Source organism: Nuphar pumila, chromosome 15 (assembly GCF_984573655.1).
Source record: "Nuphar pumila chromosome 15, dmNupPumi1.hap1.1, whole genome shotgun sequence".
Taxonomy (NCBI): domain Eukaryota; kingdom Viridiplantae; phylum Streptophyta; class Magnoliopsida; order Nymphaeales; family Nymphaeaceae; genus Nuphar; species Nuphar pumila.
In genome coordinates, this window is record NC_143263.1 from 10,030,312 (window position 1) to 10,091,259 (window position 60,948).

Genomic DNA, 60,948 nt, shown 5'->3' on the forward strand with positions numbered 1-60,948 from the left:
CACCCATTTACTGGGTCCACCCAGGTGGTAGACTCGTAAAAAGCACAAACTTGGCATGACTCGTTCGAGACTCAGTTGACTTGAGCAAGATACCAGTCAATCAAAACTCGTCCGAGTTTTGCGTGTTTCTTTCACAAAAACTCACCTGAGTTTCATCCTTGACTCGCTTGACTCAGACGATTCACAAGTCGCTAATGACTCAATCGAGTCTATGAATGGTTGGCTTGTAATTACAGAAAAAGGCCAGCTTTTTTTTAGTTTTTACACTATCTTTTTAAAAGGGTTGGAAACTCGACATTAGGGTTTCCTTCCCTTCGTTTTCCTCCCAAGAACGAACCCTCCCAGTTTTCTCTCCTTATTCCGGTGGCAGCATGGCACAATTCCGGTCGGCGAGCTTTTCTGGCAAAAATATCCAGTGATAGGAGCTCCAGCGGTGAGTGAAGATATGTTTGCTCTCTCTCTGAAAATATGAAAGAGAGATTTTTTTTTCTTTGGATTAGTTGAGGACTTTGAGGGCCTGAATTTTTAGACTGGTTAACAAGCTCTCTCTCTCTCTCTCCTGAAAAAAAATAGGATTTTTTTTGCTTTTTGCTTTTTTGCTTTTTTTCTTTTTGTTTTTGACCTTTTGGGTCCGGTTAATGTTGGCTCATGGCTGAAACTAGAAAACGAAACGAGCTCTCTCTCGGTCTTTCTCTAAGCCCTAAATGTGATTGTGGGCGTGTAGCTATTTGGTGGAACGTTGCCCCAAGTGCAAGAGTTTTTTTTTTTATGGGCACAGTCCATTTAGTAGTTGGCAACTTGGCATGAGGTCTGCAGAGTGCAGACTCTACACTCATCTCAGCTCGAATTAGAGCCAGATCAGAGCTGAGCTCAGTTCAACTAGAGCCTAGAACAACTGAACAAGACTACAAGAGCCTATATGTAGTTATGTACTTAAATATACATTGTGAACCCACACTAGTTAGAAATTTACATTTGTAAAAAATTACCGTTTTTAATCTTTTTACTAGATCCCACACTAGTTAGAAATTTACATTTGTAAAGGATCAGATCACAGTTCATAGTTCACACTTCACTCTTCACACAATAAATTTGTTTGCTCTTTGCTACTTGCTAGACTTTGCTTCAATTATTTTCAATTTAATTAGATATTAATTTTATATTTTTGTCTTTAGGTGTTAGTCTGTTAGACTGTAAGATAGTATTCTACATTTATGCTATTCTTAATTTCTTATCTTCATTGATTCTTGAGTTTGAGACTACTCTATGAGTAATGATACTTGTATGCAAATGCAATTGTATGAGCAGAAAAACTAACTTAATTTTGTTTTTTATTCATGTTAGTTTTTCATGGTTTGTTCTTTTAGACTCTTTTAATGTTATGTAGTATGTTCAAATGACAAGATCAAAAAGTCAAAAATGTGTTATGGATGTCACATGGGAGACCTCTTGATGCAAAGAAGAAAAAAGTGTGTTGTTTATATTGCAAGAAGGAAATGAGTGGTGGTATCAATAGGCTAAAACATATTGCCCATGTAATAGGAGAAGTTGAGCCATGTACTCAAGTGGACGATGATGTGAAAAGAGATGGTCTTAAGAGTTTGGTACAATATAAGGAACGGAAGCATTACAAGGCACATATTTCTGATGAAATTGGTTCTTTTAGAAGATGATTATATACATTTGTCAGATGATGCTAATAACAAGACACTGTGCACACGAACTAGTAAGGGAAAAAGCATAGCAGGTACTTCTAGAAATAATCTTGATTCTTTTGTGAAATTTAAGCCAGGACCACCATCAGTGAAAGCTATGAAGCAACTTGGGATAAAAGCAGCTTTAGATAAGATTCTGTTGTTGCTAGATTCTTTTATCATTCAGCAATCCCATTTAATGTAGTTAATTCTCCTTATTTTGTGAAGATGCTTGAAGTATGCTCATCAATAGGGATGGGTCTAAAGCCACCATCATCTGAAATGTCTAGAAAGTTGTTGAAAGAAGAAATAAAGAAGATTGATGAATATTTTAAAGAATATAAGGCATCATGGGTTGATACTGATTCTATTATGGTTGATGGATGGAAAGATGCCAACCAAAGGACATTGATAAATTTCCTAGTTCGCTGCCCTAGGAGAATATATTTTATCAAATTAGTTGATGCATCAAATATTGTTAAGAATGGAGATACTCTTTTCAAATTGTTTGAAGTGATAAAAATTGTGGGTGTTGAAAATGTTCTTCAGGTATTTTACATGCTTTAGCAAATGCTATATAATGCTTCATTTTATTTAGTTAGATATTTGTGTAGTTTAACCTTTGTTGTATGTGTGATTTTCTTACAGATAATTACTGACAATGCAGCCAACTATCAAACAGCTGGAAAGATGTTGGAGAATGAGAAAAAAAATTGTTCTGGACCCCGTGTGCAGCACATTGCATCGACTTGATGATAGAGGATATAGGCAAAATCAAAAGTATAGCTGAATGTGTGGAGAAGGGAAAGAACATAACAAAGTTTATTTATAGCCACGAATTTGTGTTGAATTTGATGTGTACCCAGTTTACCAACAAAAATGAGATTTTAAGGTCAGTTACTACAAGATTTGCAATGAATTTCATAATGCTTCAATCGTTGCTAGAGCACCGGTCTAATCTTAAAAGGATCGTGGAAAAGAGATAAAAAAGATTATATCAAATCATAATTTTTGGAGGGTGGCGGAATCAACAGGTAAGACAATAGAACCTCTTGTCAAGGTTCTAAGATTGGTTGATGGAGAAAATAATCCTACGATGGGATATCCTTATGAAGCTATAGATAGAGCCAAACAAGTCATTAAAGAAATCCATGATAACGATGGAAAGAAATATAAATCATATTGGAGGATTATTGATAATCGATGAGAACATCACCTCCATCATCCTCTACATGCAGCTGCCTATTATTTGAATCCAAAATACCAATATAGTTTGAGCTTCTCCAAGGTATACATTATAAGTTTTGGAACATTTGATTATCTTTTTTTTAATAATATGTTTAAAGGTATAGTATTAATTTATTTGTTTTTTTGTGCTAAAGAATCCTCAGATAATGAATGGTTTAAACAAATGTATTGAACGCTTAGAGCCAGATATACATGCTAGAATAAAGGCATCTACACAGGTTTGTTTTTCTTTGCACTTATTAGTTATTGATTATCATACTATGTTTTGAATGTCTAGTATTCAATTTCGATGTTATAGGCTTATATCTAAAACGACTTCTTTTTTATAAATAATTAATGCCCTCAACTTGAGCTCTTTAAAGATGCAAGTGGAGAATTTGGTATTGAGATGGCCATTATCACCAAAAGAGCATAAACCAGGTAATAATGAAAAATTGTTGTGCTAGCTCATAAATATGAGTGTTATTTATCTATAACTTTATATTTGTGTTGTAAGTTGTAAGTTGTTAACATTTAGGTGTGCAGCAATGTGGTGGACAGTGGAAGATACATGGCATAGGTACTTCTGAACTCCAAAGAATTGTTGTGTGCATACTCATTCAAACATTTTCTTCATCTGGATGTGAGCTCAACTGGAGTACCTTCAACCGGATCCACACTAAAAGAAGGAATAGATTGGCACCTAGTATTTGTCCATTACAATTTACGTTTGCGAGAAAGACATATAAGAAAAACTAGTATTAATCCAATTTCTTTGGACAATATATACTTGCAAACACCAATGGATGAATGGATCGTGGAAGGAGTTCTAGATGGAGATGAGGTTAAAATTTTCTATTTTTCCTTACTTTATCTATACTTTATAACAGTTGTCTTTAATTCTTTTTTAATTTTTACTTTCTATGATTTACTTTTCTTAATTAAGTCTCATTTTCTTAATTGCGAGGACTTTTTGAAGGAATTGGAGGAAGAGATCAACATTGATGAAGTCGAGGATGAGATTGGAGATGGTGGTGGTGAAGAAGCAATAGCAAGTGCTCCTACTCCTAGTCCTAGTCCTAGTCCTATAATCGAGTCATCCGAGCATGTTGAGCCTTCTAGTGCAAATTCACCAAAGGAAGATAACTAGCAACGTGGAGTTTGGCTGCTAATATTAATCACTTAAACTTGAATGTTTAAGTTTTAAACTTGGGAATTGTGTGATTGTGATTTGTGATGAAACTTGAAATCCAAACTCTTAAGGCTTAAATTTGCATTAAAAATTATATTTTCTAATGCTTGGATTGGAGGAATTAGAATTTATTCTCTAGTCTTTAATAGTTTAAGATTTTAGTTATGTTGATTGGTGAATGCTTAAATGATGATGAACTAATGTCCGATGATGTGATGGACCATAGAGCTGATAATCTATTAGAATTTGGAAGTGTGGAAAATTAGAATTGTTGTGATTTGTTAATTTTGCAGCTTGAAACTTGAAAATGAAAGTGTGAAACTGAAAAGTGAAATATATGGAGTATGGAGTATGGAGTATGGACCTTTAGACTTTAGTGGTTAGCATGTTGCAGTCATTGACCTACAGGTACGCACTCTAACTGTCTAACATTTTTTTAATTTTGGTAAATGTTAAATCCTAAAATTTACTAGTCAATTTCAATTTATTGAAGATCTTGAAGTTCAATGCTTGTTTTTGTTTTTATTTTAATTCATTGATATTGTTAGACTGCTAGTTACGTGAACTATGTTATATAATCTATAGTTGGACAGTAGTTTAGTTGTTGGATACTTCAATTTTTTGTTAGTAAATGACTAGATGTATCTTAGTTGTAACTTAGCATGATGTTATTTGTTTATTTAGTGATTTTAGAATAAATCATGTTCTTTTCTAGCTTTTTTGTATTTAGTTGACTAATAGTACATTATTTTTTATACAAAAACAAAAGTTAAGAAAACCCCAACAAGTCCTCGAGTTGACCCACCCAAGTCACGAGTCACTAGTGGACAAGCCGATTCCCGAGTCACTGGATTTTCTAACCATGCAATGCATCCTCTTAAACTTGAATCTTATGCTAAAATCCTCTGCAGATAAAGTGGAGTGCAACCTCCACAAAGTTTCCAAATAAAGCTTCTGACTTTTACCCATGAGTATCCTATACTTTTCAGGTAAAATGTCGCAAATAGGGTATTAGACAGAATAGCAGTCATCTCTCATTCTTAGCAAAAAAAAAATTTTTTGTGAGCAATGGGAATAAATGGGCGAAATCAATGCAAACTGAAATAGATAACCACCCGGTTTTCAACAAGTTGCTTATTGAGAACTTGGTCAACTACTATATACATACATACATACATATATATATGGGATAACATTTGGTAATGGCGCCATGTTGTCATGTCACCTCTGCAAGTCATAGGCACAGGTTGTTTTGATCCAGTTGGACCTCATAGATGTTCAGCCTGTTACACATAGTAGGAACCAACTTTTGAATTGAAAAAACACAATTTTATGAGCCAATAAGGTATCACATTGTAGGACATGGATTTTTGAAGCCTTAAGTGTCGTAATCAGGTGATTCAAAGGCAATTCCAACTAAGAAAAGCATGTAGATCACATCAGTAAGGTTGGTTTCATGAAAAACAACAACAAAAAGAGGCATTTGTACCTCATTTCACCACTACCAAATGTTATATATATATAACCTGTATCATCAAACTCATAATTTGTCCGACGCTAAATCGGATGAACAAGTACTGCAGTATGCATTTTTTGACTTTTAGCGGTCCTGAACTGATGCTAAAGGTTGGGTTTCCGCCCGGACCTTTAGCGGCAGTCCAGGACCGCTGCTAAAAGTCAAAAAACACGAAAAAAAAATATACGCAGACGTCCGACATTAGGCCCTCTCCTATATATGTAAGAGCAAGGAAAATGGCATTGTTGAAAGGACCATCAAACACATATGACTGGAAGCTTAGAGTGTCAGTAACAGCTAGGTTGGAAAGAGAAAAAACAGAGAAAAGTAGAAGCCAAAATCTAGAAACAACATCTACTTGTTAGTAATAGAGTAGATTGTGTGAGCTGTTTAGAATAACCACTACAAGGTGCATTAATTTGAGTTAGGACATGTCATAAATTCCTTTTTTTTTAGTTTTATATTTACATAAATTATCATATTTTCCATATTGCAAATAGATATATCAGTACTTTACATCTTTGAAACAAAGTGCTTTTGGCTTTTACTCGTGTTTGGTCTGGGTAGACAATACATACACCAACATGCGTGCATGTGTGTGTTTCCTTTTTCTAGATTTTTTTTTATTTTCTAGTTTCCTATTTTTCATATTGTGCAATTTCTCAGATCAAACTTCTCCATTGAATCAAGTTGAAGAATTCCTGAGGGAGAAAAAAAATAATGACTAATGCACAAGCCTGAAGAAAAGCATGCTTTAGGCACATGCTTAAAACCTGCCTCAATCAAATTTGGGGTATTGTAAGTAGGGATGTCAATGGGTCAGGTTTGACCAGGACCCGAACCGTACCATACCCTATAGGGTCAGGGTTTGGTGATAAACAAGAAGGACCGATTAGAATCTGGGTCAGACCCAAAGGGTCCAATTAATATATGGAGCCAGGTATGGTTTGTGAAATTTCATACCAGACCCGGGCCTGACCCAAGTTCCGACTAAGATCCGCAATTTTTCAATGTAAAAAAGATAAAAAATATTATTTTACCAGGTATGGTCTGGGTCTGGTTCATGGAATCCTTATAGGATCCGGGTATGGTTTCTCTTATGGTGTGTCCAATTAGACCCGGGTCCGTACCCAGTACCATCATCTCAAATCAGGTCTGGGTTTGATTCCACCTGGATCTCAACCAAACCCGACCCATTGACCCCTAATTGTAAGTGTCATAGTAATGTCATTTTGTCATTCTCCTAAAAACAATTAACCAGACACATGGCTCTCCCCTGTCATAAACACAGATTATTTGTCAAGCAGATATCACACAATAAATTGTTTATTAACATGATAGAGACAAAAGCCAAAATAAGAGACAACACATGGCTGAATCAGAAGAGTGAAACTATCATTAACTAAGGGGAAGGTTCAAATCCCATGGGGAGCTACTCCCTAGCTTAGCTTTAAAAAAAATAAATATTGATCTTTTTAACTGTTTTCCCTTCATAACGGCCAAATTATTTAAACATAAACCTCACAAGTGGAACAATCGCATGTACTACTACAACTCAAATTCTCACCAGAGGAATCAACAAAATTTTAATGGTGGAATCAACCAAACACATCAATTGAAAAGAATACATGGACGGCTTTAATTCTTTTTGGACCGAACTGTACTATCATTTATTATTTTTATTTAACAAAATATATTGGATTATTCATATTTTCATAAAATACTTCATTTCTTTGAAACAAAGGCAGGACAAAGGATCATCCAATATAAGTGCAAATGCATATATGCAAGTATGCATACATATATGTGCAACAAAATCGGATCAAAAGGTTAAACAGAATAAATTTTGATTAGCATAAAATATATAATGCTTTCAAATTCTCACAGCATTAGCATAAAGCTTCTTGCAAAACATGTAGATGGCAAATAGGTATATATATCATAATACTTTTGAATGGAAGAATTGCAATAGTCATAATAAAACAAGAAAATAATCCTATAAAATCTCCAAAAGTTTTAGGATTTTCATCGTTTAGCATAAGTGTCATGATCACATTTTGATATTTTCAAGTTCTCAAACACGTGAGCAAAAAAGTGTATGAAATTAGCCTTGACAAAGAGATGGAGAATGAAGCCATGTCCCAAATCTTACACACAATTAAATAAAGACGAAAAGGAGATTGGAGAAGCTATGCATAACTTAGCATGTGTATTCCATGTTGACACGACACAAAATTTGAACACGCCAGGACACTTCATGGACACAGTCAACATTGTGCAATTAACACTATCTATTTCTTTTTATGATCTTGATTACTTATTTTTTATTCATTTATGTTTTTTTTATTTACATTACATTTCAATTTCAACTTAGTTTTATTATACTTGATGTTCTTAATTATAGTGATTTTAGTTCAAAGCTTGCACTTTAGATTATATTTATCGTGTAGTATCAAGTGTATCCACACTGGAATATGTTTCCACATCTGTATCCATGTGACAGCGCAAAAGCTTTACAATATTGATCTTCAAAACTTTAGCCACAGCTTTCTACATTTCCTTACTGACTAAACAGTTATTCACCAACAACTCGCATGGAGAAAAGAAGAAAAACTTAATAGACCAAATATGCTATGAACTGTGTTGCGATTGGAGAAGATGAACAACACTTTATTAATCCTATGCAAAATCAAAAGAACAGTCTAATCTTTGCAAATGGCGAAAACCATTTAGAAAAAAACAAATAATCAAGATAGTGAAGCAAACAAAAATTAGTGCATGCCATAGTCTTCTGTATCATTAAAGGTAATTTCTTTGCGAGGGTATTTCTAGGAGAGATTTTCAAAAGTGGATAAATCTTGGGAAAATATAGGGAGCATAAAAAATTGAACAAAAATATAAATAACAACAAAAAAGCTAAGAAAATAATAAGTTTTGCGTTATTTTTCTTCCAAAAATATAAATAAACATGTTTTAAAGGTTTTAAAATATAAAAGAAACAAAAAAATAGGAAATGCAAACTTTAAAAAAATAGTTTTTCTCAAAATTATTATGATTTTATCGTGATAATATCACAATATTTTGAAAATATCGTGAGATATTCCCATTAATATCGGCTACCTTAAAATATTGGTATTTCTCACGATATTTTCAAAATATCACTGATATTGGTGACAGTGGTGCATGCTTACCATGAAGCCCTTGAGGCGAAAGGTCTTTCAGCAAAGATCCACATTCTTTGACAAATCCAACTGCCACCTGAAAGAACAAAAAAGGTAAAGAACTATCCTGACTAATTTCTGTGTAAAAACTGAGAGAAAAAAAACAAACAAACACTGAAACAAGAAATAGCATGCCACCACAACAAACCTCTACACTGTCGTCAGTTGGATTTTCCAAGAGCACCGTGAGCAACTCCAAAGCAATAATTTCATGAGCAACTTGCTGATTTACAAGATGGGCAATAAATTTAATTGCAGCAAGCAATAGCGGCTGCATTAGGACACGAAATAAGAAAGCATTAAGCATGTGCTCTCTATAAAAAAATTAGCCAAAAAAAAAAAACAGAATACTGGGGACTCTTAACAGATTGATGAGATGACTGACCTTGTCATTCCGCTTGTACGCCCTCTTAAGCCGCAAAATGATTCTTTTCAAAAGCAGTTTACCAACTTCAGGAAACTTTGTGTTGACAACAGCAACCAGAGCAGCAAACACGTCTGTAAATCCAGGAGATGCCATCTGAGATTTCAAACATGATCTGCAGAAAAGGCCTCTCCCGCGGATGAGATTCTCGCCGATCAATTCCGGGATGATGTTCTTTATGTTAGAAGCATTGACTTTGTTTACCAGACCATTTATACTCTTGCGAAGTGCATCCCATGTCAGCCTCTGATATTCTTCACTGCTCTTGTCTTCCACATTCTTCATCATCTGAGCCAGCTTGAATGGAGGTATATAGATGCCACCGCTTCTTCCTGCATTTACCTCGGTAGGATTTTTTGGATTAGCATTGCTTTGGGACTGGACACCATTTATCTTCTTTGCCTCATCTGTATCCCTCCGCCTATCTCTATAGCCATCCTTTCCACTAAATTCCCCTCGATTCTTTTCTTCATTTTGGTCTTGAGTTTCAACATTCCTAGCTCTGTTACGGTCATCTTTCTTTTCTCTATCAATTCTCCGGGCATCATCATCATCCCCCCTTCTACCCGGTTTTTCCGCCCTTTCTCTCTGACTCTTCCATCTCGATGTTTCTCTATGGCCATCCTCCCTTCTATCTGGTCTTTCCTCCCTTTCTCTCCGACTCTTTGATCTTGATGTTTCTCTATCATCATCATCTCTCCTATCGGGTCTTTCCTCCCTTTCTCTCTGACTCTTTGATCTTAATGTTTCTCTATCATCATCATCTCTCCTATCGGGTATTTCCTCCCTTTCTCTCTGACTCTTTGATCTTAATGTTTCTCTATCATCATCATCTCTCCTATCGGGTATTTCCTCCCTTTCTCTCTGACTCTTTGATCTTAATGTTTCTCTATCATCATCATCTCTCCTATCGGGTATTTCCTCCCTTTCTCTCTGACTCTTTGATCTTAATGTTTCTCTATCAACATCCTTCCTTCTATCTGGTCTTTCCTCCCTTTCTCTCTGACTCTTCGATCTTGATGTTCCTCTATCATCATCATCCCTTCTATCTGGTCTTCCCTCCCTTTCTCTCCGACTCTTCGATCTTAACGCTTCTCTATCATCATCCTCAGAGTTTCCATAATGGCGTCTCCTCCTATCTTTTTCTTCATCAACATCATCGTCATCATGCCTCCCATTCGATCTCCTCTCCTTTTCTCTTTCATTCTTTGACCTCGATGTCAGTCTATCATCTACCTCAGAATTTCCATGGTGGTATCTTCGTCTATCGGAGTCTCGCTGGTGATCAACACCAAAATCGCACCTTCTATCCAATCTTTCCTCCTTTTCTTTGTCTTCATCTTGACTAGAGTTGCCACCACGATCTCTTCTTCTGAAGTTTTTCCGGTCATGATCATCACCATCATCCCGCCCCCTATCTGATACTCCCTCATTTTCTCTGCGGCTTTTCGGCCTGGTCGTTTCTATATTCTCATCCTCACCCATGTTCCCACTATTCGGCTTTCTTCTACCACCGTCTCGGTCAACATCACCACCAGCACCGAAATCGCCACGCCCCCCATCAGATCCTTTCTCCCTTTCCCTACGATCCCTCCATCTCGACGTCTCTCTGTCCTCATCTTCGCTAGAATCATCACGAAGGCGCCTTCCTCTCTCAGTAGCATCATAGCCTACACGCTCATCTTCCCTATATACCTTCGACCTCTGCCTTCCGCCATCTTCAGCGCTTCCTCGGCCTTTTCCTCCATCCGTTTTCCTTCCACGGCTCGTCTCATATTCACCACCACCACCGTCGTCGTCGTCGTAATCGCGCCTCTTCCCATCCCCACGAGATTCCGACCGAGAATTCAGCCTATCCATAGGGAAATCAGAGTTCTCGTCTTCGATTCTAGGGTTCGCGCGCTTCCTCTCATGATTGCTCGAGTCACCACCATCCGAAAACCTAAATTCGGACGACGTCTTCCTTTCTCTCTCGGTTAGCACACCTCCCATTACCACAAACGAAACCCCTAAATGCACTTGTTTACAGCTTCCGTCTACTGTATCAACATACAAAGAGGGCGTCGACGCCCCAACTACGATGACAAAAGCACACACACACACAGATCCTGGGCTCGGGCGAGGAGAGAATAAGCCGAAGATCTCTTCTCTGAAACCCTAGAGAAAGTGAATCACCTGTCTAAGAGAGGGAAAGAAAGCCGAAACACGCAGAGAGAGAGAGAGAGAGAGGTCTGCAGGACTCACGTTAAGATGCAAACCGGTGCCTTTTTCATGATATTTTATCACCTTGGTCATTGGTCACGGTTGAGTCTCGTGTATCTCACAGAGATACGTCACTTTGGTCGTGCGTCCATGGTGACACGACCGGGCCACAGAATCATAGGGACACTGGTATGTTTTTTTCTTAATAGATATAAACAACCGTACCATCGGGTTTTAAACTTGACTGATATGTGCTGCCATTATCTTTGATACTTTATCAAACTTTTGCAATATTTTAATATTATTTCAATAAAATTGTATTTTTAATATTAAAATATCAGAAAATAGATTTTATTGATTAAAAATTAAAAAATTCAATGTTCTCGTTACTTATTTTAAAAAAAGAATGATTAACTTGTAAGTGACCTGGCGTGTCCTCATATCAGCTTTATCTTTGTGATATATCTTCTATCATTATTTGCTTACTAAAAACCATGCTTTGGATGGATCGCCTTAATAAGAAAATTTGAATTTTATTAGCTAAATTTTTGTGTGAGCTATTGATCTTTTATCCCTCTGAAAACATATCTATACATGAAATATGCTTACTATAATGTAGATTTTCTGCCAAGTAAGCTATACAAAGTGCATCTATAAGCTCAGATTAAGCAAATAGACAGGCTTTGCCTTTGAAGCCATTTAGGACTGTTTATGAAATAAGACTGCATGTGAGAGAACATGTGTGTATGTGTTTACATGAGTGTTCATCTGAACATTGTTTTTATGTTCAGGGTACCCTCAAGGCCATCCTCCTAAAAAAAAAAGTCTAGGTGCCCATGAACACCAAAGAAAGGAGAGGGGATTCAAGAGCTTGGGTGCAGGTGGACCCCATCTAGGGTTTACCACAGAAGGAGGCAAGGTTTACCTCGCAATCAGATGGAACGGCTGGAACCCATTCAGACCAGTCTGAATCAAATGCTAATCCTCCTTCAAAACGTCTGAATCAGATGGTAATTTTGGTACTATGGTTGATCAGCAAGACAGTTCATTACAAACCCAGGTTGTTCCTCACGTTAATCCCGGTGAATCAGACGTAAATAAGGGTGATCTAGTTGAAAAGAGACACCCTATGGTCACTAGGTCTAAAGAATGGATTGTCAAGATCGATCCAAAATATTTTTTGGGCCTTGGGTCCTACAAAACCAAACTCAAGAGTGATGGTAGTTTAGAACATCTTAAGGCATGACTCGTGGCAAGGGGATTTAATCAAATTCTAAAAATTCATTTTCTTGAAACTTTTTAGCCCGCTATCAAACCAGCCACAATTCTGATTGTGCTCACCATAGCTTTAGTTTATAAATGGGAACTCTGGCAACTCGATATGAAGAATGCATTTCTTCATGATCACTTGCATCAAACAATGTTTATTGAGCAACCGTCTGGATTTATTTATCATAATAGAGATACATATGGGTTTGCAAACTCAAACATGCGCTTTATGGTCTTAAGCAAGTGCCCAAGGTATGGAAGGGAGAGAGAGAGAGTGGTGGTTGTCAGCCAAAGCTCAGATGGTCAGCAAAGGTTGGCTGACAGGTAGTTGGTGGCTATCTCGTAGATGGTGGTCGGCTAATCTAAGTGGGGGTCAATTAACAGGGTGGGGGTCGGCTGGAGCTCGACAGCTAACTGGTGGTGGGGGTTGGTGTCCATGGTGTTCGACGAACGGAGCGGTGGTCACCAATAGGGCATGGCAAATGGAGGCAGCCAACGACTACACGATGGTCAATCGTCAATGGTTCTCAAGAACAAGAGAAACAGAGGGAGGAAAACAAAACACGAAAGCAAGAAGAAATAAGAGAGAGAAAGAGAAATACCAGAGATGAAGGTTGGTTTGAGTGAGGAGAGAGAGAGAGTGAAAAGAAAAATAAAAGAAGAGGGTGGGTGTGTCGGGATAACATACATATGAGTGTATAATTGTGCGTGTATGCGATTAAGGTATACACAGACTTACATGATGTGATGGGTATGTATGCAATTGCAGCACATGTACAGAGAAATAAAATTGAGGTGGTTTGCATAACTGATTGTTGATACGTGTTACATGCACATGCAATTAAAGCATACATATGAATGTTTGATGTGATGAGTGCATATGTCAGTGCGGCATATGTACGACTGTTTGATATGTTTGTGTGTGTATGACAGTGTGGCATACGTATGAATGTTGGGGTAATATGTGCGTATACAAGTTTGACATGCATAAAAATGAGTGTTAAGATGAGTACATATGCAATTGTGTATACGTATAAATATTTATTTAATGTGAATTGTATGTATATAATTGTGGCATATGTATAAATGTATGTTTGATGTGAGATGCACATATGCAATTATGATATACGACATGACAAACAATGAGATGTGTGTGTATGTATACAATTATGGCATACAAAATGATCAATGAAATATTTATTGTGCGCATATGCATAAACATGTGATGTGATGCATACATATGCGATCACGGCATATATATGAAAATTATTTACTTGTTCGTGTATGCAATAGAGACATACACATGATTGTGTGTTTTATGATGCGTACATATGCAATTACGACATATGTATGATAATTATTGTTGTGTACGTGTATCTTGAGTGTATTTTTTTTTCACTTGTTTCCAAGAGTCGAGTCTTTGATGGGTCTATTCTCTTCATAAATTGGTTCTTAGGGTAAGCTAATATACATCGATGCTTGCGCTCAGGCAAGGCTCCTAGTGCTTAGTTTGGTTGGTGCATCGTCATTGATTTATCCTCGCATCATTGGAAAAGTAGAGTGAACGATAATATTAACAAGGTACTTGTACTTGGGTGGTTTGTATATAATTATGTGTCAATATGTAACACGAGCATGTGCCATATGCACGAACACTTGTGTGTTGTGATGTGCATGTATGAAATTGTGGCATACATGTGAACACTTATGTGATATGACATGTGTGTATGCAATTGAAATGACATATGCATGTATGAAATTGTGGCATATGTGCAAATACTTGTGTAATGTGATATGTGCGTGTGCAACTAGCATACGTATAAATAATTATATGTAATGTGGGACATGAATAAATAGAAACCACATAACATTGTCATACAAATATGCTATATGTGTTAATGATGAATATAGACTTGGTGATGTATATATACTAGTTTGACATATGTATTAATGATCTAGGTTAAGCCATTTAGCAAACCTATGATACTGGACTGTCTCGAAGCTTGTATGGAATGAGACAGAATAAATAAATGCATACATTATAAATTAACTACATAGGGCAAGTTGCGTGCATTAAAAGGTATCTATTTATGACAAGCTGCATAAAAATAGGTGGATGTATTCCTATGAATGTATTGCAATGCCTGTTGTAAATTTAGAGGTATTAACCCCAAATGAATCTTACGAAGGGGAACTTTTGCCTTCGTATTGACATTTGCGAATGTAACAAATGGTGGGTGATAAATATGATGCCTTTATCTTCGTACACTTTCGAATGAGAAAGTGATGTATATTGACTTAATGATTTCATTGAATGCGAAAGTTTTGCTATTCATATAGTTTTGTGCATCATATACTTTTAGATGTGAAAGTGATGTGCATTAACTCATATAATGGATTCGAATGTGAGATTCACTATTCGAGTTTAATAATTGGTTGTTTGGCAAATGCATGGTGATGCGTGTTTATTATCGTAGATTTCTAAGGGTATCGACCCGAATGATTTATTCAAATTTGAGTTTTTGTTATTCATCTTTGACACTCGCAAGTTTGATGAATGATATGTGATATGATGCATGATGAATTGCATAAATTATGGGTGTTGGCCCAAATGCTTGCTTGCTTGTAAAAAATTATGTTATTTGTATGTTAATTTGCAATTAGGGCAAATGTGATATTCATGAGATGTATGATGAGTAACATGAGATGTACGGGTATTGACTTAAGTGTGACTATGAATGTGAAAATAGTTGGGCATGTGTATTCCTTGTGAAAGGACATGCATCGAGGAAAAAATTCTCATAAGATAACAAAAGCTGCACAAATCGTTATACTCTGAAAGGTATGTAGTGACATTGGCTCATACTATTGAGGTTGAGCAAGTGGGTTGATCCCGTAGAAAATTATAAACATAGCCTTAGTCGCTCCGACAAACATGGACTGATGCAGTCCCGTCGAGTTAAATGTGAACATTTTTCCTACCACAGTGGTTAAGGGGATTTATACTACGAAACTGTGTAAGAGTTTAGCTATAATAGTGCGCCTACAATGTTCTAACCCGAAAGATGATATGAGGACATGTCTCAGACTCTAGTGCAAGTCTCTTGCACTCTCTAGGGTTAAAATATAAAAATTACAAGTTGATTGAATGAAAACCCCCCTTGCAAAGCTTGAGTACCCATAGAACAGCCGAAAGTGGTGTGCCAGAGTAACAGAAGAAATATTCATGCATTAATATCCTCTTTTCTTTTCTTTTCTCCATTTTTTTCTCGTTCTTTCCTTTCTCTTTCTTTCTCTCCATTTTCTCCCATTTGCTCGATAATGTATGTTGAATTTCAAGTGAGTATGGTTGCATATTGAATTCAATGTGAATATGATTGTGTGTTTGTTAATTGAATATGTAAGTACATGTATTTATGATTATATGTTTGAATATCCTATGTGTATAAACAACATGTTTAAATTACGCATTAAGGTGTGCGTAAGTTATTTACAATGGTGCTTATAAACAACATGCATGCATTTTGATATGTGTGACTTGTTTGTCCTACATTATCTCAGGATGATGTATGAGTTACACAGATATATCATAATTATTGTGATGTTTGTGTTATAGAGACCTAGTAAGGGTCTAAAAAATTATGATGAGACAAGTTGTGTCTTACGCTTTATTTGTTTTTCTCTTTTTAGCTCCACTTGAATAGGCAAACGAATGTCAAAGAACATGGAGTCCTTTGTGTTAGATTGAATTGCACCCTTATGTTTTTTTTTGTGTTTTTGTGTATAAACTTTGAATTTCATTTATGATATAAATGAAATCATTTTGTGATATTTAAACTGTGATGGTTTGATTTTAACTCTCTGATGTGCTTGAATTTTGCGATGATTTCAAATTGGTTCAAAAAAATCTTTTGTTGTGTTTAAAAAAAACAACCTAAAGTTAGGCAGGACATTACACATATGGCTCACCTTTCTACTATGAGATTTGGACATATATTTATCCAAACCTCTAGTTCTTTTATGTGATAACTTGTCAACTCTTTACATATCCATCAAACTTGTTTTTCATTCTCTAACAACGAGAATATGTGTTGCGTGAGGCAGTTTATGTGAGTATATTATCTAACTATATTTTGATAAATAAATTAATTCATAAAATGAGTGTTACTAATTATATTTTGATAATTTGATGCAGAAAGAATTTAATTTAAACAAAAATATACTTGAACATCAATAGTGAATGAAGAAGCAACTTCAACTATCATACTCAAGAGTGTAAGAAGGTTTCTACAAGCAGTACCAGAAGTTTCAAAACCACAATGTAAGAGAACAACATCCTTCTGAGGGAGTTGACTTTAAAGTGTGGAAAGAAATTTGCAAGTTTTTCATCAAAGACTATTAGATGATTAATATTAGATATATATTTATAAGTAAATAAATATTCAAATTTATAGATTTTCATCTACTAATTGATCTTCTTTTGGTTAACAAGTGTCAGAGAAAAATTCGACTAATAGAGCAAAAGAGACGATCCAACATACTAGTGTATCGTTTTCAAACCACCAGAGATATCATATGAGGGTAAGTTTTTTATTCTTTGGTTTATTTTTTTTATATAGTATAATGATAAATATGTTTGAACTAATAGATTCTTAATTTATTCATATATGGGGCAGGAACCAACGATGAATGCGTTCTACAAAGAAACACACTCATTCATATCACACACTATTCTTCTGTAGCAAAACAGAAGACACATTTATAAGTAACTCACACTTTGTAGTAACATATTCATTTATTATATTTTTTACATTATCATTAGTTACTGATAACCAATTATTAACGATGTGCAAACAAACTGTAATATATGGAGAATGAAAATTCAATATCTTCTTCATAATGAGTTCCATCGATTATGCAACGAGACATCTTTGTCAAGTTCCTCGGGGAGTGGTATGGACATGTGAGGGGGATGAGTGTATTTTTTTCTTCAACTAAACCATCAAACTCCAGTCAGACCTGAATTTTGCAGTTGGAGGCAACACAGACGAAACTCCAACAATTAAGATATGATGTAAAAGCAAGGGAAAGAAGCAACTAGACAAAAAATAAAGCGAGAGAGAAAAGTAAGTAAGAGAGGAAATGAAGTGAGAGAGAGAAGCAACTAGACAGAAAATGAAGTGAGAAAGAGGAGCAGCTAAGAAGCTCATAGAGGAGATGCAGGCCTTCATGGATGCCCACATATATAACCCTCTATCTTAGACCCAAAATTTGTAAACTCTTTGGTTATATCAGAAGTGTATATGTTTTGATTTCTAAGCTCTTATTATAATTGCTATAATAAAATTTTGATTTATGATAATATTAGAAGTGTATATGTTTGTTGAAGGTTTGGAAATGATGATGAGAGTGTAAGAGGTTTGTATTTGAAGTGTGTTTGTTGCAAGCTTAGAGAGGATGTAGTGGGTTTGTATTTTAAGTGTGTTTGTTGCAGACTTTGAAGTGTATGTTTTTTGAAGTGTGTTTGAAATGTGTTTTTGTTGAATGTATGTTTGAAGTGTGTTCAAAGTTTGAAGATGTATGTATGAAGTGAATGTTTGAGGATGTATGTTTGAAGTTGAATGTTTGAGGATATAAATTTGAAGTGCATTAAATGTATGTTTTGGTTGCAAGTTTTCTACCGTATAAAAAAATTTTACAACTAATTCTTAATTTTTAATTTGCAGGTTTATAACTTATAACGGTGACATTCTTGTCTCATCGTTATAGGCTATAAACCATGTCTTGCAGTTATAACCAGCCTATAACAATGAGTTGAATCTCTCTGTTATAGCCTACAACGGTGAGTTAATGCTCACCGTTATAGGGTATCTTGCCATTATAACAATCTTGTCGTTATAGGCTACCTCGCCGATATTTGTGTTCTCAGTTCTCACAACCTATTTTGTTAGTGTTGGGTCACCCTTTAACAATGACCGGCAAATGTTGCCGTTATTTGTCAACAAAGGTCATTTCTTAACGATGACTTATTAGCATTGTTATAGGCCAATAACAGCAAGAAATAAAACAATAGCAGTGAGAAAACTCGTCACTATTGACCCTCATCATTATACTGAAAGGAGAGAAGGGATTCATCGAAGGATGGCAAGCAGCAACACTGTCATCAATATGATTGCTAGATGAGACACCCACCCGGGTCACTCGAGTGGCAACAAGCCTAAGGAGAAAGTGTTGACCCCTTCGTCCCAGGTTCGAATCCCATCAGGCCTGCATGTACCTTTAACTGGCGGGCTCTACAAGAGCGTCGGTGTCAATGACCCCATCCAGGGTTTAACTCGCAAGGAGGCAGGCCTATTAAGTGACCTGGTTCTTGGCAAGGGTTCCTCGTCATAAAAAAAAAAGATATTGCTAGATGAGTAGTTAACCGTTTTCTTTTTTATTTATTTTTTTGGTGATGTTTGTACTTTATGCTATGTAGCTAAGATTTTTGCGGCATGACATGCAGCTTGGCAGGGCTTTGCTGCTGCTGGATTTGCGGGGAGTGCTGCTGGTGAGGGAGGAAAGCAGCAGAAGCATCACCACCTTCAAATTATCACTGCTACTGTGTAGTTAACGATAAATTGGACGATATGTATGTTTTAAGCTCGTGGCCTCTCCACCAAATGGCAATGGGATGTTTGTATATGTTATAAGTTTGAAGCATAAATAAAGTGGCTGTCGTTTTCTTGTAAGAAATACCAACTTTTATGTTTCTCAAATTTTTATCAGAAAAATAAAAATTCTGAAAAAATATAATAATAAATACAGATAAATTTTAATTCTCCCTGAATATTGCCAATGAAAACGTAAATATCACGATAAAAATGATGGCTGTAATTGGGGTCTTTGCCGGGCATAAAGCCAATAACCATAGTGCGAGCTCCTGTATTGCAGAGTACCCGCATAATTCGACATTATGTTTCATTTTTTTGATTAAAATATCATGATATTTACAAAATATCGCAATACTTTGAGCTTAACTGGGTAATGATTCATCCGACCTACACTTGAGTTGAGTTTGAAAATTAGGCCGCCTAAACCAATACGATTCATCATGTTATATGGGATCAGGTAGAACTGGGTGCAAACCAGCAGGCGCAACTGATGCATTTTCATACCCCAAAAAGACCTACTTTCTGAATGGGTCTAAGATTTGGACCCGACACTACTTATGGAAGTCTCTTAAAATTTGGTTGGTCAGGTTTGACCGGTTCAATTCTTCAGTTCAAATAAAGTTTACTTGATCCACTTACACATCTAGCCACAAGTTCACATGCAGTGATAAAAAATAGTGGGACCTTCTCCAAGACGACTATGCAGCCAAGCTTGGCTAGGTCAAGACCATGCTGCACCAAACTAGGCTGGGTGAATCAACTGATATATGTCCATAAATGAGTTTTAACCATATTTATACTCCTAATTAATATGCCGATCAATTTTTTTTCATTTTCCAAACACCCTCAAATTCAAACACCTCAAAACTTTTGGCCTTAGTTAAGCAAATAACTCCATGCAATAACTATACTCTCTTGTTCATCCTCCAAACCAAAAGACTCACTCGGGAGCACATTCAGTAGGGGAGTACTTTACTCTGCCCAACCACTGACTGCCACATCTCTCCTCCATTCAAAAAGGGTCCCACACACCCACCCCTTCAAAAGACAGAGTCCCTTGCAAAGTACTCGGTAACTCATCCTTGTCATGACTGATACATCTCAAATTATATAAACTAATGGCAAATAAAAGCTGTCATGCGCCAGTTTAATTAAAAGAAATTTGCACTAACTATTTACTAGTAGTTTTAATTATACTTTTTTCCTAAATGATTTTTTTTCAATGATTAGTTTTAACGCAACAAATATTAAATTAACAAAAAAAGATCCTACTATACAGAAAAAATGATGCATTTTTCAAAACGCCTCACAATTATCATTATTCTCCTCATGTCCAAAATCATAAGTATTTGAATTTAAAAAATCTTTTTTACCCTTCGCACATGCAGACTTTCTAAATATATGCAATTTTTTTCTCAAATATGTGATTGTTTTCTTCATAACCATCTTTGTTCTCATATCTATATCTCTTCAATCCAACATTAAAAACTTGTATTTTTATAGTTCTTAGAAAGTTGAGATATGCAGAAGTGTAATTTTCCTGTTTTGAGTCAGAGCCCAAAACCCCTCCAAGGTTTCTATTTATGAGTTTCAAAACCAGTACAAAAGCATGCTGAGATACCAAGATCGACATGTTATTTTTCGGCAACTTGCACCAAAAATTCATAAAACAATAAAAAATGGTAGACAGATCGATGTGTTAGCTTTCTAATACCACCAAAATCATCTTGATCTGATAATTGGTTTGAGAGAAACCTTCTCTAAAAGATAAACTTTTTTATTGTATCACAATCTTCTAATAAAACTTAGTTTTACATAATTTTTTTTGTGGATCTAATGAAGTACACATAAAATATAGAAAAAAACCAATATTTAAGAAGATGAGAAAGTTCGTATATATTTTATGTGAATATAAGGAAGTCCACATATATTTTATGCAAAGATAAAAAAAGTTTACATATATTTTATGATGAAGAAATCTGCATATATTTATGCTAGGATGAGGAAGTTCACATATATTTTATATGAATATGAGAATGTTTGCATATATTTTATGTGAAGATAAAGAAGTTCACATATATTTTATGCAAGGATGAGGAAGTTCATATTTATTTTATGCGAAGATGAGAAAGTCTGCATATATTTTATGAGAAAGACCTCACAAAGTTTGCATAAAATATATGCGAACTTTCTCATCCTCGCATAAAATACATGCAAATTTTCTTATATATATTTTGCATAAAATATATACAAACTTTCTCATCTTCATAAATATTGGTTATTTTTTTACCTATATTTTATGCAGACTTCATGAAGTCTACAAAAAAATTGTGTGAATCTACCTTTTAGTCCACTATATATATATGGTCTTTTTATAGTAGTATTGTACACACTTGATTTACATAGATCTAAACTCCAAAAGCAAAATCTAACCATTGGATCATGTTGAGCATATTCTATTTAATATTTTCACGTGTTAAAGTTAACTCCAATATAATGCTTTATATTATTTTTAAATCACTCTTATTTTCATAAATTATGAGCAGTTGATTTTCACTTTCTCAAAAATTAGAATCTTATCATAACGACTCCAACTCATACTCCTTAAAAATGCATTTTTTTTTAAAATCAATTATGGAAATACTTCCAGAGACCCGGGGCCTTTACAATTCCACTCCTAATTGAATAACCAAACACACCACAAGAGATCTTGCGTTATTCATTTATTTGAAAGAAAGAATGTTTAATCAATAATTGCAATAGACATATCAGAGTTATTTAAATGACATAAAAGTAAATAAGGAAAAACTAAGCCACGTTGTCCTTCTATAAATTGTCCAGCAAAAGTGTGACACTCGTAGCTCTACCAGAAGCTAGTCGCTTCACTAATCCCCTGCAATTGCGAAAATCACAAAAATAAGAGTGTGAGAAATCTGAGGAATTCTGCGTACATGTATCTCTAATGAAATAAATGAGCATAAAGAATACAAATAAGATTCATCAATAGTTTAGAGGTATGCAATTATGACAAATTCATAATTCAATTTAAGCATTCATACAATAAAGAATAATTATTTAGCATGAGAGAACATTCAATAAATAACATAGATCATCATTTAAGCAATACAACCATTTAACATGCTTTAAGGGACAACATTATGCATTCACCAATATTTAATAGTTAAGAAAACATGTAGATATGTATGATCTAATGCATAACAGGAATATGCATGACTTCAATGCAATGCATGAGTACATTATTATCTTTCATTATAGTTTTCCTTTCGTATGCATGTCTCTATTAAATGCACACAATTTAAGTTTCTCTTTTTAATTATTGTTGCCTGTGGATACACCAAATGTGTATAATTTCCTGAGGTCAAGTAGGGTTCCTAGGGTAACTTAGCATACAAGTTGTATTTTATTACTGGGTTCCAAACTTAGCCATTGACCGAATCACCTTCGAAATATTAGACCTTCATATCTAATGTCGGGACACTAAGGACCTCCACATCCAATAGTATCACTTTCTTGGTATACCAAAACAACAACAACTGTGTCTATACACCACCCCCGGGTAAAGTGATGAACTCTCCCTAAAACCGTGGCTAGGAAAAGAAACCTCAATATCGGGTTCAGGGGTAATAAATAAAGTACACAAAGTTTTTGTATTTTCGTGGTCCTCCAAAACTGAATCTTTAAGATGCTCATTCTTTCGATGGAAGATCTCAAAACGTATATTACAATGTTCTTATTTATTATCTTTTTATTCAAAAGCTAATTATTGAGTTTTGCAATTCAGCATGCAAAAGCTCGCATCTACCCCTGCAAGAGCCATCACAGAACTCCAGCTCGTGAGAATACATAGAACAATGCAATACCATGCAATAAAGATAAATGTGATTTTCGCGATGCATTTAAGATTCTTAAAGAAAGAGCAGGCCAAAGCTCAGGGCTTACCAAGCCTATAATGATTCATTACGATCATCGATGCACCCTAAGCAAAAACCATAACAACATGTCATAATTCACATGCTTTCTAAATGCACATTCATAAATGCAGTTTTCAGCTGTGTGTATGAAACAAAGATATTTAGAAGCATATTTACATTCAATTCATGTAATAGTGACAAGTGCATGCTTTCATATAATGCACCTATTCAGTCCATTGTATGCTTTCATTCACTATGCACAATATGTCAAATGCATGGTTTCATTTAATGCATTTACTCATGTGGAATGCATGTTTTTAATTCACATACTTACATCACATGCAAGCCTTCATTCATAAATCTTTTTACACATGTGACTACTTGTGCAACTATATATATGCAGCATGATCTAACATTTCAGATTTGTACATATTCATAAAATATCCATGTAGTTAACATTGCCTTTGAATATCGATCACACAAAACTTGTTAATCATAAGCAGGTAAAAATCAGGAATCTACAAAGGGCAACACATAATACAAATTATATATGTATCATTTTCTTTTCTTTTTTTTTTCTAAAGAAATTTACACCCAGCCAACCCAGTCGGCTGGGGTTCCAACCAGGCCCAGCTGACCTTAGTCAGCTGGGTCGGTCTGGTCAGACACAGGCCGGACTGCCTGCCAGGCTGGGCTATCCAAGTCAGCCCAGCCGACATTATCGGTTGGGCCAGATAGCCCATGCACAGGCCTAACTCGGACCGGTGTGCACGTGCTATCAGAGCAAGCTGACAGCCCCCCCACAAGTTCTATACTTTTTTTTTTTTTTTGAAAAACTGCCCAGCCGAGCGAACTCAGCTGGGTTCAACTAAGTCGGCTGGCCTGGCAAGCCAGGCCATCTGAACCTAGTTCAGCCAGGCCTGTTAGACCGGCCAACATACTGAAGTTGGCCTGGTCGGTTGGTCGTCCGAGCAGAACTCGACTAGTCTACCGACCAAACCATCAATGTGACCTTGCTGAAAAACAGATTCCCTGTTTTATTTCCTTTTTCTCAAGCTATGCCTGAGTTGTGCATAGTTACTTGAATGCATGTTAAAAGGAAAACATGCTATCATCGTAATCACATTGACATATACCTGCAAAAGGAATTAAAACTTATACAATTTCAGAAATATCACATGAACAATATGCTTTATTGAAGACACTTATTCAATGATGCACATACATATTTAATGTTTTCAATAAGCATGCCATTGTACACACGTTTTATGAGAAATACATGCATGCTATATGATTTCAACATATATTATCATGCACAACCCAGTCCATATCAAGATCCGCACATAGGAATCAATACTCACTAAATAGGTTCTAAAAGAACCCTTCCTTTCTCAATAAAAATTCTGTTATAGCCTATACAGATTTTTTTTCATAAAAAAGATGCAAGAAATCAAGAATCCAGCCATGTAGGAAGATCCATGGATCATCCTCCACGCATTTTTGAGAAATCAACCATAAAAACATTTTTTTTCATGGATTTCATCCAAGATATTACATAGAATCGAACCGGCATTCGATTCCTCACTTATTTTCAAAAAAGGAGACCCGTACATTTGAAAAAAATTAAAGAATAGAGAAAAACAATGATGAAAAATGGGTTGGGCTGGAGAAGAAGACACTTCTTCTTCTTCTTCTTCCTTCTTCCTCTTTTTCCTCTCCTTCCCTTTCTCTCTCTCTCTCCTCTTTCCGTCTTTTTTTCTCTTTTCCTTCTCTCTCATTTTTTTTCTACATAAATAGTGGGAGAGGGGGTGACACCCCTCCTTCTCCAACCTTTTCTAAAAGGGCTGGAGAGAGTTTCCAAAAAGAGAACCCTCTCTCCCTCTTGTTTTCAAAATTTTTGAAACTCTTTTTAAAGTTGACTTTTCTAAAAAAAAACTTCTAATCCTTTTAAAACTCTTTCTTAACCTCTCTTAAGCTGGAATAAGAACTCTTTTAAAGAGTCCTACTCAACCCCAAAAATAAAATTCGAAATTAGTATTAATTAATTAATTAATTAAAATTATCTAAAAACTTTCAAAATTAGCCAAATTAACCCAGAAGGCTCCCTAACCTTATTAAACCCCAAAATAAAGCTTTATATTCAATTTAAAGCTGGAAAAACATGGGGCTTGAATTTGGATCTGAATCTGGATCCATAAATTCAAACCCATGCCCAAAACGGAAATGGATCAAAATATGGATTAAATTCATATTAAAGTAAGTCATAACTAAGATCCAATTCCATAAAAATTCAGATTATAGGCATTGGATCCAGCCCGATCTAACTTCGGACCCAGTTCGACAAACTGCTAAATTTTCAGAAAAATGCAATTTTCGGGCAAACCGGAATTCGAATTCAGGAAAACAAAATATTGTTGCGCTCAAATTTCTGAGACGCATCCAACGATATATTACATAACTACAAAATTCTGAATTTCGCCCAAAAATAACCCAAATTTTGCTTGAATTTAAATTAAAGGTCGAAAACAAAACTCTTTCTCACGCTTCGTTTGGCTCACCTTGATCTTGTCGATGAGATCTGGGTCAAACCCAGACTCAAAGACTTTAGTCTAAAAATCAAGCCTCAAACGATTTTCTCTCAAACTTAGCCAAATTTTTGTCAAAATTATAAAATGACTAAGTACCAAAACACGCGATATTACATCTTGACCGATGCGTTAGCTTTCTAATACTACCAAAATCATCTTGATTTGATGATTGGTTGGAGAGAAACCTTCTCTAAAAGATAAACTTTTTTATTGTATTGCACCCTCCTAATAAAAGTTATATTTATACATTTTTTTGCGGATTTAATGAAGTACGCATAAAATATAGAAAAAACCAATATTTGCGAACATGAGGAAGTTCATATATATTTTATGTGAATATAAGAAAGTCCACATATATTTTATTCAAAGATAAAAGTTTACATATATTTTATGCAAATATGAAGAAGTCTGCATATATTTATGCGAGGATGAGAAAGTTCACATATTTTATGCAAGGATGAAGAAGTTCATATATATTTTATGCGAAGATGAGAAAGTTTGCATATATTTTATGAGGAAGATCTCACAAAGTTTGCATAAAATATATGTGAACTTTCTCATCCTCACATAAAATTTATGCGGATTTCCTCATATTTGCATAAAATATATACAAACTTTATCATCTTCGTAAATATTGCTTATTTTTTTGCCTATATTTTATTCAGACTTTATGAAGTCTACAAAAAAATTGTGTGAATCTACATTTTAGTCCACTATATATATATATATATATATATATATATATATATATATATATATATATATATATATATATATATATATATATATATATATATATATATATACACACACACACACACTTGAAAGGGGGTACCATCAAACCCCCTTTTACTTAGAATGAGTAGAACTCTCGATGAGTTTTGATTTGCACAAAAATGGCTTTTAGCGGCGACTGAAATCGCTGCTAAAGGTTGTTTTTTGCCTACTTAGCGTGCACGCTCATCCGATGCAAACATCATGAATTTTTTATATTTAAGTGTATTTTTTAAAGTGTTAAAAATCAACAGCCCACAATACTTTGTATTTTAAAATTTTAAAATGCATTGTGAGTCATCAATTGTTCGCCTTTTGGAAAACATGTTTAGATATTATGAAATCTTTGTGTAAAGTATATTTCTTACTAAATAAATTATAATATATATAAGATTTGATCAATGAAACACTCATACATTGAAGAAGAAAAAACTTTCAATTATCATTCGTTGTATATTTCAGATCTTTTTTTTCCCTCACACACACACACATATATGGGAAGCTACCCGACCCCATCCATGCCCCACCCGTACTGAATGTTTTTTTTTTTCAAAAAATTTGATGTTTTTTTTTTCGAAATTCTAACCTTAGAGATGTGTTCTACTTGCTTGTTTTCATAGGAATCTGGTTGCTTGTTTTCATAGGAATCTGGTCTTGGATCATTTGTTTCCTATGCGTGAATAGGTTTTTATAAGGTTTCAAAATCAACTATCTATAATTTTTTTAAACTTTTGAGGCTCCAAAAACAATTTTTTCATCCAGAATGCAGATTCCAAGAGTAGATTTTCAGTGAATGATCATGCAGAACACATCCGTAAGGTTGGATTTTGGAAAAAAAAAACCCATTTAATAGGGTTCGGGCAGGTATATTACCACTGCTCTCTCTCTCTCTCTCTCTCTATATATATATATATATATATATATATATATGACAAAAAAAATAAAAATTTTCACTCTTCTTTGTTCTTGTGTATGTCTCATGTACCAGAGAATAAGAAACGTGAAAAAATAGTTTTTTTGTCATATGTACATATATGTTTATTTATTTATTTATTTATAAACTTTTTCTTAATTGACCATTGACCAGCTTAGTTTCCAGCCTCTCAACCAGTCATCCCTCTTATCTGACAGGTGGAGAAAAGGGGTGCCCCACTACCAACTGATTAGATGTACAAGTGATCTTGATCTTTTTGGCTGCGTTTCATCTCTTCTCGCATTTGGAGAGAAAGAGAGAGAGAGGTGGAGACGCTCCACAAGATTGTGATAGCCGTGAGTTTCTCTCTTTCCCAAAAGCCCTCATCACTCTATGAATTCTGAGGTGCATGTCTGCTTAAAGCTCTTTCTCTTCTGTAGTATTGCTCTCCACTAATGGATTTGATGACTGATGGATTCTTTTGCTCAAATAATTCCATCTTACTTTTACGTGTCAAAGTCATCTTGGAAGCTCTCGTTTCCTCAGCACATTTCTTATACAAAAAGTTAATAGTCTTCATGCGCACCAAGTCCATATCAAGAACCCCATTTCTTGATTGAACTTGGTGAGGTGGGTCCAGGTGAAGTGATCAATGCTTAACGCAGAGTCTGTAATTTTAGGGGTTGGTTGGATAGATTGGGACACAGGATGGGTCTGATTAGGTGCAAACCGAGTCGCCATGATCATTAACAAGACACATAACAAAGGTACGAATGAATGAACTTGATGGTTTTGCACCATCGTTTTCTAATTAAGTTAAGCAACTCTTGTCACCAGACACCAACTTTCTGTTGGGGATCACCCGTTTCATCAATTTAGCAAAGCTAACTGGAAAAATTGGTTGTTTGGTTATTAATTATAATGGTATCCGAGAATGAGCAAGAGCCAAACTACTGACCGACTCAGAGAGAAATATATATGGTGGTTCTGTATACCATGCTGGATTTAGTGGGAATTGACTCTTGGATCATATTTTTTTTTGACGAGAAAATGTATTTTTATGAGCCTGCAAAAATTTATGCCTTCATAGCTATTGATTTTGGATCACCCGAAAAATCTGTATACAGGTCAGATTCCAGTGATCCAAAAGCCTGTTCCCACAAAACAAAACCGATAGATTGGTGTTAGATGTGAGAAAAAATACCAAAAAACTACGATTTTGAAGGGACAGAATAAAAAAGTGGACAGAACCAGCATATCCCTCATATATATATATATATATATATATATATATATATATATAAAGAGAGAGAGAGACAGACAGACAGAAAGAGAGAGACCAGTCTTATCTCTGTAACTGTCCTGAACAGTTTAAAACAGCATAGTTGTAGGTGTTTACTTAATGATCTGAACTGAGATGTATTCTATATAGTTTACTCAGTAGAATGCATGTATTAAGATGAGACAGTTTTTCATGTTCAGATGTGAGCAATAAAAAGCTCATATTATACTAAAACTTGATGATGAAAAGAAAATTCAAATTGTCTTGTTTAATTGATTTAATCTTTTGATTAGTTTTTAGTAAAGGAACAATGACAAACAGAACTTGAGATTACAGCAAAAACGCCTGCAACAATGTTTTCTTGAAATTGTTAATATATATATATATATATATATATATATATATATATATATATATGGGTCGATTGTACCTACAATTATCCAAGTTGGTTTGACTCATGCATTCAGCATGGTCAATTTATTGGTAATTGGTCTTTGGATCATGTTTTTTTTATGAAAAACCTTGTTTTTTTCAGTCAGGAAAAATTGGTGCTTTTATAGCTATTGATTTTTGCATCACCAGAAAAACTAATACACAGGTTAGATTCCTACTAAAGATAGGTTGTAGATCACATCCATGCAGTCAGTTGCACCGAAAAAAATGAAGTTTGCTAAGTCGTTTGTACATACAAACCATTGTCGCTAACTTTAACCCTATATATATGTTGGATTTTCTCAAACCTGGCAGGTATTTGTGCAAGATTTGAAATTCAAAGCTAGTGATAGCATAAAAGGTGAAATTTACTATTATCAAATCTTAATCTTCTTTTAGTGTATATAGGGTTGAAAATGGGAGGATGTAGGTTGGTTACTCATATGAACCACATCCATTTTTCAGGCTATGGGTTATCATACAAGTATCCATGTAAGAAGTACGGTAAGACATGGATGTGTTATGTTATAATACCTGGCCGGACATGGATATGGTTCTTGAAAATGCTAGTGAAATCTGAACCAAATCCTCGTAAGTCCATACCAATTATATTATACTGTATATGTCTGAAAAATGTGAATGGGTCCATACACAATTATATTACACTGTGGAGTCTTTTGGTTTAGTGGCAGTTTATCAATGACAGGAGCATCCCCATGTGCAATTTTGCAGGCAAAACTCCATCAACAAGTTTGCTAGAGAAGAAAAAGCAAAAGAAGAAGCGCAAGGACTTTATTTGGATTCATTTGTTACTGTGGTGCACACCAACATCTAGGCGAGTAGAGATGGATTACATGTATGGACCCGGGAGGAACCATCTTTTCGTTCCTGGACCGGTTAATATCCCGGAACCCGTGATCCGGGCCATGAACAGAAACAATGAGGACTACCGTTCTCCAGCTATACCAGCTTTAACAAAGACTCTTCTAGAAGATGTAAAGAAGATCTTCAAGACAACCACTGGCACTCCATTCCTCATCCCTACCACAGGTAACCAAACAACCATAAATGCATATGTACTTCATTGCAACATGTGCTGGATTGGAGTCTGTTACTTGTTTCATGTTTAAGTTAGCCCATCCCATCGTCTATGCTATGTTGGTGCAGGACCAGACTTGGCTACTTGATGAGTCATGTCTAGTTGGGTAAAGTTCTTCACCATCATGAACTTGCTTGGCACACTAAAGGCACATTTGAGCATTATATGACATGACCAAGTTCTTGAACTACCAGTTATACTAGCATATCATATAACTCTTAACTTTTGTACTCGTAATTGGAATTTATGAACCTATTCATGTTTCAATTGATGCCAAACATGCCCAAGGAATCCAGACTGTTGGGCTGCTTCAATTAGTAGTTGGTTAGTTCAAGCTATCCAGAGTCTCCCATAGACTACAACAACTAAGTTACAACCCGATCTTATGTATCTTACTTTACTAAGTAGGAACAGAGTATCCACATGTCTCGATAGCCGCTCTGCCTGCTCTTTTCATAAGGGATGCAAGCTAAGTCTCCTAGTTTTCACTTGGGAATGTGAGTCAAGCTAAGCTTTCCTGAGAGTTGTTCCTGTCAGACCTCAGACAGCAAGTTGATAAGCACTCTGTTTTCAAGCATTAGTAAATGACAGCAGTTTGGCTGGAGTGCTTCTTATCTGCCAAAGTTTTCATTTGTTCTTCTAAATGATTAACATTGTGCTGTTTGTATCAGGCACTGGTGCATGGGAGAGTGCACTAACAAACACACTATCACCTGGTGATAGGATTGTGTCCTTTCTGATTGGCCAATTCAGCCTTCTGTGGATAGACCAACAGCAGCGATTCAACTTCAATGTTGATGTCATAGAGAGTGAATGGGGGCAAGGAGCAAATCTTGCAACACTGGCATCAAGACTTGCAGCAGACAGGTCACACACCATCAAGGCTGTTTGTATTGTTCACAATGAGACAGCAACAGGAGTCACCAATAACTTGGCAGCTGTTAGAAGAATCCTTGGTTAGTTTTTACAGATCTTATCTATGTCACAGGGACTCTTCAACTAGGTGCTGCACCCGTGTCGCATCCGCACCCTCACCCGATGCGGTCAACCTGACCCTGGGTGCAGTCAACGCACCCAGGGTCATTTATGTCCAACTTTTAGACTTTATATATATATATATATATATATATATATATATATATATATATATATTTATAATTTTGCCGCACCCCCGCACCCAAGTTTTTTGAAAGTTCCGCACCCCTGCACCCGCACCCATGTGACATAGGATCTTATCAACTACCTGTAACTGAGCCAACCTGTCTGCTGGGCCCCTTTTTCGGCTCTGGCAAGTGAGAGCCAAATCCCACCTTGTCTGTTAAAAGATGAGAGTGGACTGATCATTGTCATGGCAACTCAGTTAAATCACATCAGAGACAAAATACATTCTCTTGGTCATGAGCAGTTTTGACTTGAGGGGAATGAATGACATGATTCTATCTTTTGTTATTAATATATACAAGAAATTTTTTATTTAAATGAAGATATTTTCTTGGTGGTGTCAAACAGATGACTACAGGCATCCTGCATTGTTTCTTGTGGATGGAGTATCTTCCATATGTGCTCTTGATTTCCGCATGGATGAATGGGGGATAGATGTTGCTCTAACAGGGTCTCAAAAGGCTCTATCCCTGCCCACCGGTATGGGCATTGTTTGTGCTAGTCCAAAGGCATTGGAAGCATCCAAACATGCTAAATCAGTAAGGGTGTTCTTTGATTGGAATGATTACTTGAAGTTCTATAAGCTAGAGACGTTCTGGCCATACACACCTTCCATCCAACTTCTCTATGGACTAAGAGCAGCACTTGATCTCATTTTTGAGGAAGGTCTTGACAATGTGATTGCAAGGCATGCTCGCCTCGGAAGAGCAACAAGGTAATTCTAATCATTAGAATATAGCAATGATTTTGTTTGAGTAATAAGACTCGTGATCTAACCGTAATTGGCTTAATTTCAACTGGGGTTAGTGCACTTAAGAGATCATTATCAATCAAATCATGTTAAAGTGCATTTGACAGCTTTATGTTCACAAATTTCACAAACTTGGTACTTTAATATCCTTTTCAAAAGAATGACTTTGTTTTGGAAAAAGATTGCATTCAATTTTTTTTTTTTATTTACAACCCGAAGAAACCGCACCCGGCATGAAGATCTGGTCACGCTGGATCAGCCTGCCATACCTATGGTTATCGTGCCGGCAGCGTAAAACTCCAAGGCTAGCACCCCTGCCCCTGGGTCCTATGCTATGCATTGGCTTGTGCAGAGGGGTGATGCCCATGAGAATCGAACCTTGACTGCTCGTCTAGCAGCCAAGGCCCCATCCCACTACCCCAACCCCACTTGGGGGATTGCATTCAACTTGGATATAACTTTCCATATTCCCCAGTAATCCAAATAGTGTCCATCAGAAATGTCATCAATAAGACATCCATCTTGAAGACGTATTTTGAAAATTAACAATAACTGTTAACTTTCAAACATGTAATTGTTATCTTATTGCATGCTACCAATTGATTCTCAAATTGGAAACAGAATAGTATCCACATGGAGAAGGTAATGGATTTCTGTCTACATTATCACCTTTTCTTTTCCAATTGAAGGTCATGTCCATTATCATTTGCATGAAATGCAGGCTTGCTGTTGAGGCATGGGGCTTGAAAAATTGCACTCAGAAGGAGGAATGGTACAGTGACACAGTCACAGCAGTGTTAGTCCCTCCTCATATTGACAGTTCACAAATCGTTAGGAGGGCCTGGAAAAGATACAATCTAAGTTTAGGATTGGGATTGAACAAAGTAGCTGGCAAGGTATTCAGAATAGGGCACCTTGGCAATCTTAATGAGGTACAATTTTGTTTCTTTTTCGTATATAGCTTCTTTATTTTATAGTAGGCAATTTTTCATGTGCCTGTGTGTGTGTGCAGTTGTTCTCAAGCAATGAGTCATAACAACAAGATGTGCGATCTTTTTAGTTTTCAATATTTTGATAATATTATGCCTGCCAATATAATTTAATATCTAGAAGATCTTTGATCTTTTGAGATATTGTGCTCCCTTTGCTAAATTGCATGTGCCTATGCAATTTCTTCACCGATAAAATAGCTCAAATTCTCAAATGATTGGATGCTTTCACCAGCCATGTGGAACTGGCCAACCATCAAATGATTGGATGCAAATAAATTGAGAGGCACTCAGATAAGTATACATGAGTGTTCTTGTATTGCCTCTAAAAGCAATAATTCTAGATCTTATATCGTAGAATTTCATGGCACACGTTTCTTAATGTTGTTAATTGACTCCTGTCATACTGCTTTAGAGGCTAATATGAAATTGATGTCCAATGATACAGTTATTTAATTGAAGTTAGCTACAGTTTCTGGAAGATACCAATATCTGTTTGATTTGTGTTTATCTCCACTTTGAAGTGTTGCCTCCAGAAACAATATCACATCTTGATTTGTGAATATGTATTTTCATGAACATTTTGTTGCCGACCCAATACCTTTAACCAATGGGTCTCAGGTTATGAGTATAACTGAGGCCTCCCCAACATGGGTATCAAAACAGAAAAACCGAATTGGGCATAACAATTTTTTTTAAGCAAACAAGCAAGGAGACTACTGATTTTTGACAATCTATCCCATTCATTCTCTGAATGCATTAACATTCAATTTGTCATGAAACAGTTCAATATTTGGTATGCCAATATTCAAAAATCCTTTTCTTGACAATCTATCTTATTCCTTCTCTGAATGCATTACCATTCAATTTGTCATGAAACTGTTCAATATTTGGTATCCCAATATTCAACAGGATGAAATCCTCAGAAAGATTCCTTTAGTTGGGTATGCACTAGAGGCACCATGATATGGAGTGTGCACAAATTGATAATGCTTGTTTTGGTTGCTTTTCAGCTACAATTACTGGGCTGCTTGGCTGGCGTGGAGATGATACTCAAGGATGTCGGATACCCAGTGAAGTTGGGCAGTGGAGTGGCAGCTGCTTCGGCTTACCTGCAAAACTCAATCCCCCTGATCCCTTCCCGGATTTAATATTCGTCACATAGTTGTCCTCTTGTTTAGCTACACAAATCTGTAGAAAGATAATCAACTATGCACTCTTTGAGGCCCACTTTGTAATATTTCTTCGTGCATATTTTCATATCTAGATTTTCAAGCTCTGGCCTCACTTGAAATCAGTTTCATACATCAAAACTTGACTTACCACACACACACACACACACACACACACACTGATTATGTGCTTTTGTGATTGTATTGGCAAGCTGACTTATCTTTCTTCTCTTTCCTTTTTCTTTTCATGTGATCTGTACATTGGATATTGATTTCTTTCTTAAAGTTTAGAAGCATAAAAGAAGACAACTCCAATAGCTACTCAAGTTTGGGATGGAGGTGACATTGGAAAACCACACCAGTCTTGTCTAATTTTGGGTGTCTTAAGAAAACCCATTACTAGCAAACCTACATAACCCAGAGGGCATCAGAGCTGCATTAGTAAGCGCTATGTTAAGGGTTCTAAGTTTCAACCATAGCAGATATGCACAACCCTATTTATTCAGCTCGTGGTGGAAAAAGCCACAGTGCTTTCAGTCATTAAGGAAATAGGCATTTCTGATCGGTTGGATCGGGTCCTTTGCGCAAACGACCAACCTGCTCTGACTGAGAGATTCGCTATGGCGAAACGAAAAAGCGACATGATTTCGTATGAAAAGAAAAAAAATGATTACCAAAAAAAAATACTATGGTTGGTAAAGGTGCTGTTTGGAGATGGAGCAATCCCTTCATTCGTGCACATTCGACTATTGCAGCATCAGATGCTTACAGATACAAATAATGGTGATGATACAAGATTGGAACCATTACTAAAGCCACAAAATTGGCACTCCTGAGGATTGCTGCTTCGGGAAGAAAGAGTAGATCCACGGAACAAAGAAGATATAATAAACGACAAATCTAAAGCAATTTCTAAGTGGGTATGGTCGTATGTAGTATTTAATGACCACTCGTTATATTAAACTTTTCTCCATTAGTTTCCTACTAGGAATACATATGGCAGGAAAGAGAGGGATGGGTTTTAGTCCTATATCGGAGAGTTCTAAAATTTTCCAATGTTTTATATGCCTGAAGGTATCGCCTGTTGATCACGACCTTACTTGAACAGGATCTGTTCTATAGGTTGTACAACTGTATCCTTAAGTCCTAAGGAGACAGAGGTCCAAGTCTGGAGGATGAAGAGTATGATCTCTTGACCTGAGCGTGAATGCCCCACTGGTCTCAGCCTGCGGGTTGATTTCAGTAGGCGGAGGATCGTTCCCTTTTTGATCTTCTCGCCGAGGGATGGTCTTGATTTTTTTGTGAGCCCACTTTTTCTTTTTGACTCCGGTCCAAACAACCCCACATGGGTCTGAATCATTATGTGTCAAATAAGAGCGGTAGGGGTTGTTTGGACCGGAGTCAAAAAGAAAAAGTGGGCTCACAAAAAAATCAATGTGGATGGTTTAGGGTCTGTCAGACAACCTCAAGACCATCCCTCGGCGAGAAGATCAACCAAGGGAACGATCCTCCGCCTACTGAAATCAACCCGCAGGCTGAGACCAGTGGGGCATTCACGCTCAGGTCAAGAGATCATACTCTTCATCCTCCAGACTTGGACCTCTGTCTCCTTAGGACTTAAGGATACAGTTGTACAACCTATAGAACAGATCCTGTTCAAGTAAGGTCATGATCAACAGGCGATACCTTCAGGCATATAAAACATTGGAAAATTTTAGAACTCTCCGATATAGGACTAAAACCCATCCCTCTCTTTCCTGCCATATGCATTCCTAGTAGGAAACTAATGGAGAAAAGTTTAATATAACGAGTGGTCATTAAATACTACATACGACCATACCCACTTAGAAATTGCTTTAGATTTGTCGTTTATTATATCTTCTTTGTTCCGTGGATCTACTCTTTCTTCCCGAAGCAGCAATCCTCAGGAGTGCCAATTTTGTGGCTTTAGTAATGGTTCCAATCTTGTATCATCACCATTATTTGTATCTGTAAGCATCTGATGCTGCAATAGTCGAATGTGCACGAATGAAGGGATTGCTCCATCTCCAAACAGCACCTTTACCAACCATAGTATTTTTTTTTGGTAATCATTTTTTTTCTTTTCATACGAAATCATGTCGCTTTTTCGTTTCGCCATAGCGAATCTCTCAGTCAGAGCAGGTTGGTCGTTTGCGCAAAGGACCCGATCCAACCGATCAGAAATGCCTATTTCCTTAATGACTGAAAGCACTGTGGCTTTTTCCACCACGAGCTGAATAAATAGGGTTGTGCATATCTGCTATGGTTGAAACTTAGAACCCTTAACATAGCGCTTACTAATGCAGCTCTGATGCCCTCTGGGTTATGTAGGTTTGCTAGTAATGGGTTTTCTTAAGACACCCAAAATTAGACAAGACTGGTGTGGTTTTCCAATGTCACCTCCATCCCAAACTTGAGTAGCTATTGGAGTTGTCTTCTTTTATGCTTCTAAACTTTAAGAAAGAAATCAATATCCAATGTACAGATCACATGAAAAGAAAAAGGAAAGAGAAGAAAGATAAGTCAGCTTGCCAATATAATCACAAAAGCACATAATATCTGTGTGTGTGTGTTTGTGGTAAGTCAAGTTTTGATGTATGAAACTGATTTCAAGTGAGGCCAGAGCTTGAAAATCTAGATATGAAATTATGCACGAAGAAATATGACATAGTTGGCCTCCAAGAGTGCATAGTTGATTATCTTTATACAGATTTGTGTAGCTAAACAAGAGGACAACTATGTGACGAATATTAAATCCGGGAAGGGATCAAGGGGATTGAGTTTTGCAGGTAAGCAGAAGCAGCTGCCACTCCACTGCCCAACTTCACTGGGTATCCGACATCCTTGAGTATCATCTCCACGCCAGCCAAGCAGCCCAGTAATTGTAGCTGAAAAGCAACCAAAACAAGCATTATCAATTTGTGCACACTCCATATCACGGTCTAAATTATCTTATATTACTTGCCCAGGATTGCCTCTAGTGCATACCCAACTAAAGGACGTTGGCATTCTACAAAAAAATAAAACCGGAATGTGAAACAAGAATAAGTATCGGTAGACACCATGAATGAAAAGATGTGCGGGTGCTCGGCGTTCTCCTCAGCCTCACAATGAGCCCATGCCATTATGTTGATAGTGAGCAGGACCTTGAACCCAGATGATACCCTATGGTTGTTCTCATCATGCAACCAGGCCCCTTCTTATAGGGTTCTTGAGAGGCCTATAGTAGTAATAATGGGTGGATACCACTACTAGTGGTTACTCTGCATGGGTAGTTGCAATAACTGTGCTATAACTCCCATGAGTCATGCTGCACCCCATGATGTACCATATCAAACTGGGTCACGTCAAGTTGGATCCAATTTATATTTCAACATTCTCCCACTTAACTCATTGATATAAAAAAATACTACATCAAAGTTTTACTATTATCTTGATTCAATTTTCATGTAGATTCACATGCTATCCTTTATCACAAGAATGAATCATACAAATCTTGAAGATAAACACTTATTTATGAAATGTCATATTTTCATGTACCACAATATAATTCATTTTCAGTGCTTTAACATATTTATAATTATTTTTATAAATCGGTTGGTCCACAACCAATTCTATTGGTTGTTATTCTACTATTCTCTCGAATCAAATGAGAGATCCTTTATATAGAATCAACAATACACAAAATCATAGAAAATTAATTTAGCTTCACAAATGTGATAACATATAACCATAGTGTATTGTCATACATCAGAAGGAATCAAACAGAGTAATCCCTTTTACACGTTGCGAATATAATCTTAGAGATAGCCTTTTAGTACGGAGAACTGCAGTCATTTTTTTCGTACCGATTAATATATACTAAATGATTATTGTTCCTTTCTTTAATAACAAAGTACTTTAACTTCATGTATCGAGACAAGGTTGATCTCTTGTTGTTATTCAAGAAAGACATAACAACTTCATTATCACATAAAATCTTTAGTGGCCTCCCAATAGAGTCCATTATACTAAGATCCATAATGAAGTTTCTAATCCATATGAACTGAGAAAAAATCTTGTATAAAATTAATAATTTCTACCCTAATAGATTTCAAAAATTTCTCCACTATCCTGTAGTAAGAGATGACACCTCGAATATTCTCAGCCACATGCGATTGTAAAAGCAATATGCTAAGATTATTCAAACACTCCCATTTCTCTTAGACATCATCTTAAGCGCTCCCACTTCTCATAGACAACCTTTAGAGTGACTGTTCTATTCTCCGTATGAGTGAAAGATTAATCGCTTTATACAAGATTTATATTAAAAAGGTAAATATGAGACCCTTTATTATTCAACATTTCTAAGACAAGCATAATTGAGTCATTATTGTTTTACTTTGGTGGAAACGATAATATGCATAGTTGCTTCGTCTCTTCAATTCAAAGAAATTGACTTCAATTAGTGAAACTAGAAGATCATGTAATCAGAGGCAATTAAGTACTGTACATTTAGGTACGAACATGCTTCATGAGCTGATATACACATCTACTATTATACCCTGTATGAATTTGAAATACAATGACCTACCTTTGGGTAGAGTCATTATTTCATAAAGTCACATATAATCATAATACTGAATCTTAGCATGGTCCTAAGAATCCATAATCAACACAACTCAGATTACTTTGATCAAGATCTTTTACCAAAAATATATTTGTATTATGGAGCATGCCCATGCACATACAATAATGTATTATATCATCAAAACACACAATTCATACATCAACTTAGATGCATAAACAAATTTTAATAAAAGCATATCACAAATGTCCTGAATTTAGTGATATTTCATGCATAATGTTAAATAATTATCAAATGCATGTAAAAGTCATGCTTTCATGATAATTAACACTTATAAAGCATGAAAAAATAGAAAAACATGATCGTTTGGGTAAAACCCTGGGTCCTTATTCTGGAACCGATCCCAAATGCCTTTGAACCAGTCTATAACGGCCCCAAACCGATTAACTAAGAGTCTGAACCAGCCTTAGAACTTACAAACCAATTCAAAACTTGAACAAAGTTCATAAAACCTATAACCAAATGAGAAAATCTTTGTTCTTTCATTGCTTCATGAAAAAAGAGTCTCTACATCTCGGAACCGATGATATGTTGATAGGAACCAGTAAAAAAAGGCTCTGAACCAGTCCTGGAATATGCCGTATCGATCACAGAACTGGTTCAGGTGTAAATAGTGCATGGACCCCTTTTCAGATCTGATCTAATCCAATCCGGATCCTGCTCCAATCCCAATGGATCTAAGGTTGGATCCCCCTTTCTGGACTCAATTTGGATCCATACCCATAATGACCGGGTTCTAAATTGAATCCAATGATCCAAACCCGATCCAGATCCAAATATATTCCATAACATGATCTGGGTTGATCTAGGAACCCGATCTAGTTTAGACCCGATCCCAGTCCAGACTTGGTCCAAACATAATCGGGTCTGATTCGATCCAGTCTAGACCTGAACCCGGTCCAAACAGGACCTGGGTTGGATCCAGACCACGGCCTGGTCCATCCCAATTCGACCCACACCTGGAACCTTAAATGGGTCTGGCTCGTATCCGGGTCCACCTCCCTACCCAGAGACAAACCTGATCTATAATGAATCTGGTTCTGATTAGAATCTTGGCTCCAGCAAACCGGAATAGACCCAAGCCCGAAACTGACATGGGTATGTGTCTGATCCAAAACGTGAGAACAAACCCTATCCACAGAATCCATTTCTGGATCGAGTCTAGCCTTGGGAATAGATTAATACCCAATCCACACAGATCAGGTTTGGATCGGCTACATGCCGGTTCGGTTTCACATCCGAACCGACTTGCCCAAAACTGTGGTTCGATAAAATGAAAAACCACAATGCCCACTTCGCCCCACATCGTCGTATGACAATCGACAATCACCGACATCGGCAGCCGATCGATGAAAATCACCCCTTGGCAATGCCCCCGGTGACACCTCGTGCCGCCGGATAAAAAATGAAACCTTTCAGTTTCTTAAAAACTGAAAGGCTCACATCACCACACGTCACCATGAGACATCGAGCGACCACCGACACTGGTGGTCACGCGAGCGAAGGCTACACCATGGAGTTTGTCAACCATCGATGAGTCCTCCCCACCGGCGTTGACGAAAGGTAAGGGGGTTTACTATGTTTTTTTTATTATACAGAGGGTCGTCGAGGCTGCAGTCGCCATTGGCGGTCGGCCAAAGCAGATAGTGACAACGATTAGTGGATGATGACTAGTCGCAGACTTCCACCGCCGTTCGTCAGCGGTTGCATTGGCCGAAAACCATCAAAACTAGAAAAACCATCTATTTCCCCCCTTTCCTTCAGTGTCTCCAGAAGGCCGCACTCTACATCGTCGACGATGAACCAATGTAGATCACCAGGCTGGATCTGGACCCATCGATGGTGCGTTCCATCCTGATGTAGATGGACAAACCGTTGGACCTGCAGACCATAAGGCGGCTGTGGGTCGCCATGCTCTGCGTTGTCAGCTCGCATACCCAGCAAACTCAAATTTTCCACCCACGATTTTGTCGTGGTCTATGCCATTTGTGTGACCATCGCAGTCCCACGGCGACACCAGCTCCGCTGGCTGCCCCATAAATGGGGGTGCACAGCTGCTGTCGCACAACTGATATTGTGTATGCCACCAATGACAACGGCTTAATGATGACGTCTATATGCAAAAACAGGAACCTACCGACGTCTCACAACCGGTGATGTCATGGTCTCCCTGTTCATGCTAGACTGTCGCATCCTTCATGCCGATGGCCGGCCAAACGCTAACAAAAAACAACCAATAGCAAGTTGGTTGCAGCCTAAAGCAAGGAAAAAACAAAAACAAAATTCCGGTGAGTGCTGCAAGAATGCCGACACACCCACACACACAACACAATGTGTGGAGTGGACCCATAACCCAATGTTGGCATTCTACAAAAAAACAGAACCAGAATATGAAATAGGAATACATACCGGTAGATGCCATGGATGAAATGATGTGCAGGTGCTCAACGTTCTCCTCAGCCAATCGATGCCCATGATGATCCCAGACCGTTGTGTCGATGGTGAGCGAGACCCTGAACCCAGTATGAGGAAGAAGATGATACCCTATGGTTGTTCTCATCATGCAATAAAGCTCCTTCTTATAGGCTTCTTAGAGCGGCCTATAGTGGTAGTAGTGGGTGGATACCACTACCAGTGGTTACTATGTATGGGCAGTTGCAATAACTGCCTTGTAACTTTCATGAGTCATGCTCCATCCCATAATGTACCCATGTCAAATCGGGTCACGTCAGGTTGGATCCAATCCATATTCTAACAAAGGAATCCTTTTGAGGATTTCATCCTGTTGAATATTGGGATACCAAATATTGAACAGTTTCATGACAAATTGAATGGTAATGCATTCAGAGAAGGAATGAGATAGATTGTCAAAAAAAGGATTTTTGAATATTGGCGTACCAAATATTGAACTGTTTCATGACAAATTGAATGTTAATGCATTCAAAGAATGAATGGGATAGATTGTCAAGAATCAATAGTCCCCTTACTTGTTTGCTTAAAAACAATTGTTATGCCCAATTCAAATTTTCTGTTTTGATACCCATGTTGGGGAGGCTCCGGTTGTACTCACAACCTGAGACCCATTGGTTAAAGGTATTGTGACTCATCTAACCAAGATTACACCTTTCAACCCTTGTTATGTCCACCATGACATGTAAATATCCCTTCAATGTAAATTTGAGGCAACAAAATATTCATAAAAATACATATTTACAAATCAAGATATGATATTTTTTATGGAGACAACACTTCAAAGTGAAGCTAAACACAAATCAAACATATATTGATATCTTTCATAAATTGTAGCTAACTTTAATTAAATAACTATATCATTGGACATCAATTTCAGATTAGCCTCTAAAGCAGTATGACAAGAGTCAATTAACAACATTAAGAAACATGTGCCATGAGATTCTATGATATTAGATCTAGAATTATTGCTTTAAGAGACAATATACGAGCTAATAATCTTTATTCTTAACTTACAATTTATAAATTAACTCTTACAGATACATAATTGCTAATTAATTATCATGGAAATGGTTATTTATAATAAATTAAATTAAATGCCAGGATAATTGTAAAAAAATTTCCCTTTTATATATTTAAAATTTTCTAAAATTTTGTGAGTATTAGAGATCTCCCTAATGCTTTTTGAAATAGAAAAAACATATTAGTCTTCCCTATTAATATGATTTCAATGAGACTAACATTCCAACTAAGACAAGACCAAGCCAAATGAATGAAGAATACCTTGAACTATACAACAAGGAAATAACAACCTTCTAAATAGAAAACTAATAAAAAAATATCAATCCCCATGGAGTTGTATAATATTTTATGTCAATAAAAATATAGAAAAGGAACATGGTGTCCCTAGTTTAATAATCACCTATAAACCTTTAAGTAAGATCCTAAAATAGATAAGATATCCAATAACCAATAAGAAAGATTTATTAAATAGATTACACAATATAGTAATTTTTTCAAAATTTATTTTAAATTCAAGATTTTGGCATATTCAAATAAATGAATCCGACAAGTACAAAACCGCTTTTACAATATCTTTTCGACATTACGAACTCTTCCAGCAGATTCCAACTCTGACCAATCAAACTTGCAGGTAAAATTGATGCCTTCCTACTTAAAGCATCTGCCACCACATTTACTTTTCTCAGGTGGTCAAAAATGAAAAACTCGTAATCCTTAAGGAACTCCAGCCACTTATGCTACCTTAAGTTTAACTCCTTATGTGAGAAGATATATTTGAGGCTCTTACGATCAAAGAAAACCTCAAATTGTTCATCATAAAAATAGTGATGCCAAAATTTCAGGGCAAATATGACAACTGTCAACTCCAAATCATGAGCCAGGTAGTTTTGTTTGTATACTTTTAGTTGTCTGGATACATAAGTGATTACCTTAGCCGTCATGCTTGCCAAGAACATGACACAACTCTATTTACAATGTGTTGTTATCTTTAACACTGATACAATATTCACCTCGCCAATAGGCCCTTTCATATGAAATTTCATTGTTGCTTGATCGGATTGCTCCAGAAAAATTTTGGGTTGCTTGATCGGGTTGCTCTTGGCTACTTCTAGCCATCACTAAGGGTCACACCATGACGGGATACCAAATTCATCCTCAAAATAATATTGTAAATGACCATATCAAGTAGAATCAGATCAATCGACAACTCTTATCCAATAATCACCACCTTAATCATAGAGAGGTACTTAGTATTATGAGAAGATACTCCTAATGATGACATGACTACGAAAACAAAAGAAGAATATAAGATATGCTCTGAAAAAAGTATTCGGTTTGAACAAATGAAGGCACTCTAGAATAAGGGATATACTTTAGAAAAAAGCATTATGGTATCAGAACTAAATGATGTTTTCTTGAGCGTATCCTTTATTCTGCTTCTATTGTCATTGGTATCAGAGACTTATGGTGATGTCATTAGATGAAAGACCCTTGGTTTATACGTAAAAAATATTTAGTTTAATGAACTATTATTTTTAATTAATTTTCTTTATTATTTAATATTCATGTATATAAATTTTTTTTTAAACTTGATGAAAATGAGGTTGTTGTCATCCAAATAATACTTTTAGATAACCAGTTTTAAAATCAGGTTAGCAGTTGTCATCCAAACGCAAGCTAAAGTGATCAATTACTATATTTTTTATAGAATTTTAAGCAAGAAGATATGTTTATTGAAACATAGAATTATAATTTAATCTTAGAAAATTCATGGCAAATTAAATATTTGTCACTACATGCACATGTCAAGGCTTAGGCTTGTTTTGAAAATTTATTGAATACATTGTCAATGATTTGGTTATGCTGAAGTTTACTATTACTAAAAAAGCTAGCTCACCAGAATTATATAATGGAGCAGAGTGCACATGGTTTGAGTAGTATTCAAGGCACATATATATTACACTTAAAATATGTATTATACAATATATATATGTATATATATTATAGTAAGCTTGCTAATTAAAAAAAGTATACACACATATGGAAATAGAGACACACAAAACAAACTAAAAAATCTAATAAAGAATGAAATATCTTTGTAAAAATCTAATAATTACCCTATTCACGCCTTTTGGCCATTGTTCAAGGCATTCGATTCTCACATTCGTATAGTAGATGAGAATGTCGTTAACTATTTTGTATTTTTTACTTATTTGCATTAGATTATTATATTTGATTACAATATTTTTGTCTTCGTCATTATGACATAACTCAGTTGGTCAAAACATTTTTGACGTATAAACCAATAGTCTTTCATCCAACGACATCACCATAATACTCTGATATCAACAACAATAAAAGCAAAATAAGAGATACGCTCTGAAAAAGTGCATTAAGCTCTAATACCATAATGCTCTTTTTCTGAGTGTATCCCTTATTCTAGAGCATCTCTGTTCAAGATGAATGCTTTTTTCTGGAGTGTATCGCTTATTTTGGAGCATCTTCATTTGTTCAAGTTGAATGTTCTTTTTTGGAGCGTATCCCTTATTATGCTTCTTTCATTATTGTCATTGTTGGTATCAGAGCATTATGGTATGAAACTTCAACTTGAAAAAAGAGAAAAGAGTATAGAAGAAAGAAGGAGTGAATAAAGGCGTTATGAAAGAACTTTCAAAAATTATTTTTCAAAAAAAGTTTGCATGAATAAAGGGTTGAGGCTCCCTTATATGAACACAATATATAAATGAATTCCAATAAGTTTTGGTATCCAAAGTATAATAATTACAAAAGTACGGTGCACTGAAGACAACAAATATATAGGACAAACTACTTTATAAAAGTAAGAACACTTAAAAAAACTAAAAAGTAAAAGTGACTAAAAGTAAAGTCAATGAAGCAAATAACTTAAAAAAATTAAATAGTATAAATATTTTTTTTTATGTGGAGAATGCAAATAAGGTTATAAAAAAACTATGATCGCTCCAATCACAACATCCTCAATTATAGAAATTTATTTGATTTTTTTTTATTTTTTTATATATATTCGAAGAACAACATTATAACTCACTGATTAGTCATTGATTTGCATATAATGTTATTTGAATGTTTCTATGAATAATTTTTTTATATAAAGTCGTTTGTTTGTCATTAATTTGTGTATAATGTCATTGATTGAATGTTTAAATTATTTGAATGTAAAACTGAAACCACTGTTAAATGTTTAAATGATTTGAATGTAAAACTAAAACCATTATTGAATGTCTAAACTGAAAGCATTGTTGAATGATTTATATATAATGCCATTGTTTGTATGTTTTCAAATCATTTGAATGTTTAAATGATTTGAATGTCTATTTGCTTACATTCACTGTTATTTAGATTGTTATATGTGAAAATTAACTTAAAATTTTGAAATTACTAAAATCGCAAATACTATATAAAATTCACTTAAACATATGTCCACTCAAACTAAAACCATTAAAATTGCATATATCATACTTTTTCGCATATTAATTTATAAAATCACAAAAAAATATTTGCAAAAATCCTATTGATTTGCACAAATTCGACTGTTTTGCAAGAATCCTATTGTTTTGCATAACCGCTGAAACAACTAAAATTACAAATAACTAATTCATTTGCAAAATAGAAATATTTTCATGAAATAATAGGATTTTTTAAAATATATTTATACAAAATTTTGAATTATATGCGAAAAATATGATTTATGTGAAATAGTAGGATTTTAGTGGTTCCCGTTTAAGTGAAGTTTCACAAGTATTTTTATGCAAAATATTGACATATATGCGAAATAGTAGGATATTTACTATTTTGGTGGTTTTAGTTTGACCAAAATTTCTTAAATAAATTTATGTGAATTCGTGAGTTTGCGTATGAAAAACCCTGTAATTCTTGATTTAAGTGAGAGTCAGACTTAGTCGATGGGCAGTACAATTTGATCGCAATAAAACATAAATTCTCTATTTTGAAAGGTAAAAGGGTCCTAACGATGTCAGATATTTGTGATTTTGGATATTAAAATAATTATAAAAAATGATAAGGTTTTTAAAAAATTGGGTCAAATTAGTCATGCAATGCGGTCATTTTTAGTTGTAAATATATGCTCTTGTTAAGGAAAATAACCAACTTGATCAAGAGTTTATTTATACCCCTTATACCTATCCCCCAAGGATTTATAGTCATACACAAACCTAAATCAAATGGGCTAAAGATGGATCTAATTTTTAGACTATAAAAAAATGATTTTGTTTAAAATCCAACCATTTATACCTTAACCCATTAAACCATGTGAATCAATCATATAATGGCCGTTTCAAATATTGGCTCTAACAAATACCAACTTGAATTGTCTTAATCATACATTATCATCATCAAGTCTTATATCCTGTCACTTTGGGTATGAGTATGGAAGGTAGGATACTATAAAGTAAAATAATAAAAGTAGGCCATATAGAGAGAAAATAGTTGGGTCTAGATTCATATGTGATCCAAACTCAAACTCTTTACTCTTTATATCTTTATATGTATATGCTTTAAAATGAATAGTTCATATTCTTTATAAATACTCAAAGCATTCAGAAATCATATTTTTTATAGAAAATACATGATCTAATGCTAGAAAATTCATCATGCACACGAGGTTGAATTTGCAAAACTGTTGAAAATGCCCGAAATTACCGTCCTCAAACAAAAAATAAATAAATAAATAAATAAATTTATATATATAAGGACCTTTTCCCCACCGTCTCACTAAAAGGATTAAGGTTTACTAAGAACCCATTCTCGTCTTGCGTTTGGCTCTCTCTCTCTGTCTCCGTGTGACGAAGCTTCCACGGCGGTATAAAGGCCAAGTCCATCGCTAAGAACGAGAGTTTCTCTTTGGAATTGCTGCGATCTCGCCGGAATCTCCATCGTTTCTTGCTGTTTTCCGAAATTCCGACTGTGTTTTCGTGAGATTTGGCGATCTCGCTTTTCTCCTTAAAACGTGGTCTGGTGTATGTATTCTTCTTCATCTAGGGTTAACCTGTGCACGATCTGCTTGGATCTAAGATACTACCTGTAGATTTTTCTCTTTCTGGCCTTCGGGTGTGTGAATCGTGACTAACGGAGTTGAATCTGGTGAACTGTGGAGTCTTTTTGGCGGTTTAGGGCTTGATTTGGGGAGATCTAGTCGAAGAGTGTTTTGGAAAGTTGAAAGGTTTCTCTTTGAGTGTGGATCCGGAAGTCTTCGGGCTGAAGATCAGTTTTTTACTCATTAGAAATAAAGATTTTGATGATATCATTTTGTTTCCACGTGTGATTGAGTTTTAGTGTTTGTAATGAAAATATTTGCTTTTTGTGTTAGTTGGTGCTAGATTAGATAGGGTCATGTTTGTGCAGTTCCTTGCATATGATCCGTATGGATTTTGATGGGTTTCTTCTGTAAAGTTTGGTTCTTGTGGTTCGTTTGTGATGCTATTCATGTTTTTCTTTAGTCACTGTAATAGCTAAGGGTTTTTTCTTTGATTTCAGACCCCAAAGGCGGCGTTTTGGGAAACTTTTTCGGAGAATATTAACAGTGAAGAAATTGTTGGATTAGTCACTTTTTTTCTACTTTTTAGTGGTAGATCGTGTTTAATTTGTAGTTTCAATTTGTGAACTTCCTTTCTGAAAAATCTTCGTGTTTCTCTAAACCAGTATGTCTAGTGACATATTTTCATATTTCAATAAAAAATCTCATTGAATAATCATGCAATTTGCTCTCTCTCTCTCTCTCTCTCTGTGTGTGTGTGTGTGTGTGTGTGTCTCATATAGAAAAAAAAATTCAAGCACTTGAAATTAAGAAAAATTATATAATTTCATAGAATACTGTTTGTCGTTCTCACATTTTTCTAAGATCTTATATCACACTTGTTTTTATGGCTTGATTCTTATTATGCTAGTGTTTACGGTGAAAAGTTTTGAACTTTATGTTAATCTTTTCTTTTCTTTTTTCTCCTTTTGATAGTTTTTGATGGTCATCTTTTCCTTTTTAATGCAGTCACAGAGAGGAGGTGACTCTGATTTTCGAGGCCTTTACGGGGTTCCCATCTGCAGCGTCGAATAAGAAAACCCTAGTTTCATGATTCAGGCGTCCTGCAACAAATTGGTCCCATTCGATGAATTGGGTGATCGCTAACCATAATCATACCCAGAAACCAAAGAGGAACGCCTTTCCATGATATCCACAAACTTTAGAGGACACTCACAAAAGAGAAAGCCCCATATCTTTATAAACCCTAAACTTTCGGTGGTAGGGTTCATATAGTTCTTATTGATAGTGAATTCAGATGGGGCGTCCACCGGCAGCTTCAGGTCGAGGGAGGGGATCAAAAGGCCCCGGCGTGCTATCCGATGTCGAGCTCCAAGTCTATGAGGCGATTAAGGAGAGTGGCAATGCTGGCATCTGGAGCAGAGACATCAAGGCGAAAACCAGCTTGAACGACAACCAGCTGAAGAAACCCCTCAATTCTCTCATCCAGCACAAGAAGATAAAGGTGGTGAATGATATTCAGAATTCCAACAGGAAGATGTACATGTTGTTCGAATTGGAGCCCTCAAAGGAAGTCAGCGGTGGGGTGTGGTACACGGGCAAGACTTTCGACAATGAGCTCATCGCGAATCTTAAGACGGTTTGCTTGAAATTCATTGCCAAGGAGAAGGTTTCGATGCTTGAGTCGATCACGAACTTCATCAGGAAGTCGGGGCTGATAAATATCGAGTTTCAGGCGACAGAGATCAAGCAGGTGATTGACGCTCTGGTTCTGGAGAGGAATGTCGAGGAGGTTGTGAGTACGGGGAAGGGGATCTTCTCGGGGGTACCGGTGAGGAAGGTTTGCTATAGGTTCTGCGAGAAAGGGGCCCCCGAGCACTCGCCATTCGTATCGGTTCCTTGTGGGATTTGTCCGGTGATTCATGAGTGCACGCCTGATGGGGTCATTTCGCCTAAAACCTGTGTTTACTTCAAAGAATGGCTTGATTTTTAGTAGGAAATCTACTTTAGCTTTGTCGGTGGGAAGATGGATGAAGGTATGCTCATGGGGTTTCATAATTCATGGATTCTGTAGTGATGAAAGTTTTGGGTTTTCTTTATAGATGTCTTTATGAAAAATTTTGGGGTTTCTTAATAGATGTCTTTACTTTAATGAATAAGTAATCAACCAAATGGCAGATTCTTCATTTCATATTTATTATCTCTGAATCGTTTTGTTTCCCTATCTGCTCCTTATTGCAATGAATGTGACTGAACTTTAAAAACTGTTTTCTCTATCATAGATGGTCATGTCACAATGATCTTCACAATCTTTGTTCAAGGATAATGCAAGCTTAAGAACTGATTCCCCATTGGATATGCTTTTGAAAGTTCAGGCATTTTTATACAAACTGCTGTATATCTTAAATAACCACATCTAGGATTGCACTAGCTCTCACTGCTTAAGAAATCATTGATGGATTTGGGGGTTCTTTTTTCGAGCATGGAAACAGTCACAATGGCGGTGTGAGTGCGGGCGTCCAAGTGTTAGCTCTTAAGTTGCAGTCTAGTAGGCAGTCACAAAAGTTTATCCAGCTATCAGCGTGTCTCTCCTAAAGTAACCAAACTCTGTGGTATCTCTCTTTTTCAAGTTGAGCTGCTTATACAGAAAACTGGTTTTTACATGTAACTGCATTACATAATTGTGTTATGTTTTGAGAGTCACTTTTGCTCCTGGAAGGGTAGTATTAGGTTGCCACTGATGCAAAACTTATAATAAATCTCACAAAGCATTTTGTGGAGGCTGTGAACTTTTGCAAGGCTGAATAAGAGTTTCCTAGTTTCTTAGTGATCTATTATTTTTTCTCCTTTGATTTTCGATATATTAGTTGGACATTTTTTTTTGAGAACCCTAGAACCACATCTGCGGACTATCATTCAAAAGTACGGAGAAATTGATGGAGATGTAAATCATAGGATAAAGGTTGGGTGGATGAAATGGAAGAGTGCAACTGGAGTGTTGTGCGATTGTAGAATGCCATTGCGGTTGAAGGGAAAGTTTTATAGGACGACTATTAGTCCTGCTTTACTATATGGTACGAAATGTTGGGCTACCAAGAGACATTATATTCAAAAAATGAGTGTAACTGAGATGCGTATGCTGAGATGAATATGTGGAAATACAATAAAAGATAAGATTCGGAACGAGGAGATACGTAAGGAGGTAGGCGTTGCACCCATTGAAAATAAGATGAGAGAGAATCGTTTACGGTGCTTTGGACATATTCGACGAAGGCCTAATGATGCTCCAGTTAGAAGGATGGAGAAATGGAAAAATATATTAGTTAAAAGAGGTCGGGGGTAGGCCTAGGAAGACATGGATGAAGGTGATAGGAAAGGATATGAATGCTTTGAACCTCACCGAGGACATGGCATTGGATAGAAATGAATGGAGAAGAAGGATTCATGTGGAAGACCCAGAATGATTTTCTTTGTTGGTTCATATCGCCGACCCCAATTGTTTTGGGATGAAGGCGTAGTTGTTGTTGTTGTTTAGAACCACATCCGCGGACTCTGGTTTTGAGGGCTTTACGGGGTTCCGATCTCTCTCTCTCTCTCCAAATGTGGGAAGTGATCTAACACGGCCAAAAAGAGCATGCTCACTTGTACATTTAATCAGTTGGTAGTGGGGCACCCCTTTGCTCAACCTGGCAGATAAGAGGGACCAGTGGTTGAGAGGCTGGAAACTAAGCTGGTCAGTGGTCAATTAAGAAAAAGTTAATAAATAAATAAAAAGTATAATTAATTAAATTAATAACATATATGTTTATATATGACAAAAAAAACTATTTTTTCACTTTTCTTATTCTTTGGTATATCAGACATGGGGGGGGGGCACAAGAATAAGAATAGTGAAAAAATATTATATACATATCTATATAGTAGGGAGTTGGGAAACTGCCCAACCAAAGAAAGGTCTAAAATCTAATTGAAAGTCTTTTCTTCTTCAATGTTTGAGTGTTGCATCGATCAAATCTTATACATATGTTTTTATAATTTATTTTTTTAAGAAATATGCTTTACACAAAGATTTCATAATATCTAAACATGTTTTTCAAAATGTGAAAAATGGACGACTCACAATTTATTTAAATTTTTACAATACAAAGTATTGTGTGCTGTTGATTTTTAGCACTTTAAAAAACACATCTAAATATAAAAAAATCATGATGTTTGACCATACATCCGATGTGTGCACATTAAGCAGGCAGAAAAACAACCTTTAGCACGGTGCAAATCAAATACTCATCGAGAGTCTCAACTCATTCTACCCCAAAGGGGGTTCAATGATAACCCCTTTCATGTATATATATATATATATATATATATATAGGGGTGGCAATCGGGTCGGGTTGGCGGGTCGGGTTGGCGTGTCAGCATACCTCAACCCGAACCCGACCCGTTTATTAAACGGGTCGGCTGTGGCAAACACGAACCCGACCCGTTTAATAAACGGGTAACCCGACACGACCCGCCAACCCATTTAATAAATGGGTTGGGTCGGGTAAACAGGTTTTCAGGTTGGCGGGTTGACGGATCGGGTTGGCAGGTTGGCGGGTCGGGTTGGTGGGTTGACGGGTTGGCGGGTTGGGAGCCGGGTTGGCGGGTCGACCCACCCGCCTAACCCGTTTATTAAACGGGTTGGCGGGTTGGCATACCCCCAACCCGAACCCGACATGTTTAATAAACGGGTTACACGGGTCGACCCGTTTATTAAACGGGTTGGCTTAAGCCCAACCCGAACCCGCCTAAGAGGCGGGTTGGCGGGTCGTGTCAGAAATTGCCACCCCTATATATATATATATACACACACACACGATGGTTTTGTACATGAAGCCATATGGTGGTAGATACTCTTGTTAAGTTGGTGGTAGCCATCAAATGATAAATCTGAACGTGCATGTGTTTAACAAGGATTATTTAGTATATTAGAAGGTTTTATCATATTTAATATACCATAAGATTTTATTTTTGCAACAGTGAAAATCAACAGCTCACAATTCCTGAAAATAAAAGTAATTTAAAAATGATATAAAACGTCATATTGGAGTCAACTTTTAACACATGAAAATATTAAATATAATATGCTTAACATGATCCCATGGTTAGATTTTGGTTTTGGAGCTTAGATATATGTAAATCAAGTGTTTTCAGTACCATTATATATATATATATATATATATATATATATATATATATATATATATACTGGATGATGTTTAGCATGCCCTATTTGCTATTTTCATGTGTTAAAGTTGACTCAAACAGGGTGTTTTATACCATTTTTAAACCACCCCTATTTTCATGAACAGTGTGCTATTGATTTTTAACCATTTAAAAAATGAATCTGATAGTGTATTAGACATGATAAAACCTTCTAACATATTAAATACATCATACTGAACACATATGGAGGGTTAGATTTACCATTTGGTGGTTAAATTCATACAAACAAGAGTGTATACCACCATAAGGTATCATGGTTGAGAATCACCAATAAATAAATAAATAAATAAATAAATAAATATATATATATATATATATATATATATATATATATATATATATATATATATATATATATATATATATCAACAAGAATACCTAATAAAAGGACAACCACAAGTACAAAACATCCTCCTAGCCTCAAAGACTTTCACATGGAAAGATGAGGATGATGAGATAAAGTTACAAATGGATTCCTGCCACAACATTCCTTCATATGAGACCTCCTTAACATGTTCAGATAAATTTTGATACGCAACACGAATACGCCATGGTCTTAAAAATGGTAATTTTTCAATTACCCACCAATTTGTTTTTTATCAAGAATAATATACCTACCATAGCTTTCATACTTTTCAAATAGCTCCCAAACTTTATCACTGAGGTAATTTTCCCCATTTCTCTACCACCAACATTAATTAACTTTTTTTTTATGACAAGGATCCCTCGCCGAAGGGAGGAAAACCCCAGGTGGGCCCCACAACCACCATGCCTTACATTAATTTAAGGGGAGTTAATATTAGTCATTGAAAAAAAAAAACTATTTAGAAGAAAGGTATAAAACTATAGTAAATAGTTTGTGCAAATTTCTTTTAATTAAACTAGCCCATGACAAAGCCTCTATCTGCCAATAGTTTTTATAATTTGAGATGAATAAGGCAGGACAAGGATGAGTAAGAGGTGTTTGGAATCGAGTGGATTTTCAAAATGATTCAGGGAATCAGCCAATTCTGATTTTGAACTGAATCGAACTGAATCAAGACACATATCACAAAATATTAAAAATAATGTAAACCATTTTTTTTTAAAATGTTAAAATAATCTGAATCGGTTTCGTATCAATTTTTTGGCCGATACGATAAGAATTGGCCAATTTTTGGCCGATACGTAACTATTGTGACACATTGGTTGCGAACCGAGTACTTTGCAAGGGACTCTGTCCTTTTGAATGAGTGGGGAGGTGTGGGACCCTCTTTTGAAGGGAGAAGGTGGTGAGGGAGGTGGCAGTCAGTGGTTTGGCCGATTACTTTTCACTGAATGTGCTCCCCACTGACAGAGTCTTTTTGGTTTGGAGTAGGGGTGTCAACCGGTCGGGTTTGGTGCGGATCCAGGCGGAACCAGACTTGGCCCCGATTTTTGGGTATGGTATCAAGTCCGGACCCGGATCTAATAGGACCCACCATAAGAAAAATCATACCCGATAAAAACTACATGAATCAGACCTGGGCCATACCTGATGAAATATTATTGTTTATCATTTTTACATTGAAAAATTGCAGGTCAGGTCAGGCCCTGGTCGGGTATAAAATTTCACAAACTATACACGGATCCATGTATTAATCGGACCTTCGGGTTCAGACCCGGGTCTTAATTGTGTCTTCTTATTTATACCATACCCAGACCCTATAGGGTTTGGTACGGGTTGGGTCTGGGTAAACCCGAGCCGTTGACACCCTTAGTTTGGAGGATGAACAAGAGAGTTGAGAAAAGAGACTTATTTTTCGTAGTGGCGAGATTACAAGTTTAATGGTAGTTATTGCATGGGGTTATTTGCTTAACCAAGGCCAAAAGTTTTGAGGTGTTTGAAAAAAAAATTGAGGGTGTTTGGAAAATGAAAAAAAATGATCGGCATATTAATTAGGAGTATAAATATAGTTAAAAGTCATTTATGGACATATCTCAGTTGATTCACCTAGCCTAGTTTAGTGCAGCATGGTCTTGACCTAGCCAAGCTTGGCTGCATATATAGTCGTCTTGGAGAAGGTCCCACTATTTTTTATCATTGCATGTGAACTTGTGACTAGATGTGTATTTTTTGGGTATGAAAATGTAAGTCCTGGATCAATTGTGCCTGCTTAATTGGTTTGCACCCAGTTCTACCTGATCCCATATAACATAATGAATCATATTGGTTTAAGCTTGGGCCTAGTTTTCAAACTCAACTCAAGTTTAGGTCGCATGAGTCGTTACCACTTATGCTCAAAGTATTGCGATATTTTGTAAATATCATGATATTTTAATTAAAAAAATGAAACATAATGTCAAAGTATGACATATATGGCAAGTATGCAGGTACTCCGCAATACAGGAGCTCGCACCATGGGCATTGGCTTTATGCCCGGCAAAGACCCCAATCACAACCATCTTTTTTATCGTGATATTTAGGTTTTCATTGGCAATATCCAGGGAAAATTAAATTTTATCTTTATTCATTATTATATTTTTTCAGAATTTTTATTTTTCTGATAAAATTTTGAGAAACATAAAAGTTGGTATTTCTTACAAGAAAACGACAGCCACTTTATTTATGATTCAAACTTATAACTTACACAAACATCCCATTGCCATTCAAAGCCACGAGCTTAAAACATACATATCGTCCAATTTATCGTTAACTACATAGTAGCAGTGATAATTTCAAGGTGGTGATGCTTCGGCTGCTTTCCTCCGTCACTAGCAGCACTCCTCGCAAATCCAGCAGCAGCAAAGCCCTGCCAAGCTGCATGTCATGCCACAAAAATATTAGCTACATAGCATAAAGTACAAACATCACCAAGAAAATAAATAAAAAAGAAGAAGGTTAACTACTCATCTAGTAATATCTTTTTTTTTTTTTATGACGAGGAACCCTCGCGAAGAACCAGGTCACTTAATAGGCCTGTCTCCTTGCGAGGTAAGCCCTGGATGGGGTCACGGACACCCAAGCTCTTGTAGAGCCCGCCAGTTAAAGGTACCAGCACACCCAGTGGGATTCGAACCTGGGACGAAGGGGTCAACACCTTCTCCCCAGGCCCGCTGCCACTGGGGCGACCCGGGTGGGTGTCTCATGTAGCAATAATATTGATAATAGTGCTGCTGCTTACCATCCTTCGATGCATCCCCTCTCTCCTTTCTTTGCTGTTCGTGGGCACCTAGTCTTTTTTGTAGGAGGATTACCTTGAGGGTACCCTGAACAGAAAAACAATGTTTCTTTCAAAAAAAAAGAACAGATAAACAATGTTCGGAAGAATACACATACAGTCTTGTTTCAAGAACAGTCCTAAATGGCTTCAAAGGCAAACTTTAGCCTATTTGCTTAATCTGAGCTTATAGATGCACTTTGTATATAGCTTACTTGGCAGAATGTCTACATTAGAGTAAGCATATTTCATGTATACATGTGTTTTCAGAGGGATGAAAAATCAATAGCTCACACTAAGATTTAGCCAATACAATTCCAATAAAATTCAAATTTTCTTATTAAGGCTGATCCGATCCAAAGCATGGTTTTTTGTAAACAAATAATGATACAAGACATCTACGGCTTCGGATTAAGGAAAAAACACCCACAACTAAGCTTTTATTCAAGACAAAAAACTGTCTAAGAGCTACAAATTTTCTTAGAGAGAGAGAGAGAGAGAGAGAGAGAGAGAGATGTTGGACCTGGTGGGGGTGTTTCCTTTTGTTCTCCCTGTTTCGGATCAGAACGAGGCATTTTTGGAAGGATGGGGAAGGGCTCACAAGTATGGCTTGCATGAGTTATCATTCATCATCTCTTATATACTCCACGTTCTGCTGCTGGCATATTCGTGTGGGCCGACTTAAAAAATATGAACTAACCAACTTGATCTTCTGTGGGACCGTATGTCGACTGGTATGGTATCGCTTTCCTGTGTCGGCGTGAAAGAAATCTCTTTCCAGCAGGAAAATACAACTTTCTTTTTGTTATGCCCAACAGATATGCCTCTTTTTTTCTTACTTTCTTCTATTCCCTTGCCTTTTTCTTCTCTTTATCTTCACTTGATCCCCTTTTTTTTATTCTTATAAATCTATTATTGACAGCATCAAACCATGTGAAAGTAAAAATCCGAGAAGGTTCCTAATTCCACCACCGTCAACACTGCCTTTTGACTCCTAATCTTCCTCTTTTTCATCTAATTCCCATTCTTCAATGATCATTCTAGAAATGAATATATACTGTAGGTTTCACTGATAATTTGTAGTCTCTACTCTAGCAGTATGGGCTTGGTATCTCCAACACCGAAGTTGCGAGGGCAGATCAGATCATGCTGAACATAACCAATCCATTCATCCATGATATTCAATCAACGCCGCACATCGCACTTTATAGTGGTGCATGGGCCCCACTCTCACAATTCTCAAGTGAGATGTGCCGTGTGGATTGATTGGTTATATTTAGTATGACCTGATCTGCCCTCATAAATCATGCATTTGACACAAAAGCAGGAGTGGCCTGTAAGAAATCTGAGGAGGGCAAATCAGGTTATACTTACAGTGCGATGGATGATGCACGCTGAAGTCTTGAACCACACTTAACACTGCTCGGATATCAATCTCTATGACCCCTCAAACCCCAACCTTGAAAAACCTTTGGTTTTTGAGCATTTTTTTTTGAATTATAGTTTTAAATCACACAACGAAAATACAAAAAGAAGACGGGGTAAGCAAAGGCAAAGACAAAGGCCGCAAGTCTGAGCGAGCCACAAAAGTGATACATACAACAAAACCATATTCCAAAATGTACAATGTCAAATAGTTTCAAAATTATAAAGAAGACAAATACAACATCTCAATAGTCTCTCAAAACAAGAGGAAAAATCTCCTCAAAACCCCAAAAGAAAAAGCCAGGATCAGCAGACTAAGTGTGGGACCCAAGCCTCCAATTGTGCACCGTCGCATCACATCTGAACCTATTCATCACTTGTATCCCCATGAAATGGGGTCAGTACTCTTGCGAGTTGGTGAGATAAAACATCCATACAATACCATTTTAAAGAAAAAATATATAACATGGAAACATGCACATTAACAAGTATATGTGCATGTGTCAGGTAAGTGCACGTGCTACAGGTCTAAGCAACAACGAAAGTAACAAGTGCAACAGGCTACATCAACAAAACAAGAAAACTCAGCAAGGCAGCTACTGAACGAGCAACTAAGGAATAACGAGTACAACAACAATATTAACGTAAGCAAGCAAAACAACTAACAAAGTAAGTTAGTATATGATTGATTAGTACTTATGTTCTTCTGATTACTCATTCGGGTACGCGAATGAACCTCGCATTGGTAATTGATTGCAATCCTCACTACTGCAGTAGTAAAGGTCCTAAAAAAGTAACCTCAACCTCCCTATCTCTGAGTGACTGGAGGTCAAAAAATGCTTCAGCTCCTACAAATGTGTCATAATAACGACTTGTCACTCAGGGCTGTACCATCCACCCTCTCTAAGGTGAACCGTTTTGTGAATGGGGCACGACAGTTTATCTTTATTAGGTTGGTTTGGCAATCACACATCCTTCCGAGGTGTATATGCCTCATGGTCCTCACAGGGTACGCAAACGAGGACTTGACCTGCCCATTCACGTGCTCAGCCTCACACGGCCATAGAAAGAACACATCGTCGGTGAAGGCGATACAATACCATTTTTCATTTTCATTTCTAGAGTATCACAATACATGAGCTCTCTCACGAACATGAGGCCATTGTCCAAAGACTCCAGTAGAGTCGAAAAAACCTCAACAGGTGTTTTGTTAATACCCTATGGTGTTCAAGTCATAACCATCCGTTACATCGAGTGTGTAGTGTGAACATGGTGCATTCTTCAATATATCAAGCACGAGACTAAAGTATAACACTCGAGGTACAAAATGGATAGTACAAGTGTTAGGATGTGCCAACGTGCACATGCGAAGCTATACTACACATAGTTTCATTCTTTCGCGCAAGTATCGAAAACATAAGCAATGGCACTTACGCATACTTATGTAAACACTTACAACACGTGAAAATATGCAAGTGAGTGTATCATTCATCATTCATAAGCAATACAATATTCAACAATGCGTAACTTATCCATGATTGCATATATGTCAAGATAAGACAGTTTTATCGAATACTTTGTGAGGTAAATTCCAAGTAAACACATTTAACACATAGGAAAATTTGCATAGCGTGATCATTCACATAAAGAATTTATGACAACAACACACACAAGTGTTGATGTATGAAATTTTGAATCTTATCATACGTATGAGGATTACATTAGCATTTCTAAAGTTGGTTGCCGCACTTGCGGGAATTAACTATGCAAATTCTTGGGTTTTTGGTGAACGCGGCCAAAAGCTAAAACGAAGGAAAGAGAGAACGCACCGGATGGGCAGCACACTGCTCACTACTATGCTCACCATCTCGCTGCCATGACGGGACAACAAGGAGGTCACGGGGGTTGCTCTGGGCCAACATGCACATTCAGCCGAATGCTGCCTGCCGAATGTGACAAGCAATGGGGCAACCGAGTTGCCAACCAAATGAGGTGCAAACTGCGACCAAGGAGACCAACAACCCACTGAACATGCATAGCATGTGCAAGGTGTCTATTCAGTACTTGCTGGACAGCAAGCACACGGGGCATGAAACGCCCAACTTGCTCTACTTTTTTTTTTTGCTTTATAGGTTGGCGGCAAAGAAGGAGGGGCTGCAGCCGGTTGGCTGAGCTCCTACAGATCTGGTCCAAGTGGGACCAGGCCCAGCTGGGCTCACCCAAACCCTAGTCTGAACCCGGGGTGGTTCAGACCAGGTGGGTGCCGTAAGAGAGGAACCGGCTGGAGGTGTTCCAGCAGGTTGGTGCCCAGACCATAGGCTCTGGTCCTTCGGACCAGACCTTACGTGGTCTGAGCGAACCTAGGTCTGAGCCCAACAAGGCTAAGACCGGGTGCTGCAGCTGGGTGTAGCCCTGTCTAAGGGTTGCAATAGGGCCAGTCAGGCCGCCTGAGGTGCAACCACACCCCGTTGCTGCGCCAAGGTGGGTGCACGACTGGTGCATGCGCCAGGTGGGCTGAGCCGAGCCACCATGGTCAGGTCATTGAGGGACCAGACCCAGCTGAATCAGAGGTGACCCTGGTTTGAACCAAGGGGGTTCAGACCAGGGTTGCAAGCCACAACCTGCGCTCAAGGTATGCGCCAACCTCAAAAACCCGGGTGCAGCCTGCACCTGGTTGCTTTGTTTTGCAAGGAAACCAAAGGGGGTGCCCCAATCGAGTCCCTGCTCGGTTAGGGACACCCTGACAGATCTGAACCCAGGGTGGTTCAGATCAGCCAGGCTGGAGCAGAAGAGAGCCACAACAGGCCCCGGGCTAGGGTGCTGCGGTGGCTCGGTCAAGGGCCCAACAAGAGGGAGAGCATGCATGGCCTGAGTTGACCATCTCTAGGTCAGCCTGGGTCATGGCTGCAGTAGGTGCAGTTGCTGCAACAAGGACCATGGTGACCCAAACGAGAAGGAAATGATGCCTAGGCTGGGCTGCAAGGGAGCCCAGCCTGACCATGCATTCATACACCCGAAACCCATCCGAAATGCGAAAATCTAGAAAAATAGCCAAACCAAAATAACAAAAAGGAAGAAGGAAACTACTGAACAAACCATTTCTCATGTAAAGAAGAGCATGCATAGCTCCTAATCCATCACAAAAACCACTTGCTTAAAATAAATGTAAGTCGGTTTTTGGGGATTCATAGCCAAACCGAAAGCCAAACCTTCAAAAACGATAATGTAGGATAAAGGATCTCACCTTGGGATGGGTTGAGGTAGGAGAAGGCTTGCTTGGGCTGGGGTTCCACCACACACTCACACACACTCACCCTTAGAGAAATTCAGTGGAGGGAGATAGAGAGAAAGAGTGAGAGAGAAAGAGTAGAGAAGGAGAGAAGAGTTTTCTCTCTCCTCCCTTTTCTCGGGCTCTT

The 60,948-nt window shown here is 36.8% G+C and overlaps 3 protein-coding genes, 1 long non-coding RNA gene and 2 other non-coding genes across 8 annotated transcripts in view; 3 read left to right on the plus strand and 3 right to left on the minus strand.

Moving 5' to 3' along the window:
* The window catches only part of LOC149814438 (uncharacterized), a 40,009-nt gene extending 28,511 nt beyond the window's left edge, over window positions 1-11,498 (minus strand). The window contains exons 1-3 of the mRNA XM_089989415.1: window positions 9,236-11,498; window positions 8,999-9,121; window positions 8,821-8,887 (exon numbers count right to left, since the gene is read on the minus strand). Of these exons, the coding sequence (XP_089845541.1) occupies window positions 8,821-8,887; window positions 8,999-9,121; window positions 9,236-11,266 (2,221 nt within the window). The 5' untranslated portion in view covers window positions 11,267-11,498. The remainder of the gene's footprint in view (window positions 1-8,820; window positions 8,888-8,998; window positions 9,122-9,235) is intronic.
* Window positions 11,499-27,890: 16,392 nt separating this feature from the next.
* On the plus strand, window positions 27,891-34,594 carry LOC149814439 (serine--glyoxylate aminotransferase-like). 3 transcript variants are annotated; one of them, XM_089989417.1, is made up of 6 exons: window positions 27,891-27,961; window positions 30,052-30,369; window positions 31,090-31,374; window positions 31,928-32,294; window positions 33,052-33,262; window positions 34,333-34,594. In XM_089989417.1, the coding sequence occupies exons 2-6, from the start codon at window positions 30,165-30,167 to the stop codon at window positions 34,468-34,470; spliced, it is 1,206 nt and encodes a 401-aa protein (XP_089845543.1). In that variant the 5' UTR covers window positions 27,891-27,961; window positions 30,052-30,164; the 3' UTR covers window positions 34,471-34,594. The 3 variants fall into 3 exon arrangements, with proteins under 3 accessions (XP_089845543.1, XP_089845544.1, XP_089845542.1); XM_089989418.1 differs by having other exon boundaries at window positions 27,896-28,010; XM_089989416.1 differs by lacking the exon at window positions 27,891-27,961 and adding an exon at window positions 29,635-29,680.
* Window positions 34,595-35,581: 987 nt separating this feature from the next.
* LOC149814440 (small nucleolar RNA U3) lies at window positions 35,582-35,800 on the plus strand. The gene has a single exon (XR_016428172.1). It is a non-coding gene; the product is annotated as a small nucleolar RNA U3 (small nucleolar RNA).
* A 140-nt stretch (window positions 35,801-35,940) lies between these two features.
* Window positions 35,941-36,161, minus strand: LOC149814441 (small nucleolar RNA U3). The gene has a single exon (XR_016428171.1). It is a non-coding gene; the product is annotated as a small nucleolar RNA U3 (small nucleolar RNA).
* Window positions 36,162-47,430: 11,269 nt separating this feature from the next.
* LOC149814442 (uncharacterized) lies at window positions 47,431-49,854 on the plus strand. Its single transcript, XM_089988757.1, has 2 exons — window positions 47,431-47,646; window positions 48,672-49,854. Exon 2 carries the CDS (start codon window positions 48,961-48,963, stop codon window positions 49,654-49,656), a length of 696 nt encoding a protein of 231 aa, XP_089844883.1. The 5' UTR covers window positions 47,431-47,646; window positions 48,672-48,960; the 3' UTR covers window positions 49,657-49,854.
* Window positions 49,855-55,483: 5,629 nt separating this feature from the next.
* Window positions 55,484-57,563, minus strand: LOC149814443 (uncharacterized). Its single transcript, XR_016427904.1, has 3 exons — window positions 56,631-57,563; window positions 56,072-56,156; window positions 55,484-55,707 (listed from the first exon to the last, which is right to left on the minus strand). It is a non-coding gene; the product is annotated as an uncharacterized LOC149814443 (long non-coding RNA).
* Between the last annotated feature and the right edge of the window lie 3,385 nt (window positions 57,564-60,948).

Bases quoted from the DNA above. Each gene is read 5' to 3' on its own strand.
- LOC149814439 (XM_089989417.1), top strand. From the start codon at position 30,165: ATGGATTACATGTATGGACCCGGGAGGAACCATCTTTTCGTTCCTGGA. The intron at 30,370-31,089 runs GTAACCAAACAA...TGTTTGTATCAG, and splicing joins ATTCCTCATCCCTACCACAG to GCACTGGTGCATGGGAGAGT. The intron at 32,295-33,051 runs GTAATTCTAATC...CATGAAATGCAG, and splicing joins CGCCTCGGAAGAGCAACAAG to GCTTGCTGTTGAGGCATGGG.
- LOC149814442 (XM_089988757.1), top strand. From the start codon at position 48,961: ATGGGGCGTCCACCGGCAGCTTCAGGTCGAGGGAGGGGATCAAAAGGC.